Source organism: Miniopterus natalensis, chromosome 9, assembly GCF_054644295.1.
Source record: "Miniopterus natalensis isolate mMinNat1 chromosome 9, mMinNat1.hap1, whole genome shotgun sequence".
NCBI lineage: Eukaryota > Metazoa > Chordata > Mammalia > Chiroptera > Miniopteridae > Miniopterus > Miniopterus natalensis.
Window position 1 is genome coordinate 18,442,753 of NC_142089.1, and position 70,000 is coordinate 18,512,752.

The 70,000-nt window shown below is 51.3% G+C and overlaps 2 protein-coding genes across 5 annotated transcripts; one reads left to right on the forward strand and one right to left on the reverse strand.

Annotated features, from left to right (window-relative positions):
- Positions 1–1,557: 1,557 nt before the first annotated feature.
- Positions 1,558–23,565, forward strand: AZIN2 (antizyme inhibitor 2). Of its 4 annotated transcripts, XM_016218010.2 has the most exons (9): positions 1,558–1,738; positions 3,200–3,373; positions 10,893–11,065; positions 12,014–12,148; positions 12,836–13,001; positions 14,614–14,776; positions 14,885–14,997; positions 19,114–19,328; positions 21,351–23,565. In XM_016218010.2, the coding sequence occupies exons 1-9, from the start codon at positions 1,634–1,636 to the stop codon at positions 21,487–21,489; spliced, it is 1,383 nt and encodes a 460-aa protein (XP_016073496.2). In that variant the 5' UTR covers positions 1,558–1,633; the 3' UTR covers positions 21,490–23,565. The 4 variants fall into 4 exon arrangements, with proteins under 4 accessions (XP_016073496.2, XP_087676410.1, XP_087676409.1 ...); XM_087820284.1 differs by having other exon boundaries at positions 1,562–1,738; positions 14,614–14,997; XM_087820283.1 differs by lacking the exon at positions 3,200–3,373 and having other exon boundaries at positions 1,562–1,738.
- Positions 23,566–35,379: 11,814 nt separating this feature from the next.
- On the reverse strand, positions 35,380–60,457 carry TRIM62 (tripartite motif containing 62). The gene is made up of 5 exons (XM_087820286.1): positions 60,021–60,457; positions 50,675–50,770; positions 45,877–46,133; positions 45,018–45,133; positions 35,380–37,669 (listed from the first exon to the last, which is right to left on the reverse strand). The coding sequence occupies exons 1-5, from the start codon at positions 60,426–60,428 to the stop codon at positions 37,119–37,121; spliced, it is 1,428 nt and encodes a 475-aa protein (XP_087676412.1). The 5' UTR covers positions 60,429–60,457; the 3' UTR covers positions 35,380–37,118.
- Positions 60,458–70,000: the final 9,543 nt, after the last annotated feature.

Here is a 70,000-nt window from a genome sequence, read left to right on the forward strand (position 1 = left end):
GCTGGGTTCGAGTTGAAGGAATCAGAGAAGATGCTGGAAGAGGTAATTAAAACGGATTTTATTAGAAAAGTAATACAGGATGACTTTTGACCTGGATTTTGAAGGAGGAGAGAGAGACAGAGGAGTCGAGGTAGTCACAGAAAAGTCTTCCCAGGAGCAAATAGGGAACCTTCTGGCTTCCTGCCCACTCTTAAGATCCAAGATCCAGGCACTGAGAGTCCCACCGCGTCGACGCCGGGGTTCTGAGGTGGTGACTTTGCAGCTCCCATTTCCAGGCGGAGGGAGCGGTGGATCCCGGACCAGCCCCGCCGACTGAGGCGCAGGTTTGCGGAGCCCCGGGCACAGCTGAAAGCTTTATGTCAGAATTGACCAATGGGATGACGGCACCCGGTTGCCAGGGCTACGGAGGGGCGGTGAGCGGGGGCGTGGCCTGAGAGACAGGGGCGGGGTCAGGGCGGGGCTTATATAAGGGGTCCGCGGGAGGAAGGCGGAGCGTGGGGTCGGTGGCTGCTGGGCGGGCGGGGCGCAGGTCGCGGGGCCGGATCCGGGGGGAGCGAGGGAGCGGAGGCGCGGAGGACCCGATTCACTCGCTGGGGAGATCTATGGGCCGAAGCCGTGTAAATGCGTTTTAAGGCGAGTGCGGGGAGCGGCTTTGGGAGCCTTGGGGAGCGGGCGCCCTCGGCTCCAGTGCTGACCCGCCCCTGGCCCCTCTCGCCTCCTTTCAGCAGGGGCCTCGGCTCCGCAACTGCCACTCCTCCTCGGGGTGTTGCACAAGTTTCGAGGTCACCGGCGACCCCCCCTAGCAGTGCGCCTGGCTCTGGCCCCTGCGAAGGAGGACGGGGCTTGGTAAGGGTGCGCGCGCGCGCTCCTGTGTGTGTGTGCGTGTGTGTGTGTGTGTGTATTGGGGGAGGGGGGCGGGGGACCTCGGCCCTGCACCCGGGAAGGCTCACGGGGACAGAACCTCCGCCTTTGGTTCTCGCCCCTGGAGCCCACATGGTGCCCCCACGCACTCTTAGAATCCTAGTACTCCAGGACCAGCCGGCCCTCATTGACGGACGGTGGGGCTGAGGCTCGGAGGGGCCGGGGCGTACCCAAGGTCACTCAGCAGAGAGCGGGCTCGAACTTACGCTCGGGCTCTGGAGCTGAGACTCCTTGGCTGAGCCGTCCGCAGCCTCTCCATGTGCGCGTGGTCAGGACTGGGGGCGCGCTGGGAACTTGGCCACCCCCCAGATATTCAGCTTCCCGGCGCCCTTGCTTTCTTTCCTTTTTTTTTTTAAACCAAATTTCAAAACTGGAAAGGATCTCCAAAACAATCCATCCATTTTACAGATAGGGAAACTGAGGCTCGGAGAGGCAGCGTCATCTAGGCGTATAATGCCTTGTCCCAGCCCAGCATTCCCGATGGTCTCTGCCCTTCCCAGTGAGCCTAAGCTCCCCAGGCTCGTGCTAGGGGTGTGACGGGACTGGGCATCCTGGCTTGGGGAAGTGTGGAGGCCGGTCCCCCGCCTCGACACCGGGCCAGCAGCCCCTCGCTCTCCCCCCGCAGTGTGTTGCATACTTTCTAAGGCGGCGGCGGCGGCGGCGGCGGCGGCGGCGGCGGCGGCTCCATCCAGCCCAGCGGCTCCTCCTCAGCATGGCTGGCTACCTGAATGAAACGGACTTTGTGATGGTGGAGGAGGGCTTCAGCACCCGAGACCTGCTGGAGGAACTCACTATGGGGGCCTCACAGGCCACCACGGTGAGGGGGGGGTTGGGGGGGTGTCCCCTGTTCCCACTGCCTCCTCTGAAAGCGCCCCTGGGGCCCTCATCTTACTCTTTAACTTGCTGTTCAATCTTTGCTATTTGTGAGACAGCTTCATCTTATCCCCAGTTCCTGGTCCTTGCCCCTCAACCTGCCCCTGCCATTCCCTGCCTTGAAGACAGCACCACTACCCTCTACCTAGCCCTAGATCTAGGTCACAAACCTGGAGCTCCCCCCTCCCCCCATCTAGGCATCACCAAGCTCTGTGAGTTCTGCCTCCTTAAAATACCCTCCAGAAGCTCTGTTTGTAGTTCAGGCCTCATCTCTCTGAAGGCCCCCAACCTCTACCCTGCTTCATGACACCCGCTCCAGCTTGATCACAGCCCTGCTCAAAAGCAGAATTCTTTGGCAGCTCCCAGTTGCCTACAGCTCAAGTCAAAACCCCTCTGCCTTCCTAGCCCCATTTCCGGCTTCTCCCATGGTATATATCATGCTCCACCAGAGCTGACCTACTCTGCTCATATGCCCTATTGTCACTCCATTGCCTAGAACACCCTTCTCCCAGCCTCTCTCCCTCTTACCCATTTCTGCTCATTCCTTGTGACTCATCAATGACACCTTTTCCTGACTGCCCAGGCAGATTTTGTATATTCTTTCTCTGTGGCCCTCACTGCATTGTGTAAAAACTCCCATCTAGCATTTATTGAATGTGCTTGTGATTGTGTAAGGGGGTATTCTCTTCCAGACCCAAATCCCTGTCCGGTCATCTCTGTCCCTTACCATAATGCCTGACACCAGGTGGGCATCAGTAAAAAAAGTGTTGCATAAAGGGAACCTGAGTCCCAGGGAAGGTGTCAGTCATGTGTCTCATGTATAGCCTTATACATGTTCACAGCGAATCTGTGATGGCCACTTGGCCACAGCCATGGGTTGCAGTGGCAGTGGGGCTACCTCAAGGCTTCATTGAGCACCAATATGTGAAAAGCAATGGGCTGTAGGTCATAGCTTTGGCCTTCAAGGAATTGGTCTTTTTCTGGAGAAGACAGATGCTTACACAGTTCTGATACTTTGGAAGCAAGGGCAAAATGTAGTGGGAGCATTAAAAGCAGAGTGGCCTCTTTGGTTTGGGGGAGGCGGGGTTCAAGGTGAAACAGGAAGGTAGATTAAGAATTTGCCAGACACGAGAGGGGGAAGGGTATTCTGTGTGGGCATAGTGGGAACAGAGGCTTGGAGGTGGGAAAATAAAGAATCCAGTCTGCAGCGAGGGGAGGGACTAGGGCTGGATCACAGACCCTTGAATGCCTTCTGTTCTGTAGACTTGCGGAGCCCCAGAGAATTTAGAGCAGGGTAACTCTGAGGCCGCAGCTGAGCTGGGGGTGTATACTCAGGAGGACCAGGGATGGCATGCACAAGGAGGGAGCTGGGTGGGGTCTCACATTCACCCATCTTGTTGTGCAGGGTGAGGTCACTGCCTTCTTCGTGGCCGACCTGGGCGCGGTAGTGAGGAAGCACTTCTGCTTTCTGAAGTGCCTGCCTAGAGTCCAGCCCTTTTACTCTGTCAAGTGCAACAGCAGCCTGGGCGTGCTGAAGGTCCTGGCTGAGCTGGGGCTGGGCTTCAGCTGTGCCAACAAGGTGAGCCCCTGCCCCCACCAGCACACTGACCCTCACTGCCTACTGAGCGCACGCACACACACACACACACACACACACACACACGCACACGCACACACATACACACACACACACACACGCGCGCGCGCGCGGCCGGGCCACTGTGGGTGGGCCCTGGGGAGGCAAGAGTGACATGCAGTTGGCCCCTGCCCTCTGGGTAGGGCCACTCACTTGGAAGGGGCTTTAGGGGATGAGGGGGGAGAAACAAGCATGAAATTTGCCAGCCTTGAAGTTCCAAATTAGAATCTTGTGTGTCCCTGGGGTAGATGGGTCGCCTTTTAAAATGGAAGCTTTCAAACTTCTTGGCATAGAGCTATACATGGTATTCTTTTAAAACAAAACAAAAATACCCCCTTATTGTTGGTTTTATTTTCTTTTTTCTTTTATAATCTTAATAATGTGTGACTACATTTTCTTAATTAATCCTTTTAGAGTTTTGTTATTGTTGCCAGTTCTATTGCCTTTCTAATTTTATTAATGCTGTTGTCTTAATTCTCTCCTCTTCAATTTAGATTAACTTTGCTTATTTACTATTATTCCTTATTCACTGAGCTCCTACAATGTGCTGGCCACTGTGCTAGGTAGGGCGGGGAACAGTGTTGAGTAAGACAGACTCCACTGTCCTTGAATTGAATGCTTAGCTTACCTATTTTCATTCTGTTCTTACTGGAAAAAACCCTTTAAGCTATAAAGTTTCCTCAGAGTACAGCTTTGGATATATTTATTTATTCAGCAGACATTTATTGAGTACCTACTGTGGTGCCAAGTACTGTTCTAGGTGAGAGTTTAGCAAGTGGACGAAACAAAACAACAACAAAAAAAGGCTCTTTCTTCATGGAGCTTGTTTTTAAAAATAAGTTAAATGAATTAAACAATGAAAATCTATAGTGTTGTAGATGGTGAGTGCTGTGGAGAAAATTAAAGTGGGAAAGGGGAGTAGGCAATGTTGGGTGAGAAGATAGCACTTGTAGATAGTTTGGCTAGGGAAGGCTTTGCTGAAATTTGAATACAGACCTGAAGGGAGCAAAGGATTAAGCCAGGTGGATATCTAGGGGAAGAACATTCTAGGCAGAGGGAACAGCAAGTGCAAAGACCCTGAGGTGCCTGGTGGGCATTGGTTTGTGATATTGTCATTAGTTATTTTTTGTAATGGCTAGTAATGATTGTTTGGGGGGAACTCCTTTTAAGCCCCTTAAAGGTAGCAATATGACTGGGTTTTGTGAGGGGAGTTTTAGAAGGAGTTCCTGGGGGAGAAAGGAGAAGAGCTAGCTTGGGCAAGATGACATGGCTGGTGGGATTCCAGTGGGAGACAAGCGTGCACCAGGGTGGGACGATCAGAACGAGCAGGTTAACCTTTATCAGAGACTAATGATAATGCTATTATTGATAGACGAGCCTCTCCCTCTTGTCACCTGCAAAGCCCCTTTGCATTAGCTCTTGCTTTGTGCACATGTCATCTAAAGTCTTGTGCGTATGTCATCTAAGCCCTATGCTGGGCATAGGGAGAGAGATTGCCATCTGATAGTTGAGGAAACTGGGGACCAACTGTACATAGCTTGCTTGTAGCAGAGCCAGGACTTTCCCCTGCACACGCTGGGCCTCTGCTCTGGGCAAGGAGGAAGGGGACCCCTTTCCAGCCACCTTGGTCTAGGGGTGAAGAACAGACCGAACCCCACTGACTAGAGTCCTTTCTTTCTGGGAACCCAGAGCTGGGGCCTTGGCCCTCTAGCTTCAGGAACTGGCCTCTAAAGGGTGTTAGGGCTTAGAAAGACCTTGAAGTCAGTGGGGACTTTAAAAGCATCTATCATTTGCCGAGTGCTCCTGTTGTGCCAGGTGCTTTACCAAGCATTTTCTGTACACGATCTCATTTTATTCTCGCAACTACCCTGTGAGGTAATTATAATTACCCTGATTCTGACCATAGTCCTGTCAGGAAGCATTTAGTGTATAGGAAGGGAAGTACAGAGGTTGAGTGACTCACTGGGAATTGGCTGCTTGTGAATAGCAAGGTCTCTGATTCTATAGCTGCTGTCTTTTCCAAGATCCTAGGGAGGGGATGGCTGAGCCGGGACTAGGCTGGTGACAGACGCTAACTTGGAGGGCTGGGAGAGACCAAGTTCCCCTCCCGGTGGATGGGATCATGTAAACCTTAGGGTGCATTTATTGAGAGGCGGCTGTGGGTCCCCAAACTTTCTATGGAAGTCCAAGGCTGCCCTCTCCTGGTCAGCCACAGCTGGTGGCCATGCTTAGCACATCGAGGGCTTGGCAGTGAACTGGGGCTGGGCGTATAAATTCACATCGGAGGGCTCCAGGGTGAAGGGCCCAGGCCCTGCAAGGGGCTCTGGTTCACCCACCTGCCCAAAGACCTTTTGTCATCTCTCCTGATCCCATTCCTTGCGCTCACTTGCTGCCTCCCTCAGCATGCTTCCATCTTAAAAAGACTTTCCAGGATGCCATCTTCCCCCATTCTTATCTCTTCCTTCTTCAAGGCCAGAGCAAGGTCTACACTCGATGTCCGCACTCACTTGTCACTTTCCCTTAGCACCCGCTCCTTATGCCATTGCTTCCCGACCTGCGCGCTCACTACTCCAAAGAACCTCCTCTTACCAGTGGCTCCCGTGATCTCCAGGGTGCAGTGAGCACTTTATTTTAAAAATTCATTTTGAATTATTCAAATAATATATGTATTCACACACACACATGCACGCACACATACACACACACAAGTAGGACATCAGCTTTATGTCTCCCGAGATAATCACCATCATGAATTCGAGTTTGGTGGCTACATATAGTATTTAAAAATTACTTCAAATAAGACCTATAGAAAATATACACAATATCTTGTGATTCTGCAATAAAATATAAAAGATGGTCACGTGGTATGGAGTGTTCAGAATAGCTTTCCACTCAGCAGGCTTGGGAGGTCGGTCCCTATTGATGCATGTAGACCTTGTTGGGGACACTCCTTGGTCCTCTTATTATTTCGCGTCTCAACAATATTCAATGCAGGTCTTTTTGCTTGTTTCTTGGTAAGAACACTTGACATGGGACCTACACTCTTAACAAATGTTTAAGTACAGCGCGGTTAATTAGGCACAATGTTGTTGGAATCTCTGGAACTTACTCATCTTGCAGAACTGAAATCTGATGCCCATTGAGCAGCCGCTCCCCATTTAATGACATAGTCTTTTTACAAATACTCAACAAAGGAGATGCTCCTACTTGTAAAGACTTTGGATGAAAGTGAACGCCACTGTGCCCCTGCCCCACCCTCACTGGGTGCCTCCGACAGTTAAGACACCACCTTCCACGCAGACAAAAGTTGTGGGACAGGCTTTGCCTGGACAGGATGGCACTGTGATCTCTGCCTTGTTCTGCCTCTCCTGGAGACATTCTCTCCCCTCACTTTCTGCAGGTCCCGGGTGCCAGCTCTCCTTCATCTCCCACCGCTCTCAGGGGGAGAGCTCTTCTGGGCTCCATCTCGGGCTCCTTTCTCTTGTAAGTTCTCCCTCTGCTTAGGGAATTCCATCTTCTCCCATGGCTTTAACTGCCAGCCATATGCCACCGCCTCCCACGTGTTGACCTCCTTCCCAGACCTATCTAACCGGCTGCTGGCTTGAGAACGACAGGAAGCCTGGAACCCAGTGTGTTCCAACGCACTCACGATTTTCCCTTGGAGAAAGGTCCCTTGGTCTGCTGGGGGTGGAGTCCCCCCAGACACCCTCACCCTGCATCCTCACGTGTACTCCACCACCAAGCTTGCCAGCCCTGCCCCCTGAACGCATCTCCCCTGCCTTTCTAGTGCAGACTCTGCTATCTCTGCCAGGCTGATTGTGACCAGCCCCCCCCCCCCCCTCGGGCCCTTCAGGGCTGCCAGAGTGATATGCATTTAGACCTTGCAATTAAAATGCCAAACCGAACATGTCATTTCCCTTCTTGAACCCTTCTAACCGTCTCCCATCACTCACGGGATGGAATGGGAATCCAGTGGGCCTTCTCGGTTTCCCCGTTGGCTCCGCCCGCCCCCCTCCAACCTCATCTTCGCCAGGTGCCCACCCTGCCCAGGCCACTGCACCACCCTTCCTACCTGTGCCAAGCTGGGCGCCTTCTGGCCTCAGAACTACACAGGCACTTCCTCTGCCGGAGACCTTTCCTTCCTTCCCCTTGGCCTGGCGTAGGCCGCCTGCGGGCCTCAGCTCAAATTTCTGAGCCTCAGAGAGGCTGTCCTCCCCTACCCCCGGCCTCCCCACCCGCACTCTCTTTCATAACCTGCACTTCTGCTTCATGGCTCTTACCCATTTGTAATTCCCTCCTTACTCAGAGTTCATTCATTCCCTCCCGTCTCCCCACCAGCCTGAAGGTGGCGCGGGGTCAGAGCCCCTGTCTGCTTTCCTTACCCCGTTTTCATTAGCACCCAGCACAGAGCCTGGCAACTCCGCGGAGCTCCAGGAATACTTGTCAGCTCAGGTTTGAGGCTGAGTTCTCGCTCCACTGTGCTGCGGTTAGGAGCTGGTGAGCTCGGCTGACAGTTCTGGGGGAGGGTTCCAGCCGTGCCTCTGAGAAACTGCGTTACTTTGGACAAGTCACTTAACCTCTCTAAGCCTCCCTTTCCTATCTCATAAGATTATTATAAAGATTTAATAAGAATGTAAATAACATTGGATGCAGTGGCTGGCATACGGTTATTTTTTTCCTTTTTAGAAATGCATTTTAAAATTATAGTTGACGTGCGGTATTATACTAGCTTCAGGTGTGCAGCACAGTGATTAGGCATTTACGCGCCCCGCACAGCGATCACCACGATAAGCCTGGCAACCACCTGTCACCTCACACAGTTAGGACGATGTTATTGACTGTATTTTCTATGCTGGACATTCTTAGGTAATTTTTTTATCCTCATGCAAGGATATATTTATTGATTTTAGAGAGAGAGAGAGGAGGAAGGGGGAGGGGGAGGGAGGAACATCAGTGTGAGAGAGAAACATCTATTGGTTGCCCCCATGGGCGCTGTGACCGGGGATCGGACACGCAACATGCTGGCATACAGGGTGACACTCAACCAGCTGAGCCACCTGCCCAGGGCCACTTATGTATTTTATAACCAGAAATTTGTACCTCTTTTCCCCTTTTCCCTTTTTTTGCCTTCCTCCCAACTCCCTTTCCCTCTGGTAACCATCAATTTGTTCTCTATATCTATGCTTTTTGTTTTGTTTTGTTTTTCTTTTTTAATTATGTTTTTTAAATTGATTTTAGAGAGAGAGGGAGAGGGAGAGAGAGATAGAAACACCAATGAGAGAGTCATTGATCAGCTGCCTGCTGCACGCCCTGCACCGGGGATCCCACCAGCAACCCCGGCATGTGCCCTGACGGGGAATCGGACCAGTGACTTGTTTCATGGGTCAACATTCAACCACTGAGCAACACTGGCTGGGCTTTTTTTTTGGTTTACTTTTATTTATTTTGTTCTTTAGATTCCACATATAAGTGAAATCATATGGTATTTGCTTTTCTCTGGCAGACTTATTTTACTTAGCATAATATTCTCCAGGTCCACCCATTGTGCTACAAATGGCAAGATTGCCTTCTTTTTCATGGCTGAGTAATATTCCACGGTATATGTGTACCAAGGCTGTTTTATCCATTCATTTATCGATGGGCAACCACGTTGCTTCCATATCTTGGCTATTGTAAATAATATTGCAGTGAGCATGGGGTACATATATCTTTTTGAATTAGTGTTTTTTATTTCTTCAGATAAATACCCGGAAGTGGGATTGCTGGATCATATGGTCCAGCAATTTTTAATTTTTTGAGAAATCTCTGTACTGTTTTCCACAGTGGCTGCACCAACTTACATTCCCACCAATAGTGCATGAGGGTTCCTTTTCTCCACACCCTTGCCAAGGCTTGTTACTTCTTATTGAAGACAGCCATTCTGACAGGTGTGAGGTGATATATCTCATTGTGGTTTTGATTTGCATGATGACAACAATGGTCATTTAAATATTTACAATCAAAGCTAAACCGCAGGCCCCCAGTGCTAGCCCTGCTTCTTCCTTTCACCTCATGCGGTGCAGCAGGGAGTAAAAAGCTTCACAGCCACTCCGACCTGGCTCTTTGGAATAAGCTGTGATGGAAGCAGTTCCAGCTCTGGGCTTGGACCTCTGTGTCCTGCTCTGCTACTTACTGGCCGTGTCACCACAGGCAGGTGGAACTCTGTGTCCTCTGTAAAATGTGGCCAACAAATATTTCATAGGATAGTTATAGGCATCACCTGAGATAATGCACATAAATACCTTGTGCTGAAAAGATGCTAAATTAAAATTAGAGTCTTATCACAAACTAAGGCTGGCTAAAAATGGCCTCTGTCTCCTGCCATGTTTCTAAATCGACTTCCTCTCCGCTTCCTTCCCTTAATCATGGAGAGTCAGACCTGAGTTTGAAAGTTGGTTCTGCCACCCACTTGCTACATGGTCTCTGTGAGCATCGGTTTCTTTCTCTGTCGAATGGAGCTGATACCCATCTGTGGGGTTATCGTAAGGAGTAGATAAAATGGTTAATCTACAGTAAGGCTTGGCAAAGCTGTGGATGGTGGGCCACGTCCAGCCCACTGCTGATTTTGTGAAGTTTGATTGGATCCCAGCCTAGCTCATTCACTTATACATCGCCTGTGGCTACGCAGTGGAGTAGTTGTGACAGAAACTGTATGGCCTACAAAGCCTAAATGATTTACTCTCTGGCCCCTTTATGGAAAAAGTCTGCCAGTGCCTGATGTAATAAGCATCTCATTGGGTGCCTGCTTGTGGTAGGTGCTCAGTGACCATGGTTGCTGTCACTGTCATCATCATTGTCTGTATCATTAACGCGGCCATCAGGTGGAGCAGTGCTCTGTAAAGGAGAGGAAGAGGGGGCCCCATGGGGAGAGGGGCTCGCTGGAGTCTCCCAGCAGTGCCATGCACACAGCAGGCCTGTGTCAGAGATTCCTGGTATTGTGAACTTTCTGATACATCAACCAATATCCTCTAAGCATTTAAACCTGCCAGGAAAATGTGTCAGAAGTCTGATGTCAGGGCCACCAGGAGTCCACATAACGCCTTTGTGTGAATTAGAAAATGTACCCTTTCCTTAAGACACTCAATTATTATAATAAATATACTGATTATTAGAAGGAGATGCTTTACTGCCTGGAAGCTGTAATACATATACAAATCTACCGTGTATTCTTTGTGAATGAGACCCCCTAGGACTGTGCTGTGCTGTGCATCGCCCGCCCAGCCGTACCTGGCAGCCCTGCCTGTCAGATGATGGTGAGCCAGCAGGAGTCCCGGTTTTTATATCTGCTGTTAAGAGCAAGGCCCACTTCTTAGGGACCTTCTGCATGCATAGCTATGACTTTGCCCCTCGTCTGTGTTTCCTCGGTTTCTGTGGGCCCAGCAGACCCTAGTGCCTCCTCACCACCACCTTTGGGACCCCACAGGCAGAGATGGAGTTGGTCCAGCATATTGGCGTCCCTGCCAGTAAGATCATCTACGCCAATCCCTGTAAGCAAATTGCACAGATCAAGTACGCTGCCAAGCATGGGGTCCAGCTGCTGAGCTTTGACAACGAGACGGAGCTGGCAAAGGTGGTGAAGCACTACCCCAGTGCCAAGTAAGCTGAGAGCCACTCGTGTGGGAGGCGGAGGGGTGGGAGGAGTAGAGCTGGAGCAGAGGACCCTGCCCTGGACCCAGCCACGGGCACAGGAGGTGGGGCAAGCACCCATGGACTGGACCCATGGACTGGCCTGGACAAAGGCAGGAACAAGTGATTACAGCCGTGGTGTTAGAGGTCAAAGTCTTGGCTGAGAAGGGGGTGGTCGGGGAAGCTTCATGAAGGGGGTGGCGTTTCAGGTGGGCCTTGAGTAGTGGATCGAATTTGGGGAGGGCACAAAGTGGATCAAAGCGAACTGCATAAGCAAATGCATGGAGGTCAGAAGTGGCGTTTGAGGGGTAAGTAGAAATGTGGTGTGACTGGAACATGCCACGTGCGAGGGGGGAGAGAGACGGAATGATGCTGGTCACGTGGCAGGGACCTGATGCAAATAGGCTTTGCAAGGGGTCAGACTGAAGGTATTGCTCAGGCTGAAGCTTTTACACTGTCACTTGTACCCTGAGGATCCCAGGGAGGGGCCTCAGGTGAAGGGGAGACCAGGTGGTGGGCCACTTTGGTTCACCTAAAGCAGTTTCCATTTTGTCTGTTATATATGACATTGGGGCTCTCAATCAGACTGTGTTTGAAAAAATAGAACGGTTTCCCTCATACAAGAAAAGCTGGAAAAGCCCAGCTGGTGTAGCTGATCCAGAGGAAGTAAAGCTGCTGGGGAGAACTGGAGAGGTCACGACCAGGGCAGGGATTGCAGGGAAGGGCCCAAGGTCATTTAGGGAATGGAATGAACAAGACTCAGAGGCCGACTGGCTGTGCAGGGAGAGGAAGGGGTCAGGGGGCCTGTAGGGTTGGGCAGCTCTAAGCTGCAGGGGTTCACTCCCCTTGACTCCGTCAAGAAGTGGTTGGGGTGGGGGAGGTGGGTCCACCCAGCAGAGGTGCTGCGTGTCTCCTCAGGATGCTTCTGTGCATCGCCACCGAGGACTCCCACTCCTGGAGCTGCCTCAGTCTCAAGTTTGGAGCATTGCTGAATTCCTGCAGACACCTGCTTCAAAACGCCAAGAAGAGCCACGTAGAGGTGGTGGGTGTGAGGTGAGTGTCTGGAAGGCCCCCACCTCCACCCATACCTGGCCCGCTGCTTCTTTCCCAGGAATTAATTCTGTATGAGACCTCTCCAAAGTCCTGGGGGGGTGGGGCTGTCCCTGGGCCTGGAATTCCGCACTTGAGAGTTCCCCCTCTCTTTGGGAAGAAGGTTTGGCATGTCCTGCTGCCCAACCCCACAGTCCCCAGGTCTTGTCCCAGGAGGTCCCAGGAGGGACCTGGATTTGCAAGAATTTTATCAGCCTACGGGCCACACCTTTGCAATGACTTAACACTGCTTTCATTTATTCTCTATTTAGGAATTCCAGGCCCTGTTCTAAATGTTTCATGTGCACTATGCCACAGCCTTGTGGGGTCTCATCCCCACTTGACAGATGGGGAAACTAAAGCCCAGGCAGGCCAAACCACTGACTGAGAGGGGCATTCAGATCTGGTTGACTCATCCCAGAGGCCCATCCCTAGGGGCAGAATGGAGGGATGGCAGGGGCACCAAGTGCCAAGTCTCCTGCCCCACTCCTCACTTGCCACATGGCCCTCAGCAGCCCATTTACCCTCTTAGGCCCTCAGTCGTTACATCTGTCAAATGGGCACCGTGTCCACTGTGCCTTTCCTGGCTGGGGCTGAGGTGTTGGCACCTGGGGACCTGCGTGTGAGCCGAGGCTTTTTCCCCTTTCCCAGTTTTCACGTTGGCAGTGGCTGTCCTGACCCTCAGGCCTATGCTCAGTTCATCGCAGACGCCCGGCTTGTGTTTGAAATGGGTGCCGAGCTGGGCCACAGGATGCACATCCTGGACCTTGGTGGCGGCTTCCCTGGTGTGGAGGGGGCCAAAGTGAGATTTGAAGAGGTAACCCTGGGGTCTGAAGCGTCACATTGGGCTCTGTGGGGGTGGGGAGTGGGGCGTGGGGAGGGTTATGATGCTGATAGGGAGCCCACGGTGAGCAGATCCTATATGCTAAGTGCTTGGTGCTTTGCCTGGATCTTATTATTAACCTCGTGTTACTGCTGGGCAAATGAGGCTCCGAGAAGTTACATCACTTCCTGAGTTCAAGGTAGAGCTGGCTGCACACCCAGCTCTGCCTGACTGAAGCCCATGCACATATTTGAGGCTCAACCAGGCCATATTTGCAAAAGTCATAAAGCTTTTTGAAGGTCTGGGCTGATGAGAAATCAAATGAGAGGGCAGGAAAGGGAAGCAAACCCGTCCAGCTTACCGTCTGTGAGACGAAATCAGAAAAATGTCATCTCAGTGCCCACTCCCACCACTAGGGGTCGCTTCTCCTTAGTAGTAAGAGCTTCACTGGGGAACATCTACAGCTATGACAGGCCTCTCAGAAAATAGTCCCCTATAGACACAAAGAATTAGCCTCCCAGGGGAGCCCCGCAGCACTGTACATCACAGAGCTCCACTGGGTTCCCTCGTCCATCTACCACTCGGGAATTAAATTATGCAACATTCTTAAAATGAAAACACTCACATGGAGAGGTTATTCCCAGTCTGTTGAATAAAACAGGTTATAAAAAAACATGTATATAACCCTATCTTATTTATCATAAAAATAGTGTTTGTATAAAAAAAGAATTGAAGGAGATACTCCAAAAAGTTAATAACGATTAGGTTGCTCTGGATAACAGAATTAGGAGTGATTTTTTGGAAAAGAACTTTAAGTACAGTTTACATTCAATATTATTGTGTATTAGTTTCAGGTGGTTAGACAATCATACACTTTACAATGTGTCTCCCTACCCCCCTGATGTTTCCAATACCCACCTGGCACCATGCATGGTTATTACAATATTATTGACTATATTCCCTATGCTGTATTTTACATCCCCGTTTCTATTTTGTAACTTAATCCCTTCACCTTTTTTACCCACTCCCTCAACCCCCTTCCCTTCTGGCAACCATCAGTCTGTTCTCTGTGTCTATGAGTCTGTTTCCATTTTGTTTGTTCATTTATTTTGCTCTTTAGATTCCACATACAAGGGAAACCATACAGTATTTGTCTTTCTCTGACAGGCTTATTTCACTTAGCATAATACCCCCTAGATCCATCCATGCTGAAGTTAGGGGTCATTTTTATCTTCTTTTTTCTTGTCTCTATTTTCTGTAAAAAATGTGTCATTTAGCAGGTTGGTTATTTATGAAAGAAAAATCCACATCAGGGCTTCTGCAATCTGAGCACCAAGTGTTACTTTAAGAGTGGTTCTTGCCACTTGGGGGGGTGGGATCGAGAAGGGTGATTTGCACAAGCATGAGGGGCTCGCCCAGCTCTGTCTCCCACCTACCCCCTTGGCCAGCTGTCCGCGGTTACCAGCTGGGGCTTTCGTAGCTGCCAAGTCCATCTTTCTGAAATCAAAGAAGCTTTCAAGAAATGGACTTGGAGCTGTGGCAAGTCTTCAGCATAAACCCCACATTTCAGACATGTAATCGTCCACCCCCATCCTCCTACCATCAGATTGCTTCTGTGATCAACTCAGCCTTGGACCTGTACTTCCCGGAGGGCTGTGGCGTGGACATCCTTGCCAAGCTGGGACGCTACTACGTGACCTCGGCCTTCACCTTGGCCGTCAGCATCATCGCCAAGAAGGAGGTTCTTCTGGACCAGCCTGGCAGGGAGGGTAGGTGCCAGGGTAGGTGGGCAGCGGAGCCCACCATTGTGCCAACTCCCTACCCCCACCCCCTCATCTTGCTGCTTGCCCTGCCCTTGACCTCTCCCCTCCCTGCAGAGGAGACTGGTTCTGCCCCCAAGACCATCGTGTACCACCTCGACGAGGGCATCTATGGAATCTTCAACTCAGTCCTGTTTGACAACACCTGCCCTACCCCCGTCCTGCACAAGGTGAGTCACTTGGGCCTATTTTCAAGCGTGTGGGTGTGTTTAAATATTTTTTGTGTGTTATCTAATTTTTCAAAAGTAAAGCATATTCATTGTAGAAAATAGACAACAAAGATGAAGAAGGTGAGATTCTTTAACATTAGATTTCTTTTCAGTCTTTAAAAAAAATGTATTACATTTCCCCCCCATAAGGTGGGGGCCATATTGCTTTGTAACCTGCTTTTTTTCACTCAAGATGGGGTGTAGCTCTTTCCATGCCATGAACTAATCTCTGACAGCAAGATTTCTGATGACTGCAGAATATTTTAACCGATCTAACTTTAGTGGTTGGCCATTGGTTTCCTGTTTTTGAGCACTGTGAGTTTATCTTGACATCCATCACTGATCACTGACTGCTCTGGGGTAAATTCCTAGAAGTAAAAAGAAACAGCTCCTCTCTAATGGGTTTTTCCATGTTAATAAGGGAACAGGAATTGGCAACACATTCCTCCTGGCCTGCGAATCCAGCCCAGCGCCTCCCACAGCTTGGTGGGCAGCTTTAAGGGGAAAGAAAGTCAGACATGCCCTTGTATTTTCACATGTCCAGGTCTTTGTGTGTGCGGTCCTGTTTCTGGAGGGAAATTAAGTGCCTAACCGGCACCTACAGCTTCATGAGCTTTCGATATGTGTGTTTTCTTTTCCTCTCCATTCTTTCTAGTTTTCCAAGGCCCAGTCAGGTGTCAGCTCCTCCTTGTAGCTCTCCCTGCCCCTTTTTTGTGGCAGGGAGAGGGAGCCCCCTTCCCTCCTCCAGGCACCCACGACTTCTGTGGTGTTGGTGTTAAGTGTGGCTATGCCTGCCTGCCTGAGTAAGCTGCCCTGACATGCTCAGGAATTCAGTTTTCTACTGTGATGCACTAGCATTGCCTGCATTCTTGCGGGATTCCACATCCTATTGTCTCCAGAAAGGGCCAGTTCTTTTGGCTAAATACCCAGAAGTGGGGCTGCTGGATCATACGGTAGTCCTATTTTCGTCTTTTGAGGAACCTCCATACTGTTTTCCATAGTGACTGCACCATTTTGCATTCACCAGGGTCCAGTTCTCCACAACCTCGCCAACACCTGTTGTTTTCTTGATAACAGCCATCCTAACAGGTGTGAGGTGATATCTCACTGTGGTTTTGATTTGCATTTCTCCTATGATTAGTGACACGGAGCATCTTTTCACATACCTCTTGACCATTCGGATGTCTTCTTTCATGTTGTTTTATCATGCGCAAATGCATTCCTAAAATATATTTATCATTATTTTACTTGTGGTTTACTTTATAAAAAGGGTGTTATGATGTAACCGTTTTGGACTTTTTCCAAAACTTAGCATCGCAGTCTAAGTTTCCTCAATACCCCAGTATGTCTCCAAAGCTCCTTCATTTGACTATTGTGTAACACTCTGTCAGTGAGTATGTGCAACTTACTCACCCAATCTCCTCTCAAGGCAGTAGGATCGTGTCCAGGTGCTTGCAACTGTGAGTACTGCTGCTAGGAATATTCTTGCTCACGTCTCTGTGACGCATGAGCACGGGGTGGAACCATGAGTGAGCGCAGGGCATGCAAATGTTCAGTTTCCTGAGACAGTGCCAGACTGTTTCCAAAGTGGTTGTACTGACTGACAATCCCACCAGCAGTGTCTAAGAGACTGGGTGGGTCTACATGTTCCCAACGCCACCACCATCACCATTAACATCTAATTTGTGGGGTTAAGAACAGGTTTCAGGTCTCATTTATGGTTTGGTTCAGCTGTGAGTAGCAGATCCCAAATTACATGGCTTGAACAAGATATGAAGGCTCCTTTCACTCCAACCTAAATGTCTGGATGCAGACAATTCAGAGCTGGTATCATGGCTTCTTAGTGCCGTGGAACCACATGGCTTCCAGCTGTACCTATTTCTAGGTGTTGCCATCATCTTGGTTGGCACAAATTGGAGCTCCAGACATTTAGGAAAAAAGGTGAAGTCCACGTTCCAGTTGTCTTTTAAGGAAATTTCCTGAAACAGCAGCCACATAATACTTATCCCATGGCCACAACTATCTGGAAGAGAAGTTGGCCTTTATTGTAGGTGGTCATGTGCCCAGCAAAAGCTGAGGGTTGGAATTGCTGCGGTAGGCAACTAGCAGCTTCTGCCACAAGTAAGATAGAATAAAACACTGGATGGCAATAGAATGTAAGTTGGAAGATAAAGTAGCCAAGTTGGTGTTTAAGGTTTTGAACTGTTTGACAGGAAGGTAAAGATAGTGATTAATTTTCACCTTGAAGTTAGGCATGCTTGTTAAAATGTAAATGTCTAGAGTAACCACTAAAATAATAGAAATAGATAATATAATTTCTAACATTGAGAGTAATTAAAATAGTTTAGTTTGGACATCAGCATAAAAAAATAGACCAGCAAAACATAGTTGAGAGCACAGAAAAGACCCCCCACATATCTGGAAAGTTCTGACAGGGCCTGCAAAGCAGGTCATTGGGGATTGTGTAAATATGTGATGCCAGGACACCTGATTGTCCATATGCAGAAAATGAAACTGGATCCTTGCCTCATACCAGACATGAATATAAATTCCAGAAACCAATGTAGGAGAATGTCTGTTTGACCTCAAAACAGGAAAGCACAGTGAAGAACATCTTAAAAACAAAAAAGGAAAAGCCTGTCTCCATTAAAATGAAGATCTTCTGTCCACCTGTTAGCAAAAGGAAAGAGGCAATCACAAACTGGAGGAAAATGTTGCAATACGTATATAATTAATAAGGGATTAGTAAACAGAATATATGAAGGATTCTTAAATAAGAAATACAGACAGATAAGAACCCTAAGGAAAAAGCAATGTGAAATAGAAAGCAATAGAAATATGGGCAAAAGACAGGCAATTCAAGAAGAAAACCAAATACAAAATGAAAAGGTGCTCAGCCTCGCTCGTTGGCAATCAAGGAAACGCGAATTGAAGTGAAAATGAAGGGCCATTTTATACTGACCAGATTCGAAAAAGGTTTAAAGCATGGCAGTGTGACGTGTTGGTGGGGATCTGAAGCAGCTGGCTAGGTGGGAGGCGGCTGGCGTTATTCAGATAAGCACGTGTGCGCCCTGCCTTCCGGCAAGTTCCTGGGTATGCATACGTGTTTGAGGAGGTATATAAGAATGTACACAGGAGCAATTTTTATAATATAAAACATTGGCCACAACCTTATGCTTGTCGGCAGGCTAATCCACAAACAAACTGCAGTGCATTCCATACAGGGAGCTTTCTATGCAGCATGTTGCAGATTGTGGCTATATGTATCAGCTGGGACCTTGGCCATGCAAGTTTCAAAGACGACAAACCAGCAAGCTGTAGCGATCACACACTGCCATTCCGCTTACCCTGTTGTTAAGGTCAGGCTCACTCTTGGGAAAGAAAGTAGAACAAGAGAAGGATGGGAACAGTCAGGGCGAGGCTCGCATGCCACCGGCATGGGCCACGCACGGGTTTCAGAGGCACCAGAAATGTTTCTTTAGCTGGGTGATGAGCACATCGATATTCATTTCACTATTAGATCCTGTATTTTACACACAATACAAATATCCTTTTGTATAAATTAGATATTTAACAAAGATTTTAAAATTCTCACCAAGGACATTTTCCATTGATTTTTAGGAGGAGGGGGAGGGAGGGAGGGAGAGGGAGAGAGAGAGAATGAGAGAGAAAGAGAGAGAGAGAAACATTGATTGGTTGCCTCCTGCAAATGCCCTGATTTGGGGCTAGCAGGGGATTGAACTTGCAACCTAGGCATGTGCCCTGATCGGGAATCGAACCTGCAACCTTTCAATGTACAGGATGACGCTCTAACCAACTGAGCCACCCGGCCAGGGTGGATCAAGAATCTTGCCCAGGGTCACACAGCTGGCAAGTGTTGGAGCCTGGATGTAACACCAGGCATTGTGGCTTCAGAGTCGGAGGCCATGAGTGCAGAGAAGTGGAAGGGCCTTATATGCCAGGCTAGGAGGCCCATCCAGCGTTTATCCTATTGGTTAAGGGAGCCATGGAAGGCTTTGGAGGGAGGGAGTGGTAAGGCTGCGGGAAGCTGAATGTGGTCATCCCCCTTTCCTGCAGAAACCATCCACAGAGCAGCCCTTGTACAGCAGCAGCCTGTGGGGCCCGGCGGCTGATGGCTGTGACTGTGTAGCTGAGGGTCTGTGGCTGCCGCAACTACACGTAGGGGACTGGCTGGTCTTTGAGAACATGGGCGCCTACACTGTGGGCATGGGTTCCCTTTTCAGAGGGACCCAGACCTGCCGCATCACCTGTGCCATGTCCCGGGTGGCCTGGTAAGGGGGCCCTGCTGGGAAATGGAGTGGGATGGGGGGGGGGAAGAACAGGTTGGGCAGAAGCAATGAGGGAAACCTGAGATTTGACACCCTGCTTCTGTGAGATCCAATTTGACAAGTAGCTCTTGACTGCTGATTCCAAGGCAGGCCTGTGCTTGTCACCTGGCTGTGGCCATGAATGAGACTGAGCTTCCCTTGAGGAGCTCAGAGCCTGTGAGAGACACAGGGACGCAGACGGTATTCCTGATAATCCTGTGCTGGGTGGAGAGGGCAGGTGGGGAAGCTCAGATTCCTCCCTGGGGCCCAGATCCAGCGCCCCGAGGAAGGAAGGGCCAAGTAAAGCCTGGGAGATGCGTGGGAGCTGGGCAGCAGGCGGGGGTGCCAGGGAGAGGGAGCAGGAGCGAGCATTGTGCCTTCAGGACGCTGCACAAGGTTGGTTGTGGCTGGGAGGGGGCGGCCGCGTCTGGGAAGGGCCTCAAGGGCCAGAGGAGGGCTTTGGGCAGCAAGGGCAAGCGCGGCGTGGCTGGAAGCAGGGGAGTGGCGAGGCTGCCGTGGGCCTTAGGAAGGCCACTCCAGCTACTGTGCGGATTAGGGGGGCGGGGGCAGTGCAGATGGAGCTGAGCACTTGAGTGGCTGCTCTGGGACCCAGGGAAGGTTTGCGCCCCCTCAACCGCATCCTCCCGTCTAGAAAACGAGCCTGACTCTGGCCCTGCTTCCTCGCCTGGCCAGCGCTGGGATCCGGTGAGGCGAGGGGAGGAGATGCGAGGGAAGTTGAGCTTGGTGAATCCTTTTGTCAGGCCTTGTGACGATTTCCTTGCAACCACACAAAACTGTGGGGTGAGTGTTATCACAAACAGATAGGTCATTTGCTTGAGGTCACACAGCTGGTCGGCAGTGAGGAGCCCCCCTTCTGGGGCTGGGGAGATGGCTGCGGAGGGCAGGAGCGTCCACCCTTTCCACCGTGTCTGTGCCTACTACGTGCCAGGGGGCTAATGAGGGCACTAAGTCCCTGCCCTGCTGCGGGCGAAGGAATGCCACGGAAGCAGATATTGAACCCTGCTGGTATTGAGGAGAAGTGCATTGTGCTGTGGGATTCAGTGAAGTCTTCCCTGAGATTCAGTCACTGAAGCTGAGGCCTGGAGACTGAGGAATTAGGGAGGGTTGATGATGCAGGTGGACGCACAGGCCCGGGATGGGACGTGTGTGAGCCTGAAAGATGGCTGCTGTGGGTGACACACAGGGGAGGATGGGCATGGTTGGAGAGGCCGGCCGGGGCCAGATCTCCTGAGGCCTGAGAGCGGAGGGAAGCTGCTGGCAACTCAAGGGCAGGGATTTGCTGTTTGGAAAGATGGCCCTGGGCCAGAAACGTCTGGAGGAGGCTGGAACAGGTCAGGGAGACTGTGCATTCCTGGCTGGAGATGGTGGTGGTAGTGGGAGTGGAGAGGTGTGTACCTGTGAGGAGGTTCAGCAGCTGGGCTCAGCAGGATCGACTGGGTGTGGGGACAAGCTTCCCAATTTGTGGCTGATCAGATGGTGGAGCTGTTATCAGTGTGAGTAGGTAGGAGAAACCGTTTGTGGGAATTTTTGAATGGGCAGGAGGTAATTTTTTTAAAATCCCAAGCCTAGAGTATGAAGAATGTGGGAGTGAGAAAGTTGGGTGGAGTCCTAGTTCTACCACCTTCCAGAGATGTGACCTTGGGCAGGTCTCTTCTCTCTGCTTCAATGTCCTCATCAGTAAAATGGGGATAATATTGCCCTTACAGGGGTTTGGGGAGGACCCAACTAGATAATATAAGTGCCTGGCTCAATGTCTGCCCCATAGTAAGTGTCCAATAAATGGGGTTCCTTTCCTTCTTGGGGGGGTTGGACTACAAGGGTGGGGGAAGAGGGGTCAGCAGGCCTTCCCCTGCCCTAAGCTGGGCTCAGGTGAGACCCCTATACCCGATGGGGCCAGGTCTTCCGGTACAGGGCCATCAGTAGTCCCCAGCCTTCGGGTCCCTCCAGTGCCCCCTCTCACCACAGGAAAGCGCTGCGAGAGCAGCTGCTGCCTGCAGAACAGGATGAGGACTCCGAGGGCCTGTGCAAGCCTCTGTCCTGTGGCTGGGAGATCACAGACACCTTGTGCGTGGGCCCCGTCTTCACCCCAGCGAGCATCATGTGAGCAGCCCGTTCCCCCCGGAGAACCCCAGCGGGACCACAGAGATGCCTCTGGGACGGGTGGGGAAGGTGGCAAGCAGGGCGCCCTCTGGCCCGGGCTCTGGTGCTCGCTCTGCTGCTCCCCCACTCCACCTGTAGTGTTTCTGCCCTGTAAATAGGACCAGTCTTACACTCGCTGTAGTTCAAGTATGCAACATAAATCCTGTTCCTTCCAGCTGTGTCCGCCTCCTCTGCAGCGCAAAGGGCCTGGTTGGCCAGGTGTGGGTGTTTTTGGGGTCTCCCTTGGTCTCCTTCCTACTTTTGTAAATATGAAGCAAATAAATATTTAGGGTTTTTTTAATATCCCAGTGGAATCTGGCAGTTCAATTCCCAAAGCAGCCTGGCTAGGCCAGCACTGAGGCTTTCCACCCTGCACTGAGGACCCCATGGCCTTGCCTCAGTCCTGCCCCGGCTGCGGTGTGGGCATCTCCTGCCGGCACCAGCTTCTCTGACTCATCTCTCTCCTCTCCGCAGGAAGGGTGAGCTGTCAGGGGCTGAGGTGGGATCAGCGTTGCTTCCCTTCAGCCCTGGAGCCCAGCTCATGACAGAGAGGGGCTTCTGTGTGAATCTAACACCCAGCCTAAGGCCTGACCCAAAATTGGGGCAATCAAGTAGTTGACACAGCTTTGGAAATTCATATCAAAGATAAAGAGCAGAGAGATGGATTTTGAGGAGACCCTGCACCCCCACTCTCCTTGCAGGTCTGCAAGGCAGTAAGAGCAATGCTGATATGTGGTGGGTTGGTTTTGCTGAGGCAGTAACTGTTAGAACAGGGTTGGCCATAGACCTTGCCATAGTCAGTGCAAGGGCCCCGATGTTGATGTCTCCTCAGACTAGAAGTTTTCTGTCAGGACAAAGGCTCCTTCACATTGCTAGGGTCCCAGGCTATGCACCTATTTAGCCAAGAGGTTCAGATTTTAGTTCCCCCAGCTGCAACAGGCAACCCAAAAGATTTTTCTTCTGCATAAAAAAAAAAAACTTTGAGACATAACTCACATACCTTACAATTCACCCTCTCAAAGTGTAAAATTTGGTGGTTATTTTTTAATTATTTTAATTACTTTATCCTCAACTGAGGATAAGTTTTTATTGATTTTAGAGAGAGGAGAGAGAGAAACATTGATGGGTTGCCCCCTGTATGCACCCCGACCAGGGATCGATCCCACAACCTAGGTATGTGTCTTGACCAGGAACTGAGCCCCCAACATTCTGGTGTACAGGAGGATGCCAAACTGAGTCACCCAGCCAGGGAAAATTTGGTAGTTTTTAGTATATCCATAGAGCTTGTACAACCATCACCACTATCTAACAATAGAACATGTTTATCACCTCAAAAAGAAACCCATCAACAGTCATTCCTCCTTCCCTTCCCTTCCCCCAGCCCCTGGCAACCACTAATCTACTTTCTACCTCTATGAATTTGCCTATTCCGGACATTTCACTTCGATTTTTTATACATTACCTAAACTTCTCTCTGGATAAACCTGGTACAATGTGTGTTTTTTCCCACACTGCCAAGCAATTCTACAATTACACTCAATTCCAGCACTATCTACCTGGTGATAGCTTCAGATCCCACAGAATAGGGGTTCAGTCCTATAAGACTGCTCCCCTGCCCCACTTCAGTGGTTAATCACCAAGTCCAGGTAGTAACCTGTGCTTCTGACTGACCAGTTATAGATGAGAGGTTCTGACCACCTCTTCCTTGGGGTCAATTAATTAGCAAGAGTGGCTCACAGAACTCAGAGAAACATTTTACTTACTAGATTACTGGCTTATTATAAAAGGATATAACTCAGGAACAGCCAGATGGAAGAGATGCATAGGGCAAGGTATGCAGAAAGGGCATGGGCTTCCATGCCCTCTCCTACTGTGCCACTCTCCCAGCACCTACATGTGTTCACCCACCCGGGAGGTCTCCGAACCCTGTCTTTTTTGGGTTTTATGGAGGCTTCATTACATAGGCACAGAAGATTAAATCACTGGCCATTGATAAGTGAACTCAATTTCCAGTCCCTCTCCCCTTCCCAGAGGTTGGTTGGTTGGTTTTGTGTGTGTGTGTGTGTGTGTGTGTGTGTGTGTGTGTGTGTGTCATCACAAAAGACACCTTCATCACTCTCATCACTTAGGAAACTACAAGAACCTAAGCTCTGTGCCAGGAATGGGGATGAAGACCAAAAATATATTTATTATAGATCACAATATCATACCTAGGCATCCTGTTTCAGTGTCTCAGCCAGTACTGGGTCCTGCATGTGCTTGCCATAAGCAGAGGTGTCTCCCATTTCCAGGCTGGGGCTAGTTTTAGATACTTTGACAATAAATAGGCTGAAATCCCAGGACACAGAGACCCAGAGAGCAATCAGAAAGAGTTACTCTACTGCCCCTTTGTTCATCCAAAGCCATGTTTTACATATTACCACGCTGGGCTCAGCCCTCCACCTATAAGACTATTTCTGAGACTTCTTCTGTTTTAATGCCCAAGCAGATCTGGACTCACTCGTGCTTTTTTTGAGGGAGGGATTGAGAGAGGGCAAACACAGGTTTTTCTGCTAGAACCGGGCATCTGCTTCCAAAGGCAGCAGGCATCCTGCTGAGACAGCTGGCTGCAGTGAGATCCAGGTGTAACTCAGGTCCTTGCCAGAGGCAGGTGCACTGCAGAGCCCTCTGAAGCTTTTGAAGTGACAGCAGCTGGCACAGAGTTTGAACAGATATCTCACTGGAGCCTTTCAAGTGTTTTACTTTCCATTTGCTGCAAGAATGTGAAATTTACTTTTCTGAGCAAGATATACACAGAACTTAATGTGCCTTACTTGAAGAATAATAAAGTCATTTCTTTTCAGTTACTTGTGTTTGTTATTTCCATCTTTTTCAAAGGAGAAAGAAAAAAAAATCATTCAACCTGCGGAGAATGTTAATAGGCTTCAGGCCAGTACAGGGGAATCTAACCAGAGATCTCCTGGAGTCCTAACTGCTCTGGCATTTGCATTCAAGGGCCTCCCTAAGCAATCCACTGACAGTGAATCCTCCTGCCATTCTGGCTGCCCCAGAAGTCACTTTCTTGTTGGGCTTTGACAGATCCATCCTGGCCTGGGATCTCACCCAAGGGACATCCTCCTTCCAACACCTCCCCACAACCCACCTGTACCTCCAGGAGTTCCTTCTGGGCACTCACTCACTCACTCTGGTTGGTTAACAGATTTGCAACAGCCCCAGACTAAGCCGCCATCCTCTCTCACCCGGGAGGGTGGGAGGGGTACCCGTGAATCTCAGGAGGTATCTGGCCCCTTCTCCTCAGCTCCTGAACAGCAGCTTAGATTCTGCCCAGAGCAGACCACTGACTGGAGGGGGCTGTGGTCCCTGCAGGCCACCTCAGCGCTACACCTAGGAACAGCAGGTCCACATACTAGTGAGCCTTGGGTGGAGGTGGGGGGGTCACAGCTGAGTGACCTCGGCCTAGGAATGCCATGCAAAATACAGGATGCATAGTTAAATCTGAATTCCGATAAACAACGGGTAATTTTTTAGGAAACGTATGCCTCATGCCATATTTGGGACATTCTTATACTAAATCATTGTTGTTTACCTGAAATTCAACGTTAAATGGACATCCTGCATTCTATTTGCTAAATCTGACAACCCTACCTACCCTGCAAGTCCCTGTCTCTCCCCCTTCTGTACACTAGGGATGCTTCTTGAGACTTGCCTCAGGGACTCCTCAGGCGGAGGAACCCCCCCACAAGGGGTCGTCCCGCTGCTGCGAGGAGTCCTGTGCAAGCGCGCTGGTCTCGCTGAGTGAATAAGAGCGGGCGCCTTCCTCCAGGAGCTCAGTTTCCTCTTTTGAGCACTGAGAAGGTCAGGGGTGGGAACGACTCTCTCACCGACTGCTTCCCGGAACCTCCCTCCTTAGATTTCCAGCCGGCGGAACCCTCCCTCGGACCCCGCGGCGGTGGACTTCCGGGAGCGTAACGTCACTTCCGTGGCTCCTAGGCTTCCAGCCACAAGCTCTCGCGCCCTCTGCCGGCCCGGAGGAGGGTCGGCGTTTACCAAACAGCGAAAAAAGCGGAATCCGTTGGTTAAAAGACGGAGACACAGCTCCCAGTTTCCGCCAGTGGAAAACCGAACCTTCGCCGAGGACGGGACCCCCACGGGAAAAGGGTGAGCCCCCAACGCGGGTGGCGTGGGAAGGGGGTGGACCGGCCTCTACCCGGCTAGAAAGGCCCCAGTAACACCGGAAGTCACTTCCTTGCCCACCAGCTACTTCCGCTTCCACTTAGCACAACCGGAGGATCCCAGAGTGAAAGGACGGCTGAGCGGGGCTAGGCTGGCTGGTCTCTGGTGGCCCCTCACCCATCCAGGACATACCCGAGAGGAGACGCCTGATGAGGTCACGCAGACAATCAGGGGCTTTGAACGAATTCTTGACCTGCTGGCCAAGATGTTTTACATTTTAAAATAGAGTACCTGCTGTGTGCCTTGCCCCGCCCTCTCCCTTCACTGTAATTATTTCACTTAATTCACACAAGTCTGTGAAGGGGACATTATGACCCAGATTCCGACCCCCCCCTGTCTGTGGTGGAATCCTGTGTTTCCTGGAACTGTCTGTCCTTGTGGTCCTTGAGTGGCTTACCTGGGCCCCTCACTGGGATGGAGGACTGGAGCTGGTGACCCGAGACCACCGGCGGTATGTCTTCCATAAGATGCAGCTGACCACCAGCAGAGTTGAGGAGGAGAGTAGGGCTGGAATGATGATCGCTGGAGCCTGCAAGCCACCCACATCTGGCAAAGGGCCAGAGGCGTCAGGGCAGGGGTCGAGGACTGCTTCCCTGGGACAGGCTGTGCCCCTGTCCTTAGCAGATATGGCTCATCCACATCAGGGTCCCAGGTCTGGAGGGGGCATGGTGCAGGGCAAGGATATGCTTGGAGGCAAAGATTGAGCGGCCTTGGGCAAGTGGCTAATAGTTCTTTCCCTCCAGTGTTTGGCACTTAGAGGGTGCTTGGTACACAGGAGAGAAGTGATGTTAGTGACACCAGGTGTTTTACAGGCCTTATTTTATCCAACCTGACAGGCTGCCTCTGCTATTACCATCTATCAGATGGAGAAGCTCAGCTACAGAGGCTGGTGTGTCTGAGGCTAAAAAGTCAGGGGCATAGACAGGATTTGAACCCAGGTCTGCATGCTGCCAGGCCTCATTCTATCCACATGCTTCCCAGCAAGCATGTCCTGAACACTCACCATGGACCCGGCATGTGGCCCAGTCCAATAAGACAACACCTGGCACACAACAGTCCCTCAGTAAGTTCTGGCTGCCATTAGGTATTACAATTAGATGGACACATTTCGTTCACTCAGCATCTCTGCAAGGGAAAGTATTATTCCTATTTTCCAGGTGAGAAAACTGAGGCTAGTGAGGTAAAGTGTGTTGCCTAAGACCAACTGGTAAGCAGCAAGGCCAAGATTCAAACCCAGGCTAACTCTCTTTTTCCCATATCAGCTAAGGTGCTTAGGTAGCAGAGAAATCCAGTACTACTGCCTCAGTTTATTCACCTGAAGAATGGGAAGGTGTCCTTGGTAAAGGAATAAACAGAGGGACCTGTAAAGGACTGTCCAATGGAAAGGAGGCCAGTTTTGTCTGGGGGGCCCAGGGAACAGAGCAAGAATCAGTGAGCACACAAGGAGGCCCATCCATGTAAAGGAAGAACTAACCATTATTGTCTAGTAGTGGGATGAGATGGGCTCCCTGCCACCAGACATGTTTACCCAGGGAGATGGTGGGAGACCACAACAATCCTATCCTAAGAGTTCTGCTGCTGCTGGGAATGATGGGGGGGGGGGGGGGCTCTGAGTCTTGTTCTGCAGGAGGCACAAGAGGAGCGAGGCTGAGTAATCCAGCTCTGAAACAGCTCCCTGTGCTCCGAGGATTCCCTGGCTCCTCGCTTCTGCCCTCTTTCACTTTCCATCTTTCACTCCACCCCATGCTTCAGCCTCACCGGCCTTTTTGCCTTCTGTCTGGACTCCCTGCATCCAGCTTTGCCCTGCCCTATACAAATAGGACCGTATTCTATTTCCTGTATAAAACCTTGTCGTGGCTCCCTGTTGCTCTCAGATGGCCCACAGCCTGGCATGACCTGGGCCTCCTTTCCTCTCCAGCTCATCACTCTGCCCCTTTTACCTCACATTCAACCCTCAGCCCCAGGACCTCATCTCTAGCCTCCTCCCCCTTGCACATGCTATTCCCTCCTCCTGAAACACTTTGCCCAACTTTTGCTCACCCTTCAGGCCTCAGCTTCAGCAGTACCTCCTCCAGTTGGTGCCTCTTCTCTGAGTCCCTGTGACTCCCCTCTTATCCTACCTAGTCTAGCCCACAGCACATGTGCTGTGACTGCCTGTTTAGTGTCAAGTCCTTGACAGAGAGACCTGGGGTGCATCTGTCGTTGCTTATCTGAGTAAGTGATTTGTTGGGTAAGTGATTAAATGAGAGAGTAAGGGAGTGGAGAGCACAGTGAGGCTGTCTTGGAAGAGAGTGGGGAAGAAGATGAAGGGGGGTTCCTTTGGCCAAGCCCTCCCCCACCCTATAGGCAATATCACCTTCTCTTCCTATGGGACTTGCCCAAGTCAACTCTTCTCTGGACTGAGCTGGGGGAGGGTCGACCCAGGCTGGGCTGAACAAACATAGCCTGCCCCATGTGACTGCCCCACCCATGTTAACTTCTGGGCTCTTGAATGCAGCTCAAGGGCTGTTTCTGGTTCACCAACTTCTGTCTTTGAAAACAAGCCAGTGCTGCTCTGCCATGAACTACTGTGTGACCTTGAGGAAATTCGCCTCCCTTCTCTGACCTCAGTTTCTCCAACTGTAGCAAGAGAAAAGTGATCCCCGCACACATCATTAGTGGTATGGGGATGGGTGGATAAGGAGCATGGGTTTGGGAGGCACAGCCCTGGGTTCAAATGTGAGCTCTACCACTTAATTGGAAAATCATCTTAACTCTACAGACTTAGTGTTCTCATCTGGAAAATGGGGATAAAAGTGGTACCATCTCTCAGACTTACGAGGATTAAATGTGGTGATAGTTAATAATAATGTTAATGCCTCAAGGCCTGGTGGACAGTCGAATTCAACAAATTATAAGGTGTGCAGGGACTTCGAGAGAAAAGACAGCATTGGAAAACATGGGTTCAAATTGGGCTATAGAATTCCAGCGCTAGGAAGGTGCCTTAGGAACCATGTGGTATTGAGACATCCCCAGAGAGGTGAAGTGTCTTGCCCAAGATTACACTTATTTCCATACTATTTGACTAGTAAATTCCTGGGGCAGGACTGGCTTAGACTGGGAAGTTGGGTGTTTGCTTTGGGAACCAGGAAACTTTCAAGGAGCTCAGCCCCTTCCCTGCCACTCCTGGTTCCTACCTACCCAGTTCCTCCCTCAGGAAAGCCGGCTGAAGTTCTAGGGCAAGTGGCACTCTCCACCCCCCGAGTGGAGTCATTAAGCTCTCTCTCATCTCACAGTCAAGTCCACCTAAGCTCCCCACACTTTTCCCATTCTGGGTCTGGGGTTGGTCAGACGAGCCCAGGGTCAGGAAAGGGGCAGAAGAAAGGGTCAGGCATCGACTTACAGCGTCCATGGACAGCAGTGGAGACGTTGCAGGGAGGCTGTGTGCCCATCAGTGGGGTGTTGGGGCCTCAGCTCAGAAGGGGTCAAGGCGGCAGGTGCTCAGGGCCTTCCCTGGGCCTTCCATTTCTGAAAGGGAGTGCGCAGAGCAAGGTCACACCCTGGAGCAGCGGATTCCAGCCACCTGCTGTGCAGGCTCTGTGTTCAGAACGGGGGTCAGGACATGGAGGCTGCTAGGGGGCCCTGGGGCCAAACACCCCTTATCACACTAAATTCACGCCATAGAGGACATTTAACAACATGGAAAAATGCTCACAATGTAGCTGTTACTAAGCGTCAAGACAACAACCATAGCAAAACACTGGTGATGGAACAATAGCAGAGCGTGCTCCCATTTTTGTAAATAAACACAGGCCCTTGGAAAAGAAGGCTGTAGACCTCGCCACCAAGTCGCTGGTAGCGTTATCTCCAAACAGTGGCTGATGGGTGATTTATATGCTGTGTGTCTTGACTGTATTTCCCAAATTTTCTACACTGAGCATGTTATAAGGGAAGAAATTTACTTAGGAAATCAACACATTTTAAATAAATAAGACTTTTTTTTTTTTTTACCCTTTTCAGAGGCTGTTTTAATTGATTTTTAGAGAGAGAGGAAGGGGGAGAAACATCCGTGTGAGAGAGAAACATCAGTCGGCTGCCTCCTGCATGCACCCCGACTGGGAATTGAACCCACAACCTGCGTATGTGCCCTGACTGGGAATTGAACCTGCAACCTCCTGGTGCATGGGACGATGCTCTATCCAACAGAGCCACCCGGCCGGGGTTAAATGAAAAAGCCTAAATTCCTACAAATGGAACTGTTGGTCCAAAGGCTTGTTCATGTACACAGATCATAAACAGGAAACGCTGTTTACATTTGTGCGTAGCGGACATGCCCAGAAGGACCTGTACCAGACTGTTAGCAGCTGCTGACTTCTGGAAGCCGGGTGAGGGGCCTCTCAGCTTGATAGTCTTACATTTATTTGAGTTTTTAAAATTATGAGCATAAGTTATAAGTTGAAAAAAGGTGAAGAGTCCAACAACTTTCCTAGTCTTTGTGACTCCCTGGCTCCCCCTGTGCAGAACCCGGCTGCGGGTGGCCAGTGGGCTCACCCTGGAGCCTCAGCATCCATCCCGGCATCTCTAGGGAGGAGCTGTCTCTGGTCTCCAAGATCCCTCCCAACTTCAGATGGGGCGGTTTCATGATTCCAGCTTGGACACCGCCAGTAAACATTTTCTGAGGCCCTTTCTGCACCCAGCGGACAGATCCCTGCCTCAAGATGCCTGCGGTCTAGTGGTTGGGTTCTGCGGGACCAGCGCCCCTGGGAGAGCGTCGCCTTGAGTGAGGCGTGAAGGTTGAGTTGGGTTTCAACAGAAGGAAAAGGTGGGCTAGGGCGTTCTGGGGGGGCGGGGGTGGTGGTGCGTGTTACAGAGCAGGGGTGTTAAGGACCAAAATATGCCCAGAATTTGCTTGGCGCTCTCCGTTTGGGATCTTATATTCTTGAGTGCTCCGATTCTAACGCGATGTGCAGTCTTTCGGCCTCCGCAGGAAGCCCCTGAAAACAGAGAGGCTGCATTGGGGTGTTGGGGTGGGGGACTGAGGGCTGAAGGCTGGGCAAGAGTGGGACTCAGCTAGGCTGGGTACACGGAGCATTTCTAGCCTGGCCGGTGCCACACAGTGACAGCTGCTGCAGTGCTGCCTGTGGGGAGCCAGATGGAGTATCTCTCCCTTCCCACCTCCCGTAACCCTCTCCCAGCTGCCTGTGTCTGCTGGCAGTCCCACCAGGAGCTACTCTTTGGGAGGGCTTCCTGTTATGTATTCATAGGTCCAGGGGGCAGATGGCGTCTCACACCATAAGCCAGTTACTGTGGGGACACAGTGGGGGACGCTCTGATGGAGGAGTAGAAGGATGGAGGAGGGCACTTGGTGAGTGTGAGAGAGGAAGAGGGGGGGTGAAGGGGGTTGGTGCTGTTGGGTAAACTCCACGAGGCTGCCTCAAGCTAGAACCTTAGAACCGGTGGTTGCCCTGTAGCCCAGGGTCACCCATCCCTCTTGCTGAACCAGTGAGGAGTGGACACCGGTAAGGGAGCCATCCAGGGTCACTGGAGAGTCAGGGATGGAGCTGGGACCCACCCAGGTTTAGCAAGGTTCGTCCAGGCCTGGACCCACAGCCCCGCACCTGTGAGAGGATCACCTTCAGCCAGATTCTGCTTTTCCTGGGACCTCCTGGGGCTCTCGTCTGCAGCTCCTCCCAGGGGCAGAAATAGCTGCGGGGCTCCAGGTCCTGTTCCTGTTTGTAATCTGGCAGTTTGGTCAGGGAGGGGCTTCAGCCTGAGGCTTGCAGGAGGCAGAGGAAGCAGGCCCAGGGAGTGAGGAGGCATAGGCCCTTCTCTGGGAAAAAAAGATTCCAAAACCCCCAAACCACTCCATGTCCCAGGGCTGACTCTAAAGCCATGGAATCAGGGGACCCCCTTGGGCCATCGTTCCTGGTGCCCTCACTTACCTGCAACTTGCTGTGGCTCCAGCAGCTGCCCTGGTGGCTTTGCCCCTGCTGTGGCTGGTGCTGGCTCTGGACTCTGTTGCCAGTGGGGGGGGCAGGTGTGGGCAGGCACCACCTGGCTCTGTCCCGGAGGAGGGGCCGTTAGGAGCCAGGCCAATTCCCCCTTTCCCTGGGGAGGAGGGGGGAGGAGGGCACCTAGCTCTTGGTGCCTGGGACTTGGGGGCCATGGCCACTCCCTTTTTCCTTCTGCTCAGGCTCCAGGTTCCCAGGGGGTGGGAGGAGGCACCAGAACCCACAGGGGGTAGATTAAAGGTTGGTGAAAAGAGTGGATGTCTAGGAGTGGGGAGACCTGGGTTGGGCCTGGCTATGCCCGGCAGGCTGGTGTCTTCCCATTTGGGTCTCACTTTTCTTATCTGTAAATGACAGAGTTGAGGTCAGTGGTCTCTTAGCTGCCATCCTGGATTCCATGATGCTGACCGGCATGCTCAGCTGGGCTGTCTCCACCCTGGAGAGAACTTCCGACTCTGTCACCTTAGAGCTGAAGTCCCTGATTCTGAGGGTACCCCCACACCCTGCTGACCCTCCTAGACACAGGGTCCTCCTCTGAGCACCTCCCTCCTCGGCCCTTCCCCTCCCCACTTCCGGCTGCCCCTCTGTGCTCCTTTCCGTCCTGGGAGGGGCCCTCTCAGCTGGCCTTCCTCCCTCCCGTGTGCTGACCGGGAACCAGGATACCTGGCTTTGGCCTCGGCTCTGCCACGTGCTGTATGACCCCAAGCTAGAAACCAACCCTCTCTGAGCCTAGGAATTGGGCTGGGAGGCCCACTGGGCTCCAGCATTCAGGCCAGGTCACATCCAGACCCCCAGTTTGGAGGGTTCGTCAGGACCTGGGCTCTGTGCCTCTGGTTCCAGCTCTTGAAAGGCCCTCCCTTGTCATGATGTCAGAGTAGAAAGTCCTGGGCCTTCATCTAATACTAGGGTGAGTGGGGAGCATTTTGCAATAGTAAGAAGTGTAAGAGAACTGTTGAAATTTTGATAAAAGATAGAAGACTGTTCTGTATTCAGTGAAAAAAAACACAAAATTTCATTCAGGTAAAAGGAAAAGCAGGAAAATGAATACATTTCAAAATAAAAGTTTTCCCTCTCTCCTGCTACTATTTTGGAGGGTGTGCCTCCTGACCACATCCCCCACCCCACCCCCACTGCTTCTGCTCTGCTTCCCATCACACCCTCTTCCCTTATGTGGTTCAGGATTCCCAGGGAACTAGGGGGAATCATGGGTGTCCCAGAGTAAGGAGAAATAACCATGCTCTGCTGGGCAATGACAGTTCAGCACCTTGGCCAGCACTCCATCTCCTCCAGGCCCCCCACACCACCCCCTTGTCCCCAGCCCTTGCATTTAAGCCTGTGACATGGTCCTTTGCAACTGACCTCCTGGAGGAATGTTTGGGAACAGTGACCAGAGCTCGGACCCAGACAGGAGGGAATGCTACCCAGGTGTGAGCAGTCAGCCTCCTGGGATGGCCTCTCTGGCAGGAGGGAAGGCTGGTCCCCAGAGCCCCTGAGCCAAGCTCTGTGCTGCCAAGAGACCTTATCTCTGTTGTTTTCTGTACCTGCTGCCACCCCAGAGAGAAGGATCCGGAGTTAATGGCCTTGTTAGGCGCTGAGCTGGCCAAGCCCTGAGACTAACAGGTTTACAGAATCTTGACCCATCAGAGCCCGGACCTTGGTTATCAGTTAACTAAATCCCTAGCCCCTCCCCAATAGAGATGGGGAAACTGAGGCCCAGAGAGAGAGGGGACCTGCTCAGCTTCACATAGTGCCTTCATGAGTCCACCCCTGACCCTGGAGGCACATGAGGCTTGGCTTGCAGTTGAGGCTTGACTTGCAATTGCACAGGGTGTGGAGCATGGGCTAAGCTCCCACTTTGAATCCAGGGCATCACAGTTCTGCAGGATGCTTCCTGCCACTGAAGTGGTCCTCAGAATTGGGAGGCATGTCCAGGGAGGTCCAGTGAAGAGTTCAGCTTTAGCTTTGGATGGGCCTGGGTCTGACTTCTAGCTCTGCTGAATACTGGCTGTGGGTCCCCTGGGAAGTAATGTTTTTCCACTCAGACACTGAGATAATGATACCAACTTCATGGGCTTGGCTTAAAGAGTACCAGTGCTTTGCCTGACCACAAACAGGGATCCAAATGGGGTTACTGTCATCCTATCCATTGCCCTGGGTAAGATCTTTGCTGATCCCTCTTCCCTCCCCAAGATTGGGCTGCCTTTGCCTCTCCTCTTTGCTTATCTGTGTTAAATGTGGGGTTCAGCCTGACAACCCCAGATGCCTTCATTCAGGAATTCTCTGGACTTTTGACCTCTTGGAGGTGCCCCAACTTCCAGGATCCCCTAGTTGGGTGTGCAAATTAAGCCCCTACAATACTCCAACACTTGAAACTGGGAGTGAAGACTGGGAGTGAAGCATTTCTTGGATCTGGTGTGGAGGCTGAGCAGAGAGAAGGGAAGGACCTTGGAGGGGTGCTTCTCCCCCACCAGACAGATGCACTGAACAAAGATGGAGGGGTGTGGTTTTGGGAGTCACAGGGATCTAAGAGCACAAGGTGGGGTGGGGGAGGTTGGGGATACTCATCTCAGAATCAGCCCCCCAATCTTTCTGCCCCTGCCAACAGCCCCTCCCAATCCTTGTTCGTGCAGCTCTTTCTAGAATCCCAAACAAGTCAATGACTGGGGTGGTTCCCTCTCTCCTCTCCCCACCTCCAGGTGTAGGTGAAGATCTACCTGGTGCCTCACAGAGCATCCAGTCTAACTTCTCTCACTCTGCCGGTGAGAAGAAGAGGAAAGGACCTTCAGGGTACAAAGTGGGTCACCACAGAATAAGAGTAGGCCCAGGACTCCTGTCTCCCAGGCTGCTGCACTGCACAGCTGCAGGGGCCCAGGGGCCTTTCCATGTAGTGTGCACAGCCTATGTCCACATGCAGGGCTCTGCCTGACTCCTGGCCAGGCTGCTTCCCCATCAGTCAGAGGTAGAATGCATCTGCTTCTACACGGCAGACCTGGGGACCAGGAAAGTGGGGTCCCACACCCCACATAAGGCACAAGTAGGAAAATAGACTCCTTAGGGTCAGAGCCAGCCCAGAGGTTCAGAAAACTCACAGTTCCAGGCATGGGCTCTGGGAGACAGCTGAGTGAGAGGCAGGGCCTCCCTAAGTGCATTGCACTTTGCAGCTTACTGATAAATCATGAGACTGGGTTATTACCCCCATTCCCATGTAGAAAAACAGACCCAGAGACATTAAATCATTTCTCTAAAGTCACACAGTGATGGAGCCTGGATTCAAGCCCAGGTCTGTGGGATTCCAGAGACCAGGTTCTTGCCTTTGTTTCATGAGTTATGCTCTGCTTCCAAGTCTACCCCCACGCTCTTTCCTGGCAAAGACTGCCAGTCTTCCCTGACTAGTGTGGTGTGAGTAGTGGTTTCAGAACTCAGTTCCAATCCATGCTCCATTACTTACCCGTGTGGGACCTGTAGGTGAGTCATGTCTTCTTTCTTAACCTCATATTCCCACTTCTGTAAAATGGGCATACTACTATCTACCCAGTAGAGTGCTTTGTGGATTAGCCATGCTAATGTATGCAGACTGTCTGAAACATAATAAGTAGGCCTTTTTGTTTGTCAAAATGAATGAAATGGACCACTGATAACCTGTAACTTTAATTTAATACAAATTCATCATAACTCACAAAATGGGCAACATTTAAATTAAAAATACTGCTGGGGGTGGCCCAGATTCTGGTAGATGAAGGAGTGGAGCAAGACTGAGGATTCCTCCTGTCCAGAGGAAGCCCCAATGGGCAGCAGTTGTGAGGTGAGAGCCCCCCAAGTTCAGCTAGTCTGGTTCCTTTGGGATGGGTGTGGTCAGAGACTCCAGGTTCAGAATCTAGGCCCCAGGACTAGAAAGAAAAGCCAGGGCTGGAGAGACATTTCAGCTTGGTCCTGCAGGTCCATCTTCAGGGCTCCTGCCCCTGGGCAGGGACAAAGCTAGAGCAGGAAACCTGGGGGCTCTGCTGCTTCAAAGCAAGGCCTGGAGGTAGACTCCAGTGGCAAAAAACAAGGATGGACTTGTTCAACATCCATTTTAACTTCCTTCTGGTGGGACTTTTTGTATGGCTGAAACTGGAAAGAAGAAAACTACATTTCCCAGACTCCCTTGCACCCAAGGTTTGGATCTGATTTACAACTCCCCAAACAGAATCCCTCATAGAGACCTGGATTTGGGAATTGAATTGAGTGGGAGAGAGGCAGGTCTCAGAACATCCATTTGCTGGCACGTAGCAAAGAGAGCACAGTTCTGCAGTCAGCAGCTCCCTGAAGCAGTGGCTTCCTGCATACAGGAGCTGCGTTCCTGGTCAAGAAAGACATGATGAATCTCACAGCTGGGAGCTGTTCCTGGAAATTCAGTAAAGAGTCTGCTCCTCCAGCCCTTCCAATAATTTTGCAAAGCCATCAGGGACCAGGTAGTAAATCCTGTCTAATTAACTACAGCAGCTCTTGTTTTGTGCAACGGGATCTTAACGTAGATAGATGCCAAACCTGAAAAGAGGTCCCAGCCAACAGCCCATTCCAGCACTCAGGTCCTGATGAAAACGGCTGCTCCCCACAGCCTCCCCCACCCCCTAGCCTGGTCACAGAGGTCTGGCTGGACCCTTCTCCAAGCCTCCTCATCCAGGGATGCTTGCCCTGCAGCTGCCTTTAGACCTACAGGCAGGAAGGTGGTGGCACAGTGACTGCAACATGTGGGCTCAACTACTGGGTGCCTTCCACAGGCCACAGCACTGTCTCTACCTGCAGGGAAGCAGGAAAAGCAGGAACCATAAAGCTCTTGGTCTGAAGGTGGAAGGAGAGGGTGGTTCTGAGGCCACACTTGGTCCAGCTGTGTGGCCACAGAGTGTCCACTGTGGACTGGGGTCAAGGGTAAAATGGCCCATCACTAGCTTGGTCAGGGGCAGTCTTAGGCCTGGGAGCCCAAGAGGGTTCTGAGTATCTTTCAAGCTGCCAACTGCTGGCAACACACTCTGACATATCCTGAGGTTAGGGCATGTGGGCAGGAGGGGGTATAGGGAGGCAGTCCTCTGCCCCTGAGAAGATGGGGATGAGGGTTGGGCAGGGGCTGCCCTGAGGAGAAGCCATGTCACACTCCTGGACCAAAGATGCATCCCCATCAAGGTCAGAGCTACAGAACATCAATGCTGGAAGCGGATTTAGGAATCATGGAGCACAACCTCCATTTTACACAAGGAAAGGGAGGCTGAAGGGTAGACAGCCACCTGGGATCTCAGGCCGGCTGGGCTGGGCCGGGCTGGAGTCCAGGCCTCCTGTCTCCTGGGCAGGACCCTTGCTGGCGGCCACGGCCCTGGGCCTGCGGTGTCCTTCGGCTGCATCAGATGCGGACGGTGTTGATCCGCAAGGGCTGCACATTCTTGCCATTGGCGTGGCTCTGCCCGGGGCTGAAGTAGGAACAGAGCTTTCCCGGGAACTTCTCGCGGAAGGTGTAGAGCCAGGACATGTCGTCGGCGTTGTAGAAGATGAGCAGGCCTTGGTCGTAGTCCAGGAAGACGCCCACCTTGTCAAGCTTGTCCCGGACGTTCAGCCGCGTCCAGGGCTCCGTGCAGGCGCTGTACTGGTTGCCGTCGTGCATGACGATGCAGTAGAAGCCGCGGCTGGGCTGGATCTGGATGCTGCCCTTGCGGCTCGCGGCCTCGTGGGCCAGCCCGATCACCCACTGCGTCTTCTCGGCCACCACCACCTCCCAGTAGTGGACACCGCCGCTGAAGGCCTCGGAGCCCAGCACCGACACCTCCACGTCAAAGCGCTTGGGTGAGTCCTGCAGCGGCTGTGGGTGCAGGTTGCCGTAGGCCACGATGGTGCAGTCGTCGGACAGGATCAGGCGCTGGTGGGCGGTGCCCGGGTCCAGGGTCAGGGCAGCTGGCACTGCAGGGGATGGAGGAGGGAGATATGAGTGGAGAGCAGACTGGACACATTCTGCAGTACCTCCCTGGGGGTCAGGTTCTGGTTGGTCCCCAGGAGGCTGTGATGCTGAATACAAGCCTCCCTGGGCCGCAGCTGCTTCTGTAAAGTGGAAGGGTGAGGGCTGAGGTCCTTCCAGATGTCAGCTTGGCTCGGGAGCAGGAGCTACGGCTGCTCATTCAGGGCTGATGCCTGGGGCAAGGCACAGCGTAGGCATGCCACATAACTTTGTTGACTAAACCAGAATCAGGTCCAGAATTAGAGAATTTTAGAGCTGGGAGGGAGCTGAAAGATCATCCAAGGGCAGGATAATCCCCCTAGGGAGTGATTTGGAAATTTGTGGGGGGTGTTTGGATTGTCTCAAAGATGGGATACAGGGGTTTTAAATGCCCTGAATGAAAAGCACAGGGCAGTCCCAGGCCACCCCCCCAATATTTTTCAAATGTTCCACCGGACAATACTTTTCATACAGTTTTAATATATACTGAGTATTTTGGAATGCAACCACCATGCAGACTGAGGAAAGACTAAATTTGTTCTGTTTGAAACATCACAGAATTGTTCACGTTTTTGGAAGCTACATCTCTAAGGACAATGCCACTGACTGATACAACCTACCTGTTCAGTCTGCATTTGAGGCAGGATGGTGTTTTATCTGACTACTCCATCATATTTTCTAGTGTGGGTGTGAGTGAACATCTACACAGTGACATACACAATATTTTATTGTAAGTAATTTCCTCCTGGCTTCTCTCCTTTATATTATAGCCAGATTATATATGTGTGTGTGTATGTATATATATTATATATTTAAAATTGTTAAAAGGTCATTCTATCTTTGAGACATTACAAATTATTTGTTATGAGAAGTAGATAATGGGTCTGGAAAAGCGGAAAATCACTGATTCTAGGCCAACTCTCCCATTTGACAGATGGGGAAACTGAAACCCAGAGAAGAGACATGGCTAGTCTCAGGTAACTCAGCAAAGCCAGGACTAATCAAGGCCATGTGCAATCCAGCCCAGCCCTCTCTCCCAGTCTACCTCTCAGTTGCAGCTCCCTGTCCCACTCAGGCCCAAGGCCTTCACTCAGACTGTTCCCTCTAGCACCTCCTCTCTGCTTGTTGTAATCGCCCCCCACAAGGATCAATTTCAAGGCTGATCGTCTAGGAAGCCTTCTGGTTGGTCACTTTCCTATGAGATTCTTTAACTTTGTGCCCTCTCCCAACACAGGGCACAGTCTTCTGTGCCCACATCTTCCCAGGAGGGCAGGGACTGGGCACTATCCAGCTAGCCTCTCCCTGTGTGCCCAGTGCATGGGGAACTTTTCTGGAGAGGCTCATAAGTGAAACGGAGCCAGCTTGTGTTACTCTTTGGACCGCCAGCACAGGCTGGGTCACTTGGCTCTCAGAGTCTCATGGACTCTTGTCTGTTTACTCCTCCCTGAGGGAGCTGATGCCCAGTCGGAAGAAGGGGGAACCTGGAAGCGACCCTCTTTAGCATGCATGACCATTTTCAGGCCTGAGCAAGACAGAGGGAGAAAAGGTGGAAAGAAGGAATCCTGTCACCACTTCCTTGGAGCAAAGGAAGGACTCCATCTGGCTTTCTGGAACTTTCCTTACACTTGGCTGGAGCATTACCCCTACTTTAGTCACCTCTATTGGCTGACAGGCTGCACTATGACCAGTCATATGACAAGGTAACACGTTCATACCCTGATTCAGAAATAAAATGCCTCAGTGATGGCGACTGTCTCCAACAGGGAGCAATAGCCAGCCAGCCCAAGCTGTGCTTCTGTGGACACATCCGCTAACAAAGCTGACCGTCTGACAGGCCAAGCTCCTTCCATGAGCTATGTCAGGAGTGAATTTAGTTTTGCATTGTACATTTTTCTTTCCTGGTCTTAGAATTCAGGGGCCTGCATGGAAACAATTAGCCCTGTGAATAGAGGGGTCAATGGAAACACAATTCTCTATCCAGGGACATTGAAGAGGGAGAGCCAGGAGAAAGGAGACACTGGATCAGAATGAACTTGTTACCTTGTCATGTGACTGGTCACAGTGCAGCCTGTCAGAACCATAAGGCTCCTGCCACCTGGAATGTAGGAATTCCCACAGTGGGGTCAGGAGGTAAGAGGGGGAGAGGGGTGTAGGAAGTGTGTGTGGGGGGGGAGCTAGGAAGAGAAGAACCTAATTAGATACAGATGGGGCCGCTCCTCGTGGCTGTGGAGTGTGGGTCATACTCAGGTGTCTATTGCATAGGGTCAGAGCAGGCACAATGCCAAGGTGTGGCGGCAGGAGTTCTGAGTGCTCACAGGAACCTGGGCCTTGTATCTGAGGCGCCCAGGGGGATTTGAGGAGACTGGCACACAGTGGATGGAGAACAGCGCTGGCCACTTCCAGTGCCACTGCGAGCGGGGAGGCTGCTCTAGGAGGCAGCCAAGTGGGCGGTCAGGGATCCTGAGGTTGGGCCGGCAGAGGTGAGCCTCAGGGACGGAGGAAATCCTGCGCTGAGCACCAGGTCCTGGGCAGAGAAGCCAGGGACTGGATGAGCGCAGGGCGCACCACTCCTTGGCAGTGGAGGCTGGACTAAGGGGCGAGGCCCAGCATCTCAGAGGTAGGGCTAGGGCGGGACGTGGTGTTCTCATTAGGCAGAAGGCATGGCCTGACTCTTTGAGACTTTTAAGCCCCAAAAGGTGGGCTGAGGGCCACCTCTAGGGGCCCCCACCTCATCATAAACAGAGGGTGCTGTCTTCTGGGCCTCCCTCTCCCCGACCCTGAGGCCAGGGCTGGCAGGAGTTAACAGCCTTCAGATCAGAAAGAGGCCCAGAAGAGGACATGGCAACACCTTTCCTCCCTCCTAGAAGTCAGGCAATCCCTCCACCCATCCTTTATCCTCAGGGGACGTGAGAGACCCAGGGAAACAAATCCAGTCCCCCAGGGTTTACTGAGCTGCTTCCTAGGTCCCAAGACACTGTTTCATAAAAACAAAAAGCAGGCAGCCTGTCTGATCTCCAGGTAGGCCCAGTGTCCATTAAAGCCTTTCTGAGATCTCGAGGTCAAAATGCATTCGGGAAGGAGCATGGACATGGAGGCCCCAGGAAGTGTTTCCGGGCCTTCATTAACCACACACTACAGCAGCCCAACTATCAGAGAAACCCACAGTCCAGCACCAACGCTTGGCAGGGAGTGGCTTGTGCCTCTCTGTTCTCAAGGACAGTGGCTTTGAGCCTGCATAGGCCCAACAGGACAGGAGACACCATCAGCTCTTTCCTCTGGCCAGGCCTTTAAAAAATCTGGTCCCCCAGGTCTCCCCCCTACTCAGGCCCTCAGGTGCACAGTGCTGGCAGTCAAAAACATTTTCACATCCACTAGCTGATGGGAATACCACAGCAGCCCCAGGAGCACAAATTACTGTACCCATTTTTCAGAAGAGGAAACTGAGGCTCCAGATACTTCTCTAAGTTCAGTGGTTTGCTTAAGTTGCCACTTGGGGTGGAAGCAGCATTGAAACACGAGTTAAGGTCGTTTCACACACGTTCTTTCCTTTATGTGGCCCCAGAAAGCCTGTTCACAAGACTGAGGAACATTCTGATATTCATGATAATAATGACAAGCAGGTATCAAGTACTTACCAAGTTTCAGGCTATTATCACAAAGAAATGATTTTATTTAACTCTCACACCTGTCCTGGGAGATTAATCACACTTTCCCAATCCCTGTTTTACGGGTGAAGTAACAGGCTCAGAGAGGGCAGCCATTTGCCCTGGTCACACAGCTAGGTAGGCAGTGAACATGCTGGCACCCAAAATAACTAGATTCAGATAAGCAGGGGGAGAAGAGAACAGGCCAGGAGGGGGAGGTGGTGGGGAAAAAGGGAGCAGTGTCTGGTGTCCTTGGGACAATGGCCACCTGGCCTGGCTGGGGAAGAAGCTGATGCCTGGGAGCTGAGACAATCAGGCCAGGCAGTTGGAGAAGGGTTTCCAATGTCAGAGGGGTGGGATGGGTGGTGGGCGGTAGTAAAATGTGAGGTTCCAGAGCAGGGGGTGGGAGGACGGGGAGGAGTGACAGGTGCTAGATGAAGTTCTCAGGTGAGCCAATAGGAGGTCTGAGCTGCAGGGGGGGCATGCAGGAAGCTGCTAGGGTCCATGGGCTAGGCCCCTGGGGGCGCCTGCCCCTCCCATCTGGACACAAAGGGCCTTGGTGCTGGCAGAGGAGCCAGAATGACTTCATAGGCCCCACAGACAAAGGAAGGGGCTGGCTAACCAGGTCACTGTTCTCTGAACTCCCAGGGGCCTCTGTCCTTGGCAGGATGTTTGGGGCACACATTACTCTGCTCCCTCAGCCCCTCTCCTACAGGCAGCTTTTTCTTGGGCAGTGGTTCTCAACTGGGGTGATCTGCCTCGCAGGGGACCTTGGGCAGACTGGAGACATTTTTGGTTGCCACAACTGGGGGCAGGGGGTGGTGCAGCATCTAGTTGTGTCAAGACCAGGGATGCTGCTAAACATCCTACCATGCACGGGACAGCCCCCAACAACAAGGAATTATCCAGCCCCAAACGTCAACAGTGCTGAGGTGGAGAAACCCTGCTCTGGGGCTGCGAGTTCCCACATCCATGTGCTCTCTTGTGAGGAAGTTGGGAAGGAAACACTAGCATCTCCATTTTATAGAGGAGGAAACAGGCTCAGAGGAGGAAGTAGCTCATCTAAGAATCTGTGGCAAGTTGCTTCAGTCAACAAATATTTATTGAGTACCTACTTTATGTCAGGTACTATTCTAATTGCAGAACTCAGACTAGGACTCAGTTTTTTATTCATTCATCATTAGACATTTACTGTGCTGGCTGCTGGGGATATATAATGATGAATTAGACCCAACTCCTGACCCCTTGGAGTTCACAGTCTAGTGAGAGAGGAAGCCATATAGACATTGACAAAACTGTGAGAACAGGAGAACCCAGGACTACCTGGAGAAATCTAGGAAGGCTTCTCAGAGGCATTTATCAAAAGATGTGAAGGAGGCAGGAGTTAATCATCAAAGGTTGAGGTTTATGTAGAGGGTTCCAGGCCAGGGAACAGCCTGTGTAAAAGTACGGAGGAGGGAGAATCTGGCTTATAGGTCCTTGGTTGTCAGGCTGTGAGCTGTGACAAGGATGCAGCAGATGGCTGCTAAGACAAGTAGAGCTCTGAGACAATCTGCCTGAGGGGCTTCCCTGGGTCAGTGGCTGGGGCAGGAACAGGACCCTTGGATGTGCTTCTTGCCTCCTTGAGATATGCTGTTTCACCCATGAGTGGCCCTGACCCTGCTGGGTCCCACTGTGGAGGTCCCTCCAAAGGTAGGAGCACACAGAGACTCCTGCCTCAGAAGGATAACCCAGAGTCCCACCCAGTCTCCTGGAAAAGGGGCCCTCCCCCCAACTACTGCACCGTTTGTGAATGAGGGCACAGAGCACTGCGAGGTGGCCCTTCACTTCGTGAAATCAGTAATCGTGTATCAGGTGAGGCCTTCAGTCACCTACAGTCTCTCTCCATCTTCACTTCTGCCTTCTTCTCCTGGGTCCTTCCCATCAGCCACATACATGCTGTTATTTCTTTTGTCTTTAACAGCTGCTGCCACACTCTCTCCTTCCCTTAAAACTCCGTGAAAGTACTGTCTCCATACGCTGTCTCCATTTCCTCTCCTCCCATTCTCTCTTGGACGACCTCCAATCAGGCTTTTGCTCCTACTGCTTCACCAAAATCGCTCTTGTAAAAGTCGCCAAAGACCTCCATGTCACTAGATAGAGTCTGGAGAACAGTCAGTTTTGGGTTCTTCTGCACTTGGCGTAACAGCCTTTGCCACCACTAGCCACTCTCCTCCTGGAACCACTTTCTCCACTCGGCCTCCAGGACATCCCAGGGTTCTCTCCTACTTCTCCAGGGACTCGTTCTCCGTCTGCTTGGCTGGGTCACCCTCTTGTCCCTGAGGCCCCAGGGCTCACTCTATCGCATCTACCCTCACTTCCTAGGTGATCTCAGCTGGGCTCATTCAATACGGCCCACACGCCGAGGATGCCAGCCCTGACCTTCTCCCTGTACTGCAGATTTGTCATTCCAACTGCCTTCTCCACATCAGTACTGAGACATCTAGCTGGCATCGCAAACCTCATGCTCACAACTCCATCCTTCCAGTCACCTCTACCAAAATCACTGCAGGCTTCCTTGTCTTCTCTCACACATGAGATCCAATCAATAAGCAAATCCTATTGGCTTTCCCTTCAAAGTATATCCTAAATCCAGTCATCCCTCACCACCTCCACTCTCACCACCCTGTTCCAAGCTGCCATCTCTCATCTGAATTATAGTAGTCTCCTAACCACTTTCCCAGACTCCACCCTTTACCCTCTTCAGTCTCTTCTCAACCCTGCAGCCAGAGGGATCCTTTAAAAACTTCAGCTAACTCATGTTATTTCACCGCTCCAAACCCTCCAATGGCTCCCATCTCATTCAGCATAAAATCTGAAGTATTCACACTGGCCTGCGGGCCCTCATGGTCTGGCCACTGCTCCATCCCTGACCTCCTTACCTCAACTTCCCTTCTCATTCCACTCCAGCCACACTAGCCTCATTACTGTTCTTCGAACATGCAAAGCTTGCTCCTGCCGCAGGGCCTTTGCACTTGCTATTACTGTTGCCAGGAACACTCTTTCCTTGGGTGACTACATGACTCACTCTCCTTCTTCCTTCAGGTCTTTACTTCCATGCCTAATTCTCAGTGTGGTCTTCTAACTGGATCTCCTTTCTAAAATCTCTATTCTACCTCAGCATCCCCTGAGCCCCTTTCCTATCCTTTATCATTATCTAACAAACTATGTATTTTATTTATTTATTTACTTTGGTGTCTTTCTCTCTCACACCCTAGAATGTAAGATCCACGAGAGCAGGGATTTTGGCCCGTTTTGCTCACTGCTATATCTCTAGGACCTAGAATAGTGCCTGGTGTGAAGTAGGTGCTTTATATAAACTGTACTTAGAGAATGAACAAACTGCCCAGGGCATCAGTCTCTTTATCTGGAGAATGGGTATACTAATAGAACCTACCTCCTGGGGTTGTATGAAGATTCATTAAGCCAACTGATTATGTAGGTCCCCAGCATAGGCTCTGGAACACAGTAGGTGTTCAGCAAGGCACTCTTTTCCTCCTTCAGCCCTGCCCTCTTGCTATGTTTAGAAAAGGGAGCTGGGCTGGGCTGGGCTGTGCGCCATTCAGCTTCAGCCCATGATAATCCTTGTCTCTTCCTGGGCTCTCCTGTTGAGAGGCAGGCAGGGCCTTACCTGGGTGGATGTCCTGGAACAGGGACTTCCAGATGGTATACTGCAGGGGGCCTGTGTACTTGGAGGTTGGAAAGTCTTCATATGTCAGATTGGTTTCATGGATTTTCCCTTTGAGCCTGGAAGGAGAGCAGGAGAGCAGGTTGCATTGGGGGCTAGATTCCTGTCCCAACACTGGAGCCCTATAGCCACCTTCAGGGCAGCTGACATAGGGTGAGGTCATGTGTGTGAAGTCTGCTGGACCCAGATTCAAATGCCTACTTGTACCACCTCCTACCTCTCTAGTTATCAGCCTTAGTTTCCTCATCTTTAAAATGGGTACTGTAATAGCACCTGCTTTCTGGGTTGTGAGGATTACATGGCATAACATATGTAAAATGCTTAGCACAGTGTGTGGTTCATGGTCAACACCAAATACATGATGTTAGCTATCAACCAACAATTAAGTGCCATTATTATTAAAGGTGGCTATGAGACAAGAGAGACCTGGGGTTGAATCCTAGCTCCCCAACACACTAAATGAGGAGCCTTAGTCAACTGATCTACCTTCTCTGTGCCTCAGTTTCTACATGTGTGAAATGGGATGACAGTGGTAACTCCCTTCAAGGGGGCTATTTGTTATATATAATATCCATGTTATTATAAATAATATGCAAATCTGTAATATAACATACATATTATAAATAACACAAGTATTACACTATATTATGTATATATAAATACATAAAACCTTTAGTCCAGGCTCTGGCACACAATAGATGTCCTGTACACTTGATAAAGATTTGAATGAATGAATTCTCTGCTAACCACCCCATCTGCCTCATTCCTACCACCCCACATGGGCCGGGGTGGGGGTACTGACCTCTCGGACAGCGAGGCCACCCCAGCCAGGAAGGTGTGCCGGTCAGTTTCGGCCAGCCGCTCCTGCAGGATCTGCGCCCCCTCCTGCACCTTATGCAGCTGCTGGCTGTAGCGCTGGACTTTCTGCTCGATGTCGGTCAGTGTGCGCGCCGTGTCGGCCTCCAGCTCCTCCAGCATGGCCTTCTGCCGCTCACGCAGCAGCCGGTGCAGCCGCTCGAAGGCCTCGCCGATGGTGGTCCGCAGGCTTTTGGTGGAAGACTGGGGGGACAGTCACCATGCGTTATGTTAAGGGGAGTAGATGGGGTGGTCCCTGGGTGAGAGGAGGAAACTGAGAGCCTTGGCATGTAGGGAGGAAAGGGAGGGAAAGGGCGCGCTCGAGGGGGGAATGGCACATGCAAAAGCATGGTGGTATGAAATGACTGGCATGGCCAGGCATAGCAAATGATTCTGTATGCCCTGTTAGGAAACTAACGAGATGGTCCCGGTGAGACAATGAAGCATAAACTAGAGGATCAGCAAGGGACATGGCTTAAAGGACATTTAGGGTGTCAAAGACATCTCTGACGGACTGGCTGCACGTGAGAAAAGTGTGAGCATGATGTTCAGACTTTTAATTTAGGGGTCAGAGGGATGGGAAGCTGGGTGATGAGGTGGGAAGGAAGCTGGGGAAGGGGCTGGAGGGAAGGAAAAGGTGTTGATTTCAATCTGCGAAGTCTTTATTTTTGAAAAGAACCACTCATGGGCTCAAGCAAAATGACAAGGAGATGAGAGATATCAGAAGCTTTAGAAACAGCAATGTGCTGGGCAAACCTTGGTGGTCTCTCACCCTGTCCCGCCACAACTGAGACCCTCTGGCCGAGAAACAAGAGCTGGAGGTTAAGGCCGTTATCAGAGGAGGCAAGTATGGACTTTTGTGGCTCTCTCTGCCCCCACGGGCATGCCAGGCCCAGGAGGGGGTTGAGAGGTGAAGGGCACAGGCTTTTGCGCCCACCAGTCTGGGTAAGGATCCTAGCTCTGGGCCTTTAGTATGGCAACCTCGGTTGCCTGATATCTGCAAACCTTAGTTTTCTTATCTGTGAAAAGAGTAAGACAACTACATTGCAGGGTTATGGTGAAGATTAAATGAGGGAATGTTCACAAAATTCCTGGCATTGTTCGAGGTGCAGAGAAAGGGCCTGGTTATTAAAAAGGCATCAGCTCTAACAGACACATCCTAGCAGTTCATTGAGAGATGGCTTCTGAGCTGCAGCCTGAAGAATGAGCAGGATGTCAGTTGCGGGTGAGAACAGGAAGAGGGAACAGCACGAGTCAGGATGACACACCCGGGACACAGAAGTGCGGCCAGGCTGCAGCAGTGTGTGGGGCCTGCCTCCGCGATTTTACTTTGTGGGATTCTGGCTGGGAGTTCACAGAGTCAGGGACCCTGCTGTGTGCCGTGCCCAGGGCTCTGTGGGAGGCTTGACAAAGCCGCAATTAGGGCTGGTCCCCTCGCTGTCTCGGCTGTCGGCCTGCAGGAAGAACAGCTGGCAGTGGGCCAGCCTCCCTGCGCATGCCCACCCAGAGCGCCAGGCAGACAAAGGGTGGAGGGGAGGCTGCGGAGGATCAGCCAAGCTGCCGGGGCCTCCCTGAGCCCCTCACCGAGGGAGGGCAGAGGCTTCTGGGGCAGCAGGTCACAGATGGAGGGGATGGGGCCTGTGCTTCCTGCACCATCTGCCGCTGCCCTCCAAAGGTCCCCAAAGCCCTCGGCCACCCCTTTGAGTTCCTCCTCAACCACGCTGCAGCAGCATTTGGCCCACTGGCCACCCTCTACTAATGGAAAGCTCTGGTTTGCCTTACACCGCTGTGGCTGCTCGCTCTCTAGGGCTTGTCCAGGCCAGCTCCTCCCATTCTCATCCCACATGCCCTCCATCATCTCCGGCTCTCCCTGCTTTGAGGATGGCTCCCACGTGCTTATCGGTGGCCTTGCATATCTCCTGAGCACCACATTCATCTTTCCACCTGTCTCCTCCACACCTACCCCTGGGATCCCACAGGCCCCCCAATTCATTGCGTCCAAAGTCAACTCTGTGTCCTGGCCAACGAACTCGCTGCCAGAGTGATCCTTCTAACGCGTAAACTGAGTCATATCCAATCCTGAGTTTAGGAACCTTTCTTGGCTCCTTGAGGACTAGTAAACTGCTACATCCCTTAGCTTGAAATTCAAAATCCTCAATTCATCCCAGCTTGCCTCTCTAGTGCCGTTGCATTGCAATTCCACCTGCCTAGAATGGACATCCCAACAGATGGTTTATTCAACTGGCAAACTCCTACTTATCCTACAAGACCCAGATCAAAAGCGATCTCCTCTGCGACACCTTCCTTAACTTTTTCAGGCAGTGAGTTACATGTTCCCAGAGCATTTTGTAAATATTTCTTAATACAATGTCCCACATTTTATGTGGCTCCCAGCTAGTAGATCAACCTCCCATCCCATGGAATGATGTCTTCTTCAGCTCTGTCCACCCTGTGTCCATTCCAGGGCCTGGCACAAGGCTGGGCAGTCAGGACCTGCCTGAGAGGTGAAGGAGGGAAGGTTCTTGCCCAAGATTGCTCTGCAAAGGTGGGTGTAGACCCCATCTTATTTTTAGAGTGGGAACCCAGTGCCCCCAGGACAAGAGAGGATGGGTAGGGAAAGTGGGAGAGACAAGGAGAGGGTAGCTCAGAAATGGAACATTAGAGTGGCAGCTACCCCAGGAGACCCAAACATATTTCCTGACCTACCTGGCTTGCTGACTACAAAGCCAGAGATACTGCTGAGGACACCCCAGCATGAGGCTGGAATGTGCACTAGGCTCTGACAGAATTGGACAGTAAGCTCCCAATTGGCCACTTATTAGCTCAGGTCAGTTTGTGTCAACCTGGGTCTCAGTTTCCTTGCTGATAAAATGGAGATAACAGTTCCTACCTCAAAAGGTACCTCCCTCCGCTCATTTGTTCTGTAATTATTTACTGTATGGGGGGCACTGTGCTAGGTCTGGGGAGTCCTGCTGTCATGGAGATGACATTCTGTGGGGCTCAGCGAGACAATGAATGGGAAGCAATTTCCAGCAGAGAAAGGTTTAGCCTAACTGGTGTGTCCCAGTTACTTTAGTTCTTTATATGGCAGAGCCACCCCCACCTCACTCCCAATCCCTTTGGTGCTATGGCTGGGAAAGCAGCCCCCACCCCAGCCCACCACATCCCTGGGAACACACTGGGGCTTGGAGGAGCTGGGGCCATTTCAGAAAAACACCGTGCCAAGAATGCATCACTCAGTCAGGGCCGACCAAGGAAAACACTGGGCCCGGGGAGAGAGGTCAGACAGGCCCTCAGGCTGGGCTATTGGAGGAGCAGGCGCCGCAGGAAAGCCGAGTCAGGCACCAGGTGAAATATGACCTCCAAAGCATCCATAGGCATTTCTTATATAAACACCCCAGTCCAGACAGGAAGCAGGGCTGGGGGAACTGGAGGGGAAGGTGGCCCCCCAGGACCTCCCAGAGGTAGACAGATGGACAGGAAACCATGGGAGGAAGAGGTCAGTGGAGAAAACAATGGGGGTTGGTGGTAGAAAAAAGAAGAGAATGCTGGGAGGAAGAAGCAAACCATAACGTTCCCCCCTCATCCAGATAGAGGCTTCCATTTGCTTCTCTTTTCCTGAGAGGTATATAAGCACAAGGCAGATGGGGAAACTGAGGCTGTGAGAAGCAAACAGGCCACAGTCCTGTGACTGTTTCTCATCTGTTGCCCGCAGAGGGTCCTGCCCAGAGTCCCTCTGGAATGTTCTATGAAGAAATGTTTGAGACCCCACAGCAGGTTGCCATGCTGGGGCACAGATCTGGATCTCCAATGGCCTCTCAGAGCCCCAGTGTGCCCTCCAGAGGCCCGTAGCTTTCCTAAGGCTCTGCTCCAGCTGCTGCTGGCAGTGCCACTCCTGCTAACAGAGTGGAGCCCAACTGAAATCACCCGAGAGCTTAGCAGCTGGGCCTGGGTCCCCAGTTCTTGGTCCCAGAAAGACAGGACAGAAATCAAAGCAAGCCTTGCCCAGGTAATGAGCTATCTGTGAGGAGAACTAGAGGGAGCTCCTTAGCATTGTGCTAGGATCCAGAACTTCAGGGCTGGAAGTAGCCTGGCAGAGACCCCACTGTAGAGATAGGAACTCCAGGGCCCCAAAAGTATGCCGTTTACCCAAAGTCATACAGTGAGTTAGTGGCTGCATCAGAATTCACAGCCCTCCTCTCAGGTCAAGAAAAAGGCTTTTTCTTTTAAACCATTGTAGCCAGAGACTGCAGGGTTTGACCCTATTTTCCAGAGTCCATGATCCCATGGACTGAGTTTGAGATGGGAGATGATACCAGGGTTGGCCCACAAATCATCAGCAGAGCTTTAAGGGAAGATGCTCAGGGTTGGCTCCTCATGCAATAGGTGTGTTTAAAAATGCAAGAGAGGAAAAGACCCTGCAGGGAGCAAGGGTTTTCCCCAGGGTCCTTGGTCTCAACTTCCACACAAAGCAGGAAGGGAGAAAGGGACCCACCTATAATCCACGCACTAACCCAAATCCTTGCCCTCAGCCACCCTGGATTAAGTCCCACATCGTTTACTTTTGCTGAAGCCTGGACCTCAGTTCCACCCCACAGCCCCACTCCTCCACAGGGAGTTAGGTGCCCCGAAGTCCCGCCCCCCAGCAGGCCCGAGTCTCCGCCCCTCGCTTTCCCCGCTGGCCCCGCCCCCGCGAAGCCCCGCCCACCCGGCCAACTCCACCCTTGTCCCCAGGCCGGGCTCACCTTGGTCTCTGCGAGCTGTCGCTTTAGCAGCTGCAGCGCCTCTGTGTGCTCTCGTTCGCTGTCCTGCAGGGCCTGAAGCTGCTCCTTCAGCTCCCTCTGGAGAAAAAAAAAAAGCCCCAATTTACAAGTGTTTGCCAGTTTCTGTGATGTAAACGTTCCCACCAAAGCCGGGTTCAAGCTATCAGTGTGAGGTCACAAGACAAGGGGCTAGGAAGAGGTGTGCAGAGTCAGCTCTCAAACAGGTGCAAGCTGGCTCCAGCACACCACTGCCTGGGGTTCTTTCCTATAGGCTTGTGTGTGTTTGTGCACATTTCAAGTGCTCCATAGCCACATGTGACTAGTAGCGACTAGTGGCTACTTGCATTATTCTAGAAAGTTCTACTGGACAGTGCTGCTCTAGATGCACTAAGCACCTTGCAGGCTGTCCTCCAGGCCTTTGCACTTGCTATTCCCTCTGTCTGGAATGCTCACCCACATTTTTCTCCACTTGTTAGGCTCATACTCATCTTTTAAGGCCTAGATCAAATACCACCACTGAGAATCCCTCTTAAACTCTTCATACTGTCCTGAGACACTCATCTTTGAGTAGTGCCCTTTGCTTGCACCACTATGGCACACACGGCATGTTAACTGCCAAGTTACCTGTCAATCTTCCCCACAAGATTCTGGGTTCTCGAGGGTCGGGACTGTGTCTGATAGATTTTCATACTCTCAGTACCTAGGACAGGGCCAGGCACAGAGTGACTTGGGTATGAATCTGACCAGGGAAGGGGCTGGGCAGGTCAGAGCTCACCTCTGAAAGGGTGGGAGGGGAGAGAGGGCCCCAAACAGGCAGCTCTCTCCAGGAGGGCTACAGCACCTGGGGGAACAGCTAACAGGAAGCCCAAACCCTGGAACTCACATGGCAGGACCTCCGCCCCCTCCTCCCCTGGCCCTTCCCACGAGTCTCCTTCTAGGCCTGGGGCTGGCTCTGCCACACACTAGCTGTTACCTTGGGCATGTCCCCTAACTTCTCTGTGCCCCAGTCCCTCGCCTACGAAATGGGAATAATACCTTCTAGGGTTGGGTGAAATGAGATAATAGTATGAAGTGTTTAGCCTCACAGGAAACCACAAGCCAGGCATGTGTTGTTTATTTAATATGAAGTAATATGTTTATCCATCTGTGTTTCATTAATTCAATTTCTAGTTAAAATGTTATAGAGGGGAAAATAAGGGAAATGTACAGAATTTGTACTGCTCTGAGGACACAGACATAGGCAGAGCTTGGCACACACTGAGTGCTCAGGAGATGGAGTGGTCATTATGTCCCACATGAGGCTTCTGCGTCACTTCATATCCTCACCCCTTGCTGTTTCCAGGTCCCTCCCAGCCTCCTCAGGCAGCCAGAGCAGGAAGGCGCCCCAGGGACCATTTGATCCAATGCCCTGGATTTTTAGAACAGGAAATTAAGGTCCAAGAAAAGGGACTGAGTGACCTACGGCCATGGACTGACATAAGAGAACCAGCCAGACTCCCAGCAGAGGCAAACAGGAAACATGAAGCTATTGATAAACTAAGTGATAGAGCTAACTGGGAGGAAGGACAATGGCAATGCCAGAGCTCAGGACCAGGAGGGCTGAAGGTGGCATGATTTGGGTTTGAATTTCACAGGCGTCATGTCACCTAATTCTCACAACAAGCTCACGAGGTTGGTGCCTTGTCACCTCCATCTCACAGAGGGGGAAATGGAGGCTCAGAGAGGCCAGGCAGCTGGCCTAAGGTCACACAGCTTGTAAGGGGCTCTGAGTGACTCCAACACCCTTGGTTGCTCTGTCTCCCACTCAATTCAACACAGCCATCATGTCTGGTCACCCATGGTCAGGCTTTGGGCCAGCCCCTCAGGGGCTATTGACATAGTCCTTGCCCTTGAGGAGTCTGCAGGTAGTCGGGGAGGCAGAAACTAACAAGGGAGAACGGAAGAAACATGGAGGGACCACCTAGGAATCAATGCAGCTGGCTGCCACCACTCAACTGTGTTTGTGACACCCTCCCTCCACCTCAGTTTCCAAATCTGTAAAGTACAGCTCATCACAGCGCAGGCTCTGTGGTGTTGAGGATTAGATGACTTAATTCTCAACCTCACTCAATGCCCAGGATGTGCTGTCACTCTTAGCTGTTGTCATTATCGTCATAATAATTAGTTATATGTCAAATAGAGACTCAGACCTGGGGAGCTTCCAGGAGAGTTTGTTTCTGATGGATAGATGAGCAAGGTTCCTTCAAGTCTCCAGGGTGGGGTCCGAACATTTCATGCAGAGAGAACTAGTCAGGCAGGGGCACACCTGGCTATGCAGGAAGTGGGGGACAGTCAGGGATGGCTGGAGCCAAATATGTGGCAGGGGGTAGAGTCACAAGCTGGAAAGGCCATGGGGCTAGCTCCATTGAGGATGCAGGATGGAGAAGGCCTTGAAGGTCAGCCTGGGGGAGCTGGACTCTGCAGGGGCCCATCAGAGCTGGGGCAGGGCAGAAAGAGGGGACTTGAGGATGCACCTGCAGAAGGCAGAGCCACAGTTCTGCAGCTCTTCCTCTGGAGAAGGGACAGAGTCAGGGCTGGTGCAGATCGTAGAAAGAACTATGCAAATATGTCAGCCGAGGCTCTGAGGCTCGCATAGGTTTGGAGAAGCCAGGACTGGGACAGCAGCTGCAGCGAGGACAGAGAGCCAGGGTTCACATGTCCTCAAGGCCAGACCTCCCCTCCTGAGTGGCCACCCCTCTCCCAGCCCAGAGAAGTCAGGAAGCTATCTCTCCTCGACTTCAGCCCCCTCACTGATCAGTGCAGCCCAGTGGAGATATGAACACTGGCACCAGAAAGGCCTGGGTTCAAATCCCAGCTGCACTTCTTTCCTTTCTCAGGGCCCACCTCTCAGAGTTCTACCTGTCAAATGGGGATAAGAGCCACTCACAGGGTTTGATGAAGATTAAATGAGACCATACCTATGAAAGGGCCAAGCATGGTGCTGGCACATCGTAGGTGCTCAAGGCCCTGGGACTGCTCTCTCTTCCCTTCTCTGACCCAAGGATGCCAGAAATCTTAATAAGGCAAACTGAACTTGCCTCTCTTTTTTCCTTTCCTCCCAATCCCTCTTGCTGCCCAGAACTCCTGATGCTCCTGCTCCTGCTGACAGACCTGAACTCCTGTATATTTTCTCTACCTTTGAGCCCCACCCCTCCTTGTCCACTTGGGCTCTCCCACCAGTCCACCCTGAGCAGATTGGACCAGGCCACACTTGCCTGCTCAAACCCATTCCTGGCTCCCCAGCATCTCTAGAATCAAGTCCAAGCTCCTTGGGCTGGAGGATGGTGTATTGAAGGTCCTTCTTGAGCTGGTCAAGCTTCACTTTCCCATTCCCACCTCCCCCCGTGTACCCTCTCCTCCAGCCGCATGTGCTGGACATGTGCTCACCACCACGTGTGTCCCTGGTCAGACTCGGGTAACCTGAGCCCGAGTTCCAGCTTCAGTGACACTTAGTGGTTGTACTTAGGCACAATTTTTAAGCCTCAGTTTCCTCATTTGGAAAATGGAGCAATGAGATCCAACTCATAGGGTTGCCCTGTGAATTGGGCCAGGGCCAGAGCTCATTCATTCCCTCCTGGGCCACCCACAGGCCTTGGCCTCAGTATCTACAGCAGGGGTGTCAACTGAGGAAATTACTGAATGAATCTCTGAATCCAAAATAGAACCCACCTCCAAGTCCTCCACCCCCACCTCCACCCCCACCCCCAGGGTCCAAGCAGATCTCAAGGTCCTGCAGGTAAATGATGCTCTGAAAACACCACTGGGTAAGAGTCCATAGAGCTGAGTGCTGGTCTAACCTCGGACAAGTCCATTTCCCCATCTGGAAAGTGGGGAGAGGGTGGAACTGGGTGGCTTCTGAGCTCCCTCCCCATTTGGATGCCCCTTCGAGGCAGAATATTGGTGGGAGGCTGAATTCTGAGCCAGACAGACCCTAGTCTGAATCCCTTCTCTGCCTCCCACTTACAGTGTGATCTTAGGCAAGTTACTGGACCTCTCAGCCTCAGTATTTTCATCTGTGCAATGGTGCTGAGTCCCACTCAGGGAGTAGGGAAAGAATAAAGGGCTATTGTGAGGGTTCAATGCCCGTAACAGCACCTGGCACACAGCAAGTGCCCAATAAACTTTGGCCAGTGTTTTTCTTTATTGTTGTTATTATTTCTGTTGTTGTCACTCCCCACAGATCATTTTTTCTCTATAAAATAAACTTCAACTGCAAGCTTCTGCACTGTAGCCTGTGCTTAGCCAAGATGTCCTGGATGAACAGGACATTTCTGGCTGCCCAAAGACACTTGTGAAGAGGGAAGTAGAGATGCCAACTGCTAGCCCTGGGTTTGACTCACCTCCAGCCTCGCCCCCATGGAGGCTGCTTTTGTACATAAATCCTGCCTTCTCCTGGGACACCGACAACCTGGCTGCCTCCCTGTCCTTCGTATCTGTTATTTCTTTGGGTGGGCAGCAACTCTCTTCCCTCTTTACACATTAAACGGATAGTCTTGTTCCTACTTCCATTTCCCAGGTTGGGAAAGGGTGCGGAGAAGGCAGTACCTTCCATTCAGGCGAGGAAGCCAGAGGCAGGTTTAGCACCCAGTTCTCTAACCCTGCTCTTTCCCTGCTTGGGTGTCTCTGGATCACCACACCCAGTTTTTCAAGGCTCTCATCCAGGGCTGATCCACCGCATGAAGGAGGCCTTGGGAAAAGCTCCAATGGTCACATGAGGCCTGGAGGGGGTGGCTGGGACTGAATCGGATCCTTTCTCTGGAGGGTAGGAAGCTGAGATGGCCAGAGAGCAGGATATCATGCCTGACCAAGATGACATCCTGCCACCTGCCCTCGATGCATCAGCTGGAGTAGATGGACTGTGTCCCTAGCCTGACCCTGTGCTGAGCACTTGAAATACAAAGACAGGCAGGATCGGGGTGGGGAGGTGGAAAGACGACTGCTCGGCTCTCAGAGGCAGCTCGGAGCCTATGCGGGGCCCAGTCGGACTGGCTTCAAATCCTGCCCCTGTTATTTACTAGCTGGGTGACCAAACAAGCCACTGCATTCCTGAGCCTCTGTTTCCTTATCTGTAAAAAGAGCAAATTACAGAACGCACTGGACAAGGAGTTATGAAGATGAAATGAGGTAATGCCAGAGAGGCACTTAGCACAGCCCCAGGCGTCAGGCTAGAGCTCAGTAAATATTAGCGGCAAAGTCTCCAGCCCTGCAGAGATGGGGCTCCCGCCCTCCCCTTTGGTCTAGTGCTCAGCAGTGGGGAAAAAAAGGGAAGCTGTACACACACACACACACACACACTCACATGCTATTTACACAACAAAAATTCTGTAGAACTAGGATGCAATTCTAAACAGGTTTTTCTATAGGGTGGGACTATTGGGAAACTCTAACATACATTATATGGCTCTGTTTACTATGCTAATTCTATAATCAAAAAAATAGAAAGCTTTTATTTTAGGCACAGTATCAGGCACTTTTGACGCAGCATCTGACACCTTTACAACATCTCTCACCCATGTTATAGGTGAGCGGGTGGAAGCCTAGAGAAGTGAAGTGACCTGGCCAAGGACACACAGCTTCTCAATGATGATGCCGGGATCTGACGCAGTATTGAAATCTGGAGAGTACAAAGCAATTCTACCTGGCAGGTCAGGGAAAGAGTCATGGAGCGGGTGATATCCGAGCTGAGCCTGGAAAGCTGAGTAGGACTTCTTCAGGCCTGGGTTCTCAACCAGAGGTGATTTTGACCCTAGGGGATATGTGATGAAGTCTGGAGACATTTTTGGTTGTCACAGCTTGTGGGGAGGGCTGCTACTGGCATCCAGTGGGTAGAGAGAGGCCAGGGATGCTGCTACACATACAATGCACAGAAATGCCTTGCACTACAAAAACTTAGCTGGCCCTAAATGTCAATAGTTGTGGAGTATGATGTAATATCCTAGAACTTCTATTATTTATTAAGTGCTTACAACATTAAGTACTAAGTTTCTGCAAATGTCATGTAATTTAATCCAACCCCATTACTCATACTGTCAATGAGGAATGTGAGGCTCAGAGATGGTAAGTAACTTTCCTAAGGTCACACAGCCAGAAAATGGTAGTGCCAGGGTTGGAGCTGCCTGAATACAAAGCCAGACCTCTTAACCTTTCTGCTCTGGTGCCTCCAGGAAAAACATAAAAATGTAAAAGCACCAGACCAACTGCTAGGCAGGGTTTGTGTGGGGGATCTTTGACTGAGCCTAGGCCCAGCCTCCTCTGGCCTTGAGGCCTTGGGCTAGCCAGGCCTGCCCACCCCCTTCTGCCATTTCCCATCTGTCAAGTGAAGGTTGCACCAGACGATCTCCAAGGCCCTGCCAGCTCTAGTCTGTTATCTTTAGGACAGAGGCCCAATCCCAGGCTCCAGAAGCCTGCAGAAAGGAGAGGAGGGAGTGTGATGGACAGGCTCAGCCTCACTCCCAGTGCGTAAATAGCTAATGAGCCCTGCGCTTCCCCACCAGGAGAGAGATGCAGGTGTGGGCTGGAGTATCTTGAGCCTCACCTAGGAGCTTACCTCTCTAGTGGGGAGGCATGTTTCTCTGCCACCTTCTTGTCAAGCCCAAGGAGACACCAAAGCCAGGCCTCCTCAGGCAAGGAGGCAGGTCTGGGCATTCCCCCAGCAGGACATACCAGTTCTCACAGGTAGAACGACAAAGAGTGGGAGTGCTGCTGACCCAGCCCCCACCACGTGCCAGGTGTCTTTAATAGCAGGTTGATCTCAGGTCAGCCTCATGAAAATCCTGGTAGGACTGAATCATCCTGACCCCAGTCAACAGATGGGAGCATCAAGGCTTGCGTGCATCGACTTGGCTGAGTCACACAGATCGTGCTGAAGGAAGGTTTGGAATGCAAGTGTTGATCCAGGGCAGTACACTAAAGGTGAGTGAGTGGCAATCCTGTCTGTCTTTTCACTCAAGAATGAAAAGTGTTTCAATAACGTTTGGAGAAAACATATGTTCAAGTTCTCCTGTATTCCCCAGGACACAGAATGGAATATAAAAAACCTAAACACAGTAATTATGATTTTCTGGTTTACCAAAAGGGGGAACCAAGGTTCGGAGGGCAGAGGCCTCTCCAGCTAGAAAGTCAGACAGGGAGAGGAGGGGATGAGCGGCAGGGGAGGGATCTGGCCGGGGGTCACACTGTGCTTTCTAGCCCAGAACTCTCATTGTCTGGCAGTGTGGCTTTGGGTATGTCACATCACCTGCCTCAACCTCAGTCTCCACATCTATATAATGAAGAGGTTGGACAGATGATTTCAGACAGAATCCCTTCAAACTCTGACAGCCTGCACCCGGTCCTGTTAAAGTTTCTTTCCTCTTCCCAGTTTGTGTGACTTCACAGAAGGGGGGAAATGAGGCCACCAGTGCTTGGGACAAGGAACTCTGGACGTTGAGGACCACTGCTAGCCTTGTGCAAGCTCCCAGAGCCCCCAACCCTTGCTCTCCATCCTCAAAGAGACAGACTGGAAGGGAGTCAGTCAAGGTTTTGGGATGAAAGGAATAGGGAGGGGGTAATGGTGAACATGGGCCATTTCTCCTGGGGTCAACACTCATCTCCATGAACATGTGCTAGGTGCAGGCTGATATGTAGGGACTCATGTATATGGGTTGAGGGGAACCCTCTACAACATGGGCAAAGTAGTTATTTATCTCCTGCATAAGCATCTTGAGGGCCAGAGAGCTCACTCTCTCCCAAGTTAGTCCACTGCATTTTTATAAAATGTTTGAGTTGAAAACCTTCTGCTTCCAAAAGCTCCGTAGTCTGGACCAGCTCTGGTCAAGGTTGGTCATTCATTCATTCGACCTTTACTGATGTACTGTCAGCCAGGCCTTCTGCCAGGCTTTGAGGCCGTAGATATGATGAATGAGAGACTGTCCCTGCTCTTGGGGAACTGTGTGCTAGACGGGTATGCCAAGGCCAGAGACATGAGGCTGCTGGACTGAAATGGTTTAGCTTAAGTAAAAGATTCCAGGCTGCAATGAGCTTGGAAACCATTTTATTAAATACAGTAAAAATCAGTTTCTTTGCTATTCTCCAAGCCTTTAATATGCAAATGTGCACTAAGAATCCTTTAAGGGGTGTACAGAAAATGTACCATACTTCCCAAATATAGCTGATCTGGAACACTACTTTTTAAAACATCATACTTATTAACAGAGAACATTAGGGGAAGTGCAGCTCTAATGCTCTTTTTTTTTTTTTTGCCAGTGGAGCTTGGGGAAGGCTTATACAGAATCTTTGAGCAGGGCTTTGAGAATTGAGTAGGAGTTGGTTAGTGAAGATGGGAAGGTTTAATGGAGACCATTTAGAGTCCTAGGCTGACTATGCTCAGGTTACCGTGCATGTTGTGTTTCATTTAGTCCTCAAAGGTCCTGATGTGGGTGACAGAGCCAAGCAGGTCATCAATAGCCCCTGGAGACTTCTACAGGTTCACACCCTGCCTTCTCAAATCACCTCACCTCAGGGCCTTGTTCTCAGAATCTTGAGTCCTCAAGTCCTGCCCCCACTCTCAACCAGGGCTCTACTCCAGTTTAAACCCATAATACTTCTTACAGTATCTGGGCTGGATCCCAGCCTTAACCCCTCATGCACCTCAGTCTAGCCCTTGGCACCCAAACCTGCCCTGTGAGCAGTTTGCTGATCCTAACTTAAACCCTCTCTCAGATTTAATCCTGCCCTGCCCAGTTTAGGTACTGCCCCCTTGGTCCTGGTACACACCTGACGGAACCCTGCCCTATCGGGCCCCCACACCTGCTGCTCAGCTACTCCATATAGTCCTGACCCATCCTGGGAGGCAGTTCCAGCCCGTTTAACCCTGACTGTGTTCCCATTCCAATCTGTGTCTGTCCCCAACTCTGTCCTGAACCATTCTTACCTGGGTCCGGTCTCCAGGTCCAGCCCCATGGCACTAAACAGTGGCCCTAACCTTGCCCACTTCTGATTCAGCCCATCCCCAACCCTGCCCCAGCCTGTACCTAGTCCAGGCCTGATCTCATTTGTCCTTCCCCTACTCCACTGGTGACCTCTCCCCAACCATGGACCTACCCCAACTTCAGTCTCTCAGACCCCGCCCCCGGCCCCGCCCCTCGCCGCAGCCCTGCCCCGGCCCCGCCCCGTGCTAATTCTGATAGGGCCATGACCCTGCGGGCGGCCCCGCCCCGTGGCAATTCCGACCGGGCCCCGCCCGCGGCCCGGCCCTGACCCCGCCCCCGCCCGGCCCCGCCCCCCGCCGCAGGCCCGCCGGGCCGCTCACCTGCAGCTCCTCGAAGGCATCGTCGATGCCGGTGACTTGGTGCTGCTCGTGCAGCGCGGGCTCGTCGCAGAAGAAGCAGAGCAGTGTGCGGTCCGTGAGGCAGAAGAGCTTGACCTTGTCGTGCGCCTGGCAGGGTCGCGCGGCGCGGCGCGCGTTGAGGATGGCGTCCAGGGGGAAGGCGCTGTAGCGCTCCACGATGTTGGCCAGCTTGAGGCTGGGCGCGAACGCGGGCTCGGGGAACGTCCGCCGGCACTCCGGGCAGTCGCGGGCGCCCTGCGCCTCCTGCCTCACCCAGTGCTCGGTGATGCAGCGGCGGCAGAAGTAGTGCTCGCAGCCCAGGCTTACCGGGTCCTGGTAGATGCTCAGGCAGATGGAGCAGAGCAGCTCGTCCTTGAGGCTGCACGCCATGGCGCCGGGGCGGCGAGGACGGGGCCTGAGGCGCAGGGGGCTGCGGAGAGCGCGCGGCGTGGTCGGGGGCGGCACCGAGGGATGGGTGCGGGGGGCAGGCCGGGGGAGGGAGGCGTAGGCGCTACAGAAGGAAGGAGGGATGTCCAGGAGGCGGGTAACCCGAGGCAGGGTGCGGAGTAGAGACAACCCGAGATGCCAGCTTAGGGAGGTGGTCTCCAGGCAGTGGGTGACCTGGAGGGATGGGTGCTGGACGGAGGGGGCCGCGGGTGTCTGAGGGGAGGGACTCCTGGCAAGAAGGTTCTAGGGGAAGGGACAGTCCAAAGGAATGGATGCTGGGAGAAGGAGATCCAGGAGGGGGACAGAGGCCTTGGGGGGCTGAAATCCAGGGATGGGTGCGATAGGGGGGAGGGGGAGAAGCTGGGCATAGGGAATTCTGGGGGAGGGAGAAGCCAAGCGGAGCCGCACCGCAGCTATGCCTGGCGGGGAACGGAGGGGTGCGAGCACGCTCAGCGCCCGATCCCGGCGCCCAGTCCCGCCCCGGCGCGTCTCCTTACCCCCGCAGGCTCCGCGGTCCCTGCTGGTCCCAGCGCAGCCTCTAAACCCGGAACCAGCCGAGCCCGAGACGCCGACAGCCGAGACTCCCTCCCCGCCCCCGCGGGCGGGACCCGAGCGGCTCCGCCCTCTCGGCGGGCGGGGGAGAGAGGGGTGGGCCCAGCCTCCAGCTGGCGAACCCCCTCCCCGCCCCCACCCTTCTCCGGCTGCTCCCGCTGGAGCGAAACCCAGCTGTTCCTGCAGGATTTGCACTTGGAACAACATGCAAGTCTCGCTTTAGGGTCCCTGCGGCGGCGGCGGGGGGGAGGGAGGGGGGAGAAGGGCAGCTAATTTGAGAGCCTAACGAGTAAAGGAGGGACATCTTTCTGGATCAACTTGAAGATTTGGGAAAAATAATATTTTGTATTAAAACAAACAAGGGTATGTGCGTAATCTCATAGAATACAACTTTTGCGTAACATACAAAGATAAAACTCGAGGAATACCCTGCTTGCTTAGAGTCCTGGGGTCCCATTTCCTTCTTCCTTTCTTAAGGAGTGCTTGGGGAAAAGCTTGGGAAGCCCTGGCCCTGGCTAATGTGTGACCCAAGAAGTTGACTCCATTCAGCAAACACTTCTGGAGTGCCGTTTGTGTGTGCGCGCGCGCGTGTGCGTGTGTGCGCGTGTGCGGGTGGTGGGGGGAGAGCAGGAGAAAGTAAGAGGAGACCTTGTCTTGTATGCCAGATGGAGTGGGGATTCTAGGCAGAAGGCCCAGCATGTGCAAAAGCATAGAGCCGTGAAGGGGGGGGCACATTTGGAGGAAGTAGTTCTGTACTGTTGGGGTGGTGTGGGGAAGGGGCTTGGATGAGGTGGAGGATGTTGAGGGTCATGGTAAAGAATTTCCTAAAGGCATGGGGCTTTCAAGCCGGGAATGACCTGGTCTGACCTGGGTTTCAGGAAGTGGAGTCATTTTATGATCAGCAAGGTGGAGGCAGAGACCCTTTCTGTTGTGTCTGCTCATATGCAGTGCTGCGTACTCAGAAAAGGCGCGTAGCTGAGTAACAGCAGCAAAGATGGGGATTTCAGGAAGAGAGCCTGGGCACCAGTTAGGTCACTGTTGTCATAGTGCCTGCAGGACATGAGACCTGCACTGTGACCATGGCAGTGAGTAAGGAGAGAAAGCTAGGGTACTGAAAGTGTAGACACTATGAAATTTGGAATAGATTAGATATGGGGGTGAGAGAGAAGATATTGAGGGCGTCTCCCCAGCTCTGACTCCTCCAGCAATGTCTTCACTGGAATTAAACTTTAATGAGGTACAATTTAAGAAACAGCTTGAAGTCTACTCCTCTGCTGTTTGTGAGTCCTGCATCACACCGTCGCCTGGTCCCATGTCTCCACCACCCCCAGAAACAAGTTGGTTGCACATGCAGCAGTGATTCCTCAGCTTGTCCTTGTGGCCACAGCCCTGATTTTGTTCAGGTGGTTCCCTTCTCTGTATGACCAAGGGAAGGCCGGCCCCAGCCCATTCTAGGAGTGAGTCCCTTTTAGTCCCAAGTCCATTGTGGTTGTTTACATGCCTCTTGCCAGTGATGATTTGGGCTTGGACCCATGAGGCAGGTCTGGCCTGAAAAACCAGAGGGGAAACCTATGGTAGGGAGGGAGCGTCTGGAACGGGTCTCTTCACTTTAAAAATAATCAGTCTACCCTCTTTGCTGGGTGTGGATGTAGTTGGTGGTGATGCTTGGGGTTGCAGCAGCCATCTTGGTACCAGTCTGAGGATGCAGCCAACGCCAGCCTGAATCCAAGAGAGCACTAGGGAAAAGGAGCTGGTGCTCTGGCCAGAGCCTAGACTTTTGGATATGTGAGGTGATCCATCTTATTGCTTAAGCAAGTTTAATAGCCTGTGCTGTCACTTGGCAACCAAAATAATCCCAAATGCAACACTGATATGCACCCCCATTTTTTAAAAGGAGGGCATGGTCTAAATTATTGAATTATTTGAAGTGAAATTTTAAAAGGCTTCATTTATTCAACATGTGATCCATCCCCCTCTTCTGTAGCAACAAAGTAGCTGGAAAAATAGCTAGTCAGCTAGAGACCCCACTTTCCAGCTGCTCTTGCAGCTGAGTGTGGCTTCCTGACTAAATCCATTTCAGCAGGATGTAAATAAAATAATCCTTCGGGCATTGGGCTTCTGCTCTTCATGCTCCGTTTCCTCCATTTCCAGATGTGCCAGGGACCCAGCTTCAGTAATGCTTCAGCGGGGCTGACGGGATGAACCTGGGTCCCTGAGTGACCGTAGGGAGTGGAGCCGCCCACCAGTGGACTCGAGTATGAGAAATAAACTTCCATTTTCTATAAGCCATTGTATTTGGGGGTCTTTGTTGCAGCAGCTTAACATTCCCAGTGCTGTTCTACATCTGTTTTGAGAAGAGGCTCTACTACAATTTAATGCTATTGTCTAAAACCTTTCGGTGGCTAAGTTCCTCTTATTATCTAGCTCCAACCTCTCCCAAGGTGTATGGAATGTGGTTTCCTCAGGCTGAAAATCACAGCCTCTTTGACCTTTCACAATACTTTCCAGCTTTCAGCTTTTCCACCCTTCAAGCTATTCTTTTCCTGATCTTACGCCATCTCAATTGTTAAAGGAAGAAAAAAAAGGCACAAAATGGCATCACTTATGCTAAAAGCCCATGATACAAAACCTAGATTTAATACCTCATCTAATTGCAGTTTCACCCTCTCCCAGAAACATAATCTTATTGAATCAGTTGGAATTTTCTGGTGAAGCACCAGTAAGGTGATCTGTCAGATAGCCCTCTCCGTCCCCCTTAGAAAGAAGAGGCAATCGACATAATGAAAACTCTTTCCCCAAAGAAAAGATGTCCAAGCCCCCAAATAATCCTTTTTCTTTCACTAAAATCCAACTTTCTATAAAATCCTGCCATTTTGTGCACCTCCTCGGAGCACCCTTCTGGTTGCTAGGTGGGACGCTGCCCTATTCATGAATCGTTTAATAAAGCCAATTAGATGTTCAAATTCACTCAGTTGAATTTTGTTTTTAACACAGTTAAGATGCATAGCACTACACTTAAGACTGTTGGTTATATTTAAGTTTGTCAAGTCATTGCTCTTTCTGGATCTCCGTTTCCCCAACCTGATGCCATTGAGGGGTCTAAGACTTGGAGATGCCACCTGCTTCCATTCACACTCTAAAAAGCAATACTAATATTAACATCAGGAATTTTTGGGGGGAAAACAATCCAAGAAATATTGAGTGGAAAAAAAAGGAAGACCAAACACACACAGACACAGATATGAACACACAGTCATACGCATGTACATTATATGCATAGCAAAAACGTGTAGAACCCTAGCAATTTTAATGTGTTTATCTATAGGCTAGGATTATGGGGCGGGACTTCAACATTTACATTGTATCTCTGTTTATTATGTAATTTTATAATCAGAAAGAAAAAAATAGAGTCTCATTATTCATGGATTTCATATTGGCAAATTCCCCTACTCCTAAAATTTACTGGTAACCCCCAATCATTACTTGAGGCACTAGAGTGGTGACCACTCAGAGTTGCCCAACATGCGCATTCACAGCTGAGGTCGAACAAGGCCTCTGCCCTGTTGTGCAACTCTCAGGCTGTAAATAAGTATCCTTTTTGTGGTCTAGTCTCTGTCAGGCTTCTCTCATTTTTGTGCTTTTCTGGTTGGTGATTTTGCTGTTTAAAATGGCCCCCAACTGCAGTGCTGAAGTGCTGTCTACCGTTTCTAAGCGCAAGAAGGCTGGGATATGCGTTGGGGAGAAAATATGTGTGTTGGATAAGCTTTATTTGGGCATGAATTATAGTGCTGTTGGCCACAAATTCAATGTTAATGAATCAACAGTATATATTAAATAAGGCGTTTTTAAACAGAAACACACATAAAACAAGGTTGCGTATTGACTGGTTGGTGAAAACGTGGCCAGAGGCTCACAGTAACCTGACCCTGTACTTCCTTAAGGGGCAGCGATTCAGTATTTGCTATTTCAGTCTTTGGGGCAAGTTTATAGAACAGAACTGTGAATAATGAGAGTCGACTGCATTTAAAATTGTGCCTAACAGCGTCCTCCAATACAAGGTTCCAACACCCAAGTCCCTTCCCAGCCAGGTAACATTGGCTCAGGAAAGGGCTGTTGAGCCACTCCTGTGTGCCAGGCACTGTGCTGGGCACCTCATGGCCTTTCTTTTGTTTAATCCTCACAACAGCCCTCCAGACTTGATGTTTTTCTCCCCATTCGCAGATGAGGAAACCGCAGCTCAGAGCAGGGTTTCTCCACCCCAAGCTGCTGGAGGAGATCCCACATCTGGGTCCTCAGCTCCAGGGGAGGGTCTTTATACACAGTCCAGCTGGGCCGCCTCTCTGTGCCCTCCCCACCGTGGCAGACCTTTGCCTGTGTCAACACCATAGACACTCCCTTCTCCTTTCTCATTGGGGGACTCTGCCTCCCACTCATGGAGAAAGCAGAGCCCCTCCCGGGGGACTTCTCAAATTCCAGTCCCCTTCAGCCTATCATCTTATCCACAGAAAGGGCTCCAGTCCTCTGTGAAATGAGGCAGCGTAAAATAAACGCGCGGCTGAAGTCAAGGCGTTTATAACTTTATTCATCCACACCCCCTTTTCTCTAGTCTGAGGACCAAGCCTGCCTTCTGTTCAAACCCAGCTCCTCCCCCTGGGCCCTGGGTGATCCCTCCGGCCCCTTCTGGGACCTGACTCCTTCAATTACACTCCTCTCTGCATTTTTGTCTCCCCGCTCAGCATTGGTTACTTTCCCTCAGCTTACAAACATGCTCAAGTTTCTCTGCAAACAGCACTCCCTGCAGCCCCCCACCTTTAGCTACCCGCTCACTTCTTGCTTTTCTCTAGCCTGGCCTCCTGAAAGATCCCTCTGCACACCCTCCCCTGCCTTTCATCAGCCACAACAGTCTGGCTCTGCTCCCCACCACCCCGCCGCACTCACTAATAATCTCCTAATTGCCAATTAAAGATAGCTGCTAATACACAGTTGCTGCTGCAGAAAAACAAAATACAGAGAAACATTCAAAGGAAATTTGAAATATGCATGATTCCACCACCGGGAGAGAACTATTGTTGATACTGGGTCTATATCCTTATAGACCTTTTTTTTTTTACATATTATACCTGCTTGCCTGCGCGCGCGCGCACACACACACACACACACACACACACACACACAGGGGGAGGAGGGAGAGGGAGGAGGAGAGGGAGAAGGGGAGATTTTCTAAAAATAGAAATGAATTCACTCTTGAAATCATTGCTTCTCAAATCATGGTGCTTGAACCGCATGTGTCTTTGCACAGGTTCTTCCAAGGGCTGGCCTTGAGGTAAGGACCGCAGTGAAAACCGCCCCTTTGGGAAGTGTAAGTAACACTACTAGGGGAGGGGGGGAGTTGACACAAGGCAGCCCCAGGAGGCTGCTCTGTGAAGCCAGACAGAAGGCACCTGAGGATTTCTCCTGCAGGGAAACGCTAGGAAATGGTGCAAAACACATGCCTCAGAATGATGCCACCCCAAGGGCAAGGGAGCTGGGCATTCAAACACCATCTTGGAGTGTTGAGGCCGTTCCCCGGCACTTGTGTCCGGTGACGTGTGCAGTCACGTTTCTGCAGCTCTGAGGAAAACTTCCCTCAGCTATGGAGCAGATGCTGTAGCTGAAGCCCTGGGAGCACACTGACAGGCCCGAGGGACAAGGCAGGGCAATGACCGTCTCTGTTACAGTCCGCCCCTTACAGCTGCTCAGATCACGCGTCCTGCCACTGTTTCCTCAAGGTGGTGGCCAGTCACAGTTTATTTTCAAACGAAGAGGAAGACGATATGAGGGGCAGGGGAGCAAGCTACACACCCCACTGCTGTAGTTGGCCCTGAGACTGATGCTCATCCCTTTCGTCTCCGCCACCCATTCTGAACACCCCTCACCTGGGCCAGGGGGTGTCACTTAACCCTGCCGGCTCAATGATTCCTTTCCTTGCCTCCCTGTCTGCTGGCACAAAGAGCTCAAAATGGTCAGGGGACAGATATAATTTTAATTTCAGTAAAACTACTACTGTGCCCTCTGGTAGAAGTGTTTTCCCCTACTCTCTGGGAATGAGAATCTCTAGTCCAGCAGAGCCTAAGGCTTTGGAGATAAAGCGAGTCATTGGGAATAGAAGTCAGAGCAACCGCTTCCCTGGTTCCCAGACCTGTGCAGTTTTACTGATCGTGGATATTGTACATATATAATGAGTATTTGCTTGAGGTATATGAATATATCTAAAGGACAGCACCCCAACCTTATCTTCAAGCTGATGCCTTAGTTATACTTCCAAGTGGTTATTACAATGTCCCTCAGGATGGCAGCTTTTGGTTGATATGACACATAGTAGGACCAGTGGACAATACGGTTATGTATCCACTTCCTCCGTGGCCACGTTATGGGAGAATCTCATGGTGATAAATCAGATACTCCTGGAGCCCTCAGGTGGCAATGCTAGCAGAGACACTGCAGACTGTGAAGGCAATCCCGTGTCGATCCCATGAAGTCACGGAGGAATCATAGCCCCTGCAGGATGGTTGGGTTCATTGTAATCAATCTGTCATCATGGGGCTGGGTGCTGTCCTGGAGGGATGCCTCCATATCAAGAGCTCAGCATCAGTCTTTGCTCTGACAGACTGGACACTTGGTAGTAGTAATGCCTAGATGAGCTTGGGTGAGAGGGAGCCCTGCTGTTGTGTTGTGCGTGGCTTCCATCCTTGCTACTACCAAGGCTACTCGTTTGGCCCCTTGTGCATGCTCTGAGGTGCCTGAGGTGAGAGGATGGCTCATTTCAAATGAATGACTCGTCCTACCTCCCTGGTAGCTCAGTGCCTCCTCTGCAATGGGAACTCTCTGGTAGACGCTGAAATGAGGCAGAGATCCATACATTTTATATCGTCTCTCAGAGGCCAATGCACACGCTTCTTCTCCAGACTTCCTTGACTCTGATTCTTCCGTCTTGCTGCCCTTTGCGTGTTCCTGATTAACCAGCTACACCGTTCCCCCCTGCCCAGGAGCCTTCCTGAGGCCACTTCTCCTTTCGAACCAAGCTGAGGATTTAATGCACTGCTTTAAGGTCTCCTCCTGGGAGAATTTCCCCTTTCCACTTTGCCCTCTCCATGCCGGACACTCCTCTTGTGCTGACCTGTCCGTAAACCAGGCCCAAGCTTTTTCCTCTTTGGCAGTCGGTCATAGGAATCTTCCGTGAGTTCATAGGTGTTAGCTGAGGGGGAGGCTCCAGTGCAAATCGGGGCGATAACATGGGGCCTGGCCTGCTTGTGTAATTTATTTGTGGCCTCCGGTTCTGCTGGGGCCTGATCTTGAACGTCTCATTTCCGTCCTATGATGGCTTGCTGCTGCACCTGTCTGACTTTAGGACTTGGTGGACCTGACAGTGCACACTTACGATGGGAAGCTCCGGTCACACAGTCAGTGGATTTCCTATGGCCAATTGCTCAGCCTCTGTTAGAACACAGTAGCTCACCAGGTGTTGGTTTTCAGGTCTCGAATGCTTTCCTGCTGGAGAAAGCACGTCCTGGCTACAGAATCCTAGAGGTTGCACTGCGACCCTCTTACTGGGGCTTGCCAAAGGTCCCATGTGTGGCACCTGACAATTGTGACAATTGGATTGGAGCAGTAGCTGCACGGGAGATATATGCTGTCTCCAAAGCCAGAGGTCAATTGAGTGCCTCTTTCTTGGTAGTAAGAGACACAGGCTACACTTACATGCTCATCACTTTGGAGGGATGTCTCTGCATGTCTTAGATCGTGTCCTTAAGACTTTTACTGCCGTGTCAGATTCCTGCATCTCTTTGTCTCCCGGCCTCTTGTGCATGAGTCCGAGAGGGCATCCAGGGTGCTTACCACTTCCTCTTCCCAGGTCTGGTGAACATGATCTCACCACGAGACTATTCTTCAAAACCAGAATGAAGTTCTCGGGAATGGCAGGCACTGTATTGTGACAGAGTAGGAAATTAACATCGCCCTGGGGCAGGACCACGAAGGAACACTGCTGTTTGTTCCAGGTGAATGCAAATTGCTTGTGATCTTCCTTCCTGAAAATAGTGGGGGTGGGGTGGGGGTGTGTGGAAAGTGCATTTGCCAGAACAATTGCTACATACCAAGCTCCAGAGGTTCTCTTGGTCTATTTTAGTAAAGGTAGCACATCTGGCACAGAAACTGTAATCGAAGCTACAACTTGGTTAAGGTTATGGTAGTACATCACCACCGACAATGATCTATGTTTTTGTGTGTTTTTATTTTATTTTAATTTTTGCAGTGACCAGTTTGGTGAATTAAATGAGTACCATGGGGACCATCACTCCTGCATTCTTTAAATCTTTAAGGGCAGTGAGGATTTCTGCCATTCACCACGGAGTGCAGTATTACTTCTAATTTACTATCTTGAGGGGTGTGTGTGCACAATTTCAGATGCTTCTGTGTGGCCTTCCCACCGTTATGGATCCTTCTGTATAGATAAAGAAACCAATGTGAGGTTTCTACCAGCTACTAAGTTTATTCATCCCAATTAAGTATTTAGGGGTGGGGAAATGATCACAGGAGGGTCTGAAGATCCAATGGATCCACTGTGAGATGGGCTAGGTCAAGACTCTGTCATCTTGCCTCAAAATGTCCCTACTTTGACAGGAAGGATCGTAGTGGCATTTTGGATTCCTTGGTATTAATGCCAGCCCAGACCTTGTATCCAAAAACCATAGAAACATCTGGATATTCTTCACTTTGAGGAAGGAGTAGGGGAGTTGATTCTGTATATACTTACTGTGGCACTGCACACGCCTTTCTCAAAGGAACCCAGTCTTTCCTTCAAACAGTGGGCGCTGGGTCTAAGGACTAGCTTAAGCATGGAAAATAGGCGAGGGATAGTGATTTCCCACTGTGATGGCTCACATCAGCCTTCAGATCACATGCTCTTGATCTGTTTTGATTATATT

What these genes read in the sequence shown, in the direction of transcription:
- TRIM62 (XM_087820286.1), bottom strand. Translation starts at nt 60,428, where the DNA reads ATGGCGTGCAGCCTCAAGGACGAGCTGCTCTGCTCCATCTGCCTGAGC. An exon ending in ATGCCTTCGAGGAGCTGCAG is followed by an intron (nt 50,771 to 60,020) that starts GTGAGCGGCCCG and finishes TTTTTTCTCCAG; the next exon opens with AGGGAGCTGAAGGAGCAGCT. An exon ending in GTTCCAGGACATCCACCCAG is followed by an intron (nt 37,670 to 45,017) that starts GTAAGGCCCTGC and finishes CATCCCCTGCAG; the next exon opens with TGCCAGCTGCCCTGACCCTG.
- AZIN2 (XM_087820284.1), top strand. Translation starts at nt 1,634, where the DNA reads ATGGCTGGCTACCTGAATGAAACGGACTTTGTGATGGTGGAGGAGGGC. An exon ending in GCTTCAGCTGTGCCAACAAG is followed by an intron (nt 3,374 to 10,892) that starts GTGAGCCCCTGC and finishes GGGACCCCACAG; the next exon opens with GCAGAGATGGAGTTGGTCCA. An exon ending in CTACCCCCGTCCTGCACAAG is followed by an intron (nt 14,998 to 19,113) that starts GTGAGTCACTTG and finishes CCTTTCCTGCAG; the next exon opens with AAACCATCCACAGAGCAGCC.